Below are 72,089 nucleotides of genomic sequence, written 5' to 3' on the forward strand. Positions count from 1 at the left end.
TCCTAAACTGGGAGGATTTCCATTTATAGTCCCTGGGATTAATGCCCAGATAGTTTCTTAAATGAAGACTCTGGTTGAGAAGATTCCAAAAGAAGATAAAAACCTTCTCATTTTTAAAAGCATAGAGGGAATTGTTGGCTGCCTAAAAAATTAGCAGGACTCTTCTTCCAGAAGGGGTATTTGAAATTTTTTCTATTCTTTCAAGGTCAATATGACAAATTTCTACATTCAGGAGTTGGCTCAGAGATTAGAGGATTGCTCTTTTATTTGTCCAAAGCCCCTGATTCACAGAATTATGTCTGATAAATAATGCAATTTGATGGTTTTGCAATCTACAGTCCAGCTGTATTCCTTCCTACCTGTTCCTTAACCTTGCAGAGGGAAATGATATACCCTGTGTTCTTAGGTCAGGAAGTTTATGTTTTCTTTTAGGCAGGGTCTCTGATATTGGAGCATTGAGGTTTTGCCTAAGATGATCACATTTATCAGCAATATTGTTAAATTGTTGGAAAATAGCCACAACATTTTCACTGGTAAGAAGTCAAAGATCTCCTATATACTTGAGCAGAAAATCGCTTTGTGGGTCTTGCTCCCAAAGAACAAGTTGGTTGTGAGTCTGCTAATCTAGTCTTCCTTATAGGGTTTTCACCTTCACGGGAGTGATGATTTATGGATAATTGGGAGGCTGACTTGCTGTTTGGGTCTAGAGCCTTGTATTTATTGGGGGAGAAACAGAAAAGTCACTTACTGATTCTTTCATTTGCAAGTTGTTGTCTATTTGGCTATTATAATGGGGAGCAAGTCTCTTTTTTCCTTTTTTTCTCATTTCTTCCCCATAGTTAGCTCTGTGGACTATTTCGCTAAGGTTTCAAAGCCCCTTATCTTCTCCAGTTATGATAGTTTGGTCTGTTTTCTAGCTTTTTGTGAACAGGGTTTTTCCACAAGATTTTTTTTCTCCAGATGCCAGCTCCACCCAGTGTATATTAGATAGTTTGTACTGATTAAGCTCAAAATGTAACTCCTCCAGACATTTAAATCACTTAACTTAGATACCAGACTTTTCCAAGTTTTGTTTATGGCACTTGAGCAGACTAAATATCTAAAAGCAGCTGTTAAAATAAAATAAACCAGAATTTCTCGTGTATGTTGTTACTCCGTGGCCATCTTGACTGTTTTATCGACCTACTCTGTGTAATCAACCTTGAGTCCAAGTGAGAAAAGCAGACTATAAGTAATATAAATAAATAAATAAATCTAGGAGAAACAAGCAAAGCAGGCTCACCTTCAACCCCCAAAACACTGATGGAGTTTGAAGGAGAATTAGGCCATTAACACAAAGCAGCAGAGCACAGTTCCCATATCAGTGTTGCTAGCCCCTGGTGGCAGTGGGGGAACCCCCACTTTTGCAGGCTCTTACTCACTACAGGCCAGCTGGCCAGTGGGGGAAAATCTTGCCCCCAAATGACCTTTGGACCTATTTCTGGTTTCAAGTCAACTTCCTAGGGTTGCCAAGTCCAATTCAAGAAATATCTAGGGACTTTGGGGGTGGACCCGGGAGACTTTGGGGGTGGAGCTGGGAGACATTGGGGGTGGAGCCAAGATCAAGGCTGTGACAAGCATAACTGAACTCCAAAGGGAGTTCTGGCCATCACATTTAAAGGGACGGCACACCTTTTCAATGCCTTCCTTCTATAGGAAATAATGAAGGATAGGGGCACCTTCTTTTGGGGCTCATAGAATTGGACCCCCTGGCCAGAACAAAGCTGTCCTTAGTCCCACATAGATATTCTGGAGGAGATTTGGGGCTGGGGAGGGCAGAGGCCTCAGTGGGGCGCAATGGCACAGTGCCCAAAGCCCCCTTGTCTCCAGGGGACTGGTCTCCACATCCTGGAGAGCAGCTGCCGTGCCAAGCCTCTAGGGTTGCCAAGTCCAATTTAAGAAATATCTGGGGACTTTGTGGGTGGAGCCAGGAGACATTAGGGGTGGAGCCAAGATCAAGGCTGTGACAAGCATCGTTGAACTCCAAAGGGCGTTCTGGCCATCACATTGAAAGGGACGGCACACCTTTTCAATGCCATCCTTCCCTAGGAAATAATGAAGGATAGGGGCACTTTCTTTTGGGGCTCATAGAATTGCCCCCCCTGGTCCAATCTGTTTGAAACTTGGGGGGTATTTTGGGGGAGAGGCACTAGATGCTGTACTGAAAATTTGGTGCCTCTACCTCAAAAAACAGCCCCCACAGAGCCCCAGATACCCGCGGATCAATTCTCCATGATTTTCCATGAGAATAAATCTCCATAGGGAATAATAGAGTTCCCAGCAGACATTTCCCTCCCCTCCCCCTGCTTTCTGACGACCCTGAAGCGGGGGGAGAGTCTCCAAACCGGGGGATCCCCTGCCCCCACCTGGGGATTGGCAACCCTACTACTTCCAGAGGGGGCAACAATCTGGTGATGGGCAAAACTCTGTGGTTTGAAGCTGAATTTACCATAGAGTTTTGTCCAAAAACCAGTGTGTCATCCCTGATTGGAAATAGGCTCAAAACTGGAAGTAGGCCTGAAACCAGAAGTAGGCCTAAAATGCCAACATTCACTTCTGGTCTCCTGGAAGGATATTGGGAGACCCCCACTGGCCAGGTAAGTCAAATCCTATATCTCCCCCAAACTCTATCACTATCATTGGCATGTGATGAAGGAGACCTTTTTCTCTGCTTCCCTAGCTCCCCCTCTCAGCAAGAAATCAACCCAGAGGTCTTTGAGATATTATAGGAGAATCCCCCATTTCCTCTGGGATAATTTCCCTTTTCTTGCAGTGGCACAGCAATGATCCCGTCCTATTCTAAATATTTATTTATTGGTGCATCTCTTAAGATCCATTAATCAGTTACATAATTTGACAACATATTGCTGTTATTTCCTTTCAAGTGAAATTTTGAGGCTATTTAATGATAACAACTCGCCAGCAGAGATTTCACTGCCAGTAAATCATCCAAAAATATATTGACTGAATCAAGAAAGATATAGATGAAAAACAGATGAAAATGAACAGTCAATGTGTAAGAAGTACAGGAAGGAAGAGGAAAGAATAATTATTACCCTTCTAATTTTTTTTTTTAAAGTAAGGCACTGATTAACTAAACATGACTACGTTCCAAAGAAACCAATAGAACTAATTATTCAGCGTTGATTGAAGCACTTCAGCATTCAGTAGGCCTTACTGATGACTCAAAGATGAACTAGATCAGGAATGCCAAACTCATTTGTTATGAGGACTGGATTTGACATGAATGGGACTTTATGGGGCTGAGCCATGCATGTCATAAAATATAATGCCAGGTAGCAGAGATATAAACTTTATGGATACAGATAAACACAAAATATAATTTTTAACTTAAAATTCAAACATGCTTAAAACTCTTGTGATTTTTTTAAAATTGAAAAGTGGAGGAAATAATGGATTTGGCAATGCAATTTTAAAAATAAAATATGAAGAAAAAGCACAAGGATCACAGCAGAAACTAAAAATATAAAATGCTCTGAGTCTAGGAAAACATGAAATGTCTGGGCATTGCAAACTTCTCCCCTATCCCCTAGGTTTACTGAGATTGGCAATTGCTTTCCAGTGTAATATCCCCCTTTGGCTGTGGGTTCCCAGGTTACTAGGCACCAGTTCTCAGGTCCATTAAGGTCTCTGGGTGCAGAGACCTTACTAAAAAATTACATTCTGTATTATCCTTGTAGCTTTGCAAGCCCAGAAGTCAACAAAGACAAGGCAGAAGGAGCTGAGAACATTGTCGGCAGCCTCAGAGCTTCAAAGGGTGAGTACAGGAGGGGGAGAAAATTGCTGAGGGCCTGATTGAAGCTCTAAGCTGGATGAGTGTGGCTCACAGGCTGGGAGTTTGACAGCCATGAACAAGATGAGTCAGGTCCCCAGATACAGGCCAGTAGAAACTAAGTCCCCAAGCACACCAGGATCTGATTCAAATTTAACCTCAACATGATGGAAGAAGATCTTCAGCCTTCCCCCAAGTACCATTGTCCAGAATGAAACAGCCCCAGAAAGGCATTATTTGCCCTACTGGGGCTCTTCACATGCTGGGGGGCTTATTTAGAAACCTGTCCTGACTTGTGAACAAATGCATTGTCTAATTGGGCCCTAAACTTGGCTGGATTGGCATTTACATAGTACTTGTTGTTATTGTTAACAGGGTATTTACTCAGCCTGTCTGTCCTCATTGAACCACCAGGGTCCTAATATCCATTGACGGATATTTAAATCTTATTTATCTCAATATTAAAAAGAGAAGGGATACTACTTTGAAACTGCATATATTCAGAAGCACATTTTTACTCATGCTAGGACATTTAAAAAGCTAAGGGAAAAAGCTGACAGTTTTTGTAAAAAGCAAAACCCAAATAATATCCAAGTGATCCTCTCTCCTCTTTTCTCTTACCCACTTACTGGTCTATATGGTCACTATCAGCTCAAAGTTTTTTTGCAGGGGTCAGTTCTAATGAAGACTTTTTATATTAATTATGTGACTAATAAATACAGTAATTGTAACCATTAATCAGGCCTATTGTTGTCTATCATTCATTGACAGTCTCTCTTTGTCTGACTAATTGCAGGAGTCCAGTGAAAGGGATGATTTTTTACATTTTAAACTATTAATGAGTGTAGATAAGAATGAATCATGGTTAGTAGACAGGGATGGGCACAAACTGGCACATGAATTAAGTTCATCATTAATTTTGACTGGTTCATGGTTCACAAACTTAAGAGCCACCATAAACTTCTACAGATTTTAAGGTAATTCAGGGCCATTGACAGTGATTTGTGAAGAGCAGAAAGCAGGCGTTTAAACAGCTCCATGCCATTTAAACACATGCTTTCTGCTCCCTGCCACTCAACTGTTGGTTTAAATGATTTGGAGCTATTTAAACCCCTGCTTTCTGCTTCCCATGAAAAGCAGCAGGGAGCAGAAAGCAGGGTCATGAACTGATACAAACTGGTTCAGTTCGCAAACCAACCTCCTGGTTTGTATTGGTTCATGGTTTGGTTCATGGTTCAGCCATGAACCATAAACTGAACCACAAAAATATGGTCCGTAAATTGGGTTCAAAGATTTGTTTAATCAAAACACAGTATTATGCCAGCTGTGCTATAGGTATTGATCAGGTGGTGCTTTTTATCCTGAACTCTTTCTTTCAATTATTGAAAATCTTTCCTCCAACCATTTTTTAATCTGTCATTTTTATGCCAATCTCTGAGCCCAAATGAAATTTTAATGGGACTTCTGAAAAGGATGTTGTTTTTAAAGATTCCATTGGTTTCTGTGTGAAGAGGTTTTCTTTTCTGGTCATTATGTATTTTTTAGATTTAATTTAACAGTACAGAGTTGGAGGTTTTCTATTATTAGTCTTTGCTGAGCTTGATCTTGGTCTTTGCTGAGCTTGATTTTTTCACTGATGAAAGTGGGTTCTCACTCCGTTCTATCATTCTCTTCCCAATGTTATTCAATATGAGCTTAGCTATATTAACTGTTTGATGCAGGTTGGTTCTGTGAAAGTTTCGCTTTTGTTGTTGTTTTTGCTGTCCTCATTTTAGATGACAGTTTGAACTTCATACTTGTCACAGCTAAGACTATCCATACCCCTCATACCTTAAATATGCAATCTTGTTCCCATGGAGAACATTACAGCTGGTTTCAATAGGTAAGAAGGGAGAAGACATCAAAATGCTGGTGAATGTCGCTGAATTAAATGTGTATGTCATATTTGAGAGAAAATAGTTCTCATGGTCTTTGCTGAGCTTGATTTTTTCACTGATGAAAGTGGGTTCTCACTCCATTCTATCATTCTCTTCCCAATGGTATTCAATATGAGCTTAGCTATATTAAAATCTTTTTAAAACTGCAAAGGTGCTATAATAATAGGAGTTTCTTCTGTCAGTGCAAGCAAGGCAGTTTGTTTTTACTTTGGATGAATTTTGTTTCCAATTGTTAATACAGACAGGAACTTAGAAAAATTGAAATAATGTTTAAAAAATTTCTTTGAACTTTCACCAGAGAAGCGTCTTGCAGACTTGCTTTAGAAGTCAATTGGGTAGTTAACTGAAATGATAATAAAATGTGATAAAATAGTGGTTTGTTACCAGCCACAATGTCTTTTCTCATGCGTCATGAGTATACAAAAGGTCTCTGCTTTGCTTGATTTTGTTAATGATTCTTGAGAGTTTTCTGCTGAATCAATGATTTGACTAATTAGGCCAATGATGCAACTATATACCCACTGACTGCACCATATGTCACATAAAAACAATTAAATATTAGACAAGAAATTTCAAATTAACCCATTACTCAATCATTGTTCATTTTCCATTTTTAACATGAAAACTATTTTGAAAACTTGTTACAATCTTTTACAGCAGCAGCAGCCTTAGTGTTTTGTTTTTTTTTAATTAAAATCAAGGCTACAGAGGAATGAATGATCACTGCTGGAACGGAATTCTCCAGGAGAGATGTGCAGTCTTATCCAGAAGAGTTTGATTGCTGTGACATTGATCCAGAAACACTGTGTTAATCATTCACCCTTCTTTATGGTAATAAATAATTTAGTAGGAAATAGAGGAAGGACCATTCAGTGAAGAGTGCATGATTTGCATGTTCAACGTACCAAGTTCAGTTGTTGGTGTCTCTAGTTACCATGATCTCCAGTAGCTAGGCTTGGGATTCTATCTGGAGTCCAGGAGAGCCACAGTTGGTGAGAGTAATACTCATTGGCCAGATGAGCCAATGAGTTAACTCAAGATAAGGATGATTCTTAAATTCATGATAACTTAAAGAGAAGATAAAAATGTCATTGCTCACAATAACCCTAATACAATTCCTTCTTGTGGTTTACAGAATTATTTTTAGCATAAATGTATTAAGTAGAATAAGTTGCATTTAAGGTGCAATGGAAAATAAGTCCCATAGGTGGAAATGCATCTCTTGAAGTTTTGTTTATCACAACAACCCTTGCAATATTTTGATGTTTATCACTAAAATTGCTCTTTTATTTATTTACTTATGTTGATTTATATCCCGCCCCTCCTGCGAATGGCTTGGGGTAGCTTCCAACAAAAAGTGTTGAAACATCAGAATAATAAATACAATAAAACACATCATAAAATCATATAACATAACATACATAAACAGGCATCAGTACTCTACAGGCTACAGTCAGCAGTGATGATTGTGTAACATAGCTCAGCATAGATGGTTTCTTGTTAGCAATATCACCAGTAGAGGAGCTAGATCACGCTAGGCAGTGGCCTCAAGATGTTAACCAAAAGCCATCCAGAAAAGCTCAGTTTTTCAGGTTTTGTGAAACTGTAACAAATCCCTCAGGGCCCTGATCTCCTCCAGCAGTTCATTCCACAGCTTGGGAGCCAGAGCTGAAAAGGCCCTGGTTCTAGTTGAGGCCAACCTTATATCTTTTGGGCTAGGGACACACAAATGATGTTGTGAACTTGACTGTAGTGCTCTTTGGGGAATATATGGGGAAAGGCAGTCCTGCAGGTATGCTGGCCCCTGGCCTTACAGGGCCTTTAAGGTAAGAACTAATACCTTGAAGTTAACCCAGTACGCTATAGACAGCCAGTGCAGTTGGGGGAAAATAGAATAGAAATCTATATTCTGCCTTCAGACCATCTTCTCTTCTAATATTTTTGGAACCACAATTAAGGAATATTTGTATGAGTGTTATTTGTTTTCAGTTGTTCTGTTTTATTCCTTGACATCCTCATGTGGCCCTTGTATACGTATACATTGTTCCACTCACCAACTAGGATTAAAAGAGTTACACAGAAGAACCCAAAGAGCTTCTTGCAGAACTTGTGCAATTCGTACTTCCTGTTCTGTTTGAACACTAAGTTTTTATTTCATGTCATGCAAACTGCCTTTTAAATTCTTTTCCATGTCAAAAGTAATTTTCCATAAAACATGAACAAAGAGATGTTATTTGGAAAACAGAAGCTAGAGAAAGTTATGTCCCTGGTTAATGATGGGTGCTCAAGATATAACTTTTCTTTTCAGTCTTTGTCCCTGCCACAATAGCTGCATTCAGTCAGGTTGAACTGCAAAAATGGTCAAATGGAAGAGCCAAAGAACTTGCACTTCTAGTGAAATATATACAGGAAAATTCTCATCAAATATAGCCTAGATGGTGCCTCAGGTGGTCAAGGCTAGCAAGATGAGTGGAATTAAGGTGGAAAGCACACCATTGGACAATTCCACATTGCAAGAAATAATAGTATGCAAAATCTGGAGATGAAATCAAAGTTTAAGCATGACCATTCTTCTCTAAAGGAGCCCCATGATGCAGAGTGATAAGCTGCAGTCATGCAGTCCAAGCTCTGCTCACTACTTGAGTTCAATCCCAGTGGAAGCTGGGTTAAGGTAGCTGGCTTAAGGTTGACTCAGCCTTCCATCCTTCCGAGGTTGGTAAAATGAGAACCCAGTTTGCTGGGGGTAAAGTGTAGTTGACTGGGGAAGGCAATGGCAAACCACTCCGTAAAAAGCCTGCCAAGAAAACGTCATGATGCAACGTCACCCCAGAGTCAGAAATGACTGGTGCTTGCACAGGGGACTACCTTTACCTTTTACTCTTCTCTAAAGGAGTTTATAAATCCAATAGCTAATCAGATCTCTAAAATCAGAGTAATGCTTATGAAACAGCAGCCAAAGCAGATTTCAGTCATGGAACCAGATCTTCCCTTTCAAGAAGAAATATGCTGGCTGCAAAAAACCAAAGGAAAATATGAAACTTAAAACAGAAAACCTGGTAAATAATTTGCTTCCCTGATGAATCTAATCCTGAAGCTTTTGTCTAGGCAAGTGGCAATTCCAATTGACACTTGTGAATTATGGCTCTAGTAAAACTTTTACCTGATGCTAGAGAACACAGAAAGCAGTTCACTTAATATGTAGCCTTTCTGATACTAAAAACAAAGCTGTATCTTTCATGTACATTTTTAAAACAAAAAACTCTAGAATCTGAAGGTCAAGTTGGAGTCTATGGCAAACTCTTTTCATCCTAGTTGGTAAATAGAACAATGTATATGTATACAAGGGCCCCATGAGGATGTCAAGGAATAAAACAGAACAACTGAAAACAAATAACACTCATACAAATATTCCTTAACTGTGGTTCCAAAAATATTAGAAGAGAAGATGGTATGAAGGCAGAATATAGAATCCTGTTCTATTCCCCCCCCCCCCCCAATAACTGGAAATCCAGAAGCAATACCTTCAAGTTTAGAAAAAAAAAATTGCACTCCAGCAATTACGATTTAAATCATTAGTGCTTTAATTAGTTTTGAAAATCAGAAATAACATTGAGATTTTATATTACATTTTATGTGTAAATTGCTGATTTTCTACCTTTTGATTGAAGAAACAGCTAATATTACACATCTTTGGATACAAATACAGGATGCTCAGTTTGGATATCTATACTATGTACATCTTCCTTGATGGTACCACACACATTTTTCTCCTGTTCTTTCATATACTGTGTTGGGGCTGGTGCTTTATTCAGTGAAAATATTCAGTGGTGCTCAGACTCTAGTGTTCCTCCCCGCTGATTTGGTCTTTGATTTATTCAGTGGTGCTCAGACTCTAGTGTTCCTCCCCCCTGATTTGGTCTTTGATTATGTGTAATCCTTGAAAATCTGTGTCACAGGGTCAGAATAATATATGCTTGACCAATTTGCACAAATGGGATGAGAAGAGGTAGGACAGGGAAAGAATCTTTGCCCGAGACCCTCAAGAGGTACTGCCAGTTAGATTTGACAGTACTAGTGTAGATGGATTAGTGTGATCTATCTCCATATAAGGCAACTCCATATGTTTAGTTTTTGTCATTTAGTTGCTGATCACTTAATTCATTGTACTAAAACAGGAAAGGTGCCGTAATCTGTCTGGATATGCTATTTTTATCAGTTTCATCTGTGATAAAATTGTTAAAGATCTAGAATATGCACCTAACTGTGTACAATTTTGGCCACCACACCTCAAAAAGGATATTATAGCACTGGAAAAGGTCCAGAAAAGGGCAACTAGAATGATGAAAGTTTTGGAACACTTTCCCTATGAAGAAAGGTTAAAACACTTGGGAATCTTTAGCTTGGAGAAACGTCAACTGCGGGGTGACATGATAGAAGTTTACAAGATTATACATGGGATGGAGAAAGTATTCTCACAATACAAGAACTCATGGGCATTCAATGAAATTGCTGAGCAGTCACATTAGAACGGATAAAAGGAAGTACTTCTTCACCCAAAGGGTGATTAGCATGTGGAATTTACTGCCACAGGAGGAGGTGGTGGCTAAAAGCATAGACAGCTTCAAGAGGGAATTGGATAAAAATATAGAGCAGAGATCTATCAGTGGCTATTAGCCACAGTATATTATTGGAACTGTCTGGGGCAGTGATGCTCTGTATTCTTGGTGCTTGGGGGGAGGCAAAGTGGACCCACTTGTGAACCTTCTGATGGCATTTGGGGTTTCTAGTGTCCAGACCCCACTGATGGATCTCCTGATGGCACCTGGATTTTTGGCCATTGTGTGACACAGAGTGTTGGACTGGATGGGCCATTGGCCTGATCCAACATGGCTTCTCTTATGTTCTTAAGTAATACTTATGAAAATAGTATCTATCAGTCCTTTCATCTATTGTCATTTGGTGCCAAGTTTAATTCTGTATATTGTCAGATCTCAGAAGCTAAACAGGACTGGCCCTAACTACTATTTGGGAGACCTCCAAGGAATACCAGGGTTTATGACCTGGAGGCAGGCAATAGCAAACCACGTCTGAATGTCTTTTGCCTTGAAAGCCCTACAGGGTCACGATAAATCAGTTGTGATTTGTGGTACTTTCCATCACTGTTGATAAATTAACAAAGACAACATGCATGTACAAATGGAATGAAGTAGGTTTATTGGCTGGAATCCAAAGAGATGCTCATGCTCCCAAAGGCCTGGGCATGTATAGTAAGGGTTTTGATCTCTCCCCCACTCCCCCAATTGTGAACAGCAATTGCTGGTGCCAGATCATAATCTGCTTTAAATATTGCCTTCCATTTCAGCAGTGGGTGGCCACGAAATGTGGGGAGTGCTATTTGAGAAATATGCACCCAACTCAACCTTGAGTTTGTGGCATTATTTCTTCAGATCCCAGTCATTACATTTACCTGTGATATTTAGGAACAATGCATGTTAAACATGTGTATAAATAAATAGGCATTTAATTTGTTAACTATTGCATAAAATAGAATAGTACAAATTCACTATTTCAGGGGTGGCCAACGTTAGCTCTCCAGATTTTTTTGCCTACAACTCCCATCAGCCCCTGCCATTGTCCATGCTGGCTGGGGCTGATGGGAGTTGTAGGCAAAAAAACTTCTGGAGAGCTACCGTTGGCCACCCCTGCACTATTTGTTTTGGGCATAGAAGCTTATTTTGTGCATGGAGTTCCTATTTAAGTTTGCTTTTTCATTTCAATGCAGAGGGCCATCCCATGTACACAAAACAAAGATGCCTGAGATATGTTCTCCTCCATTGACCTGCATGCCCAAGAGAGCCATATGCCCACTCAAGCACACAAGGATGCATCTGTGGATTGGTGAAACTGGCTTTTCAAAGACTGCTATAATTTGAGAGCATTACCCAAGTGATTTCTGACGAAGATGTGGACTGTTCACTTCATTATAATTTGTTGTTTATAAGGGACTTGGTTTGGATGCAGTGTGAGTATATTATCAAGCATTTATTTTTTGCCACAAGTGTGTTGAGTGAGTGGTGTACAGAATTCAAAAGTGATATGGATTTTGCTTGTGGTCCTATGTGTGATTACAGATGTTTTAAGTCCACATGAAGTACAATTACATTTGTGCACAATAACTGTAGGTTATTGTCTAGATTTGTATAATATTCTAAGGTGTTTCTGTGCAACACATCTCCTTGTTTGATGCTTTGAGCATCATAAACTGTAGGAAATAACCTCTAGCTAGATCTACTACTCATGAATCATCTTTGGCAGCAGGTATGTCAAATGAAGTGATCTGCAGTTCATTTCTGTTGAAATGAGAAAAGAATAGAGAGCCTCAAAGGGTTTTCAGCTTGCAAAATATATAGTACTATCTCTCGCTGTACAAGAAATTCTGAAGTCATTAATCATTCAGATTCCTGATGTGTTCCCACAAAAAGATTTTCTTCTATTGCACTTAAGAAAGTATACTGGTATCATTATACAATCCTGAGCTCATTTACTTAGAAATAAATTTTCTCTCCATTGACTAAACAGAGGTAACTTCCAGTCCTAATCATATGTGCATGAATGTCAGCTCAGCCCCAATAAGCTGAAATTACATTTAAGACTGCAGTCTTGAATACAAGGAATTAAGTACTACTGAATGAAGAGGTATTCATTTCTGGATGAACTTGTTTAGGCTACATCATATACTTAGTATACAGTTAGGGTTGCCAATCCCCAGGTGTGTTAACCAACAACAAAAAACTGTGGAAAAATAACGAAAAATTAGTGAAAAATACTTCAAAAGTGTAATAGATAATTAAACACTTCAGCTTCACACATTTTCACATATCATTACATACAACAGCATATTATCACTAATGCAAGATATAAAGTGCAAAGAATAAATATTCAAAAGTGCTTGCAGTTAGTCCATATCCAGTTTGAAGTCCTTGAAAACCATTAATTAAAGTGCCAGTGTCCAATGTGTTGCAACTGCAGTTAATTCTTGTTCTTCAGCAAAGAATTTATAATGTTAAGACGTTTCTTTAAACTTTGTTTCTTTAAAGATGTTTATTATATAGTGGATGGTCATAAGCCTCTAACAGTAAAGCTTGTAATACTGTTTCAAATGTCTTCATCTGAGAGACGTATTCCACTTATCAACTTCCAGCATACAACATTCCTATGACACTAGCTCTACAGAAAACCTTAGTATACAGTTAGGGTTGCCAATCCCCAGGTGGGGGCAGGGGACCTCCGGATTGGAGGCCCTCCCCCTGCTTCAGGGTCATCAGAAAGTGGGGGAGGGGAAGGAAATGTCTGCTGGGAACTCTTTTATTCCCTATGGAGGCTTATTCCCATAGGAAATAATGGAGACTTTATCCATGGGTATCTGGGGCTCTGGGGTGGGTCTGTCTTTTGAGATAGAGGAGCCAAATTTTCAGTATAGCATCCAGTGCCTCTCCTCAAAATACCCCCCAAGTTTCAAAAAGATTGGACCAGGGGGTCCAATTTTATGAGCCCCCAAAGAAGGTGTCCCTATCCTTCATTGTTTCCTATGGAAGCAAGACATTTAAAAAGGTGTGCAGTCCCTTTAAATGTGATGGCCAGAACTCCCTTTGGAGTTCAATTGTGCTTGTCACACCCTTGCTCCTGGCTCCACCCCCAAAGTCTCCTGGCTCCACCCCCAAAATCCCCAGATATTTCTTGAACTGGACTTGGCAATCCTATATACAGTATATGTGAGGAGGTGGGCCAGTGCTAATGGCACAATGGGAAAGGCCAATGATCAGTGGCTGGTAGGTTATTAAGCAAAGTTTTACATTTCTTTTTTCTCTGAGATGAGGGTACCAAAGGGCTTATGGAGTTCATCCTCCACTCCTGAAGATTCCTCAAGCTGGGAGGGGAGGGGACTGAATATTCCCCTTGGTTCACCTCCTGTTGGTATACTTTCTGAGATAACTCCATGGAGAGAGGAGTAGTCCCAACCAGGTCCTCCTTGGCTTTGGGCTGGAGTACTTTAAATAATTCTTCACTCTCCCTGCAAATCCTCCCCTGTTCCTCTGGCTCATGGGGAACAAGCCAATCTTAGGTGTTGAATCCCACCCCGGAAAAGTCTTGGGTACAATCTGCTGTGCACCCCCTTGTGGCTCTCTGGCCACCATTAGGCATGGCTTTGGTTTCTGGCCTGCCAGGGCTTGTAGCCATGTCTTTGTCAGCTCACCACCTACTTCTGCCATGCTGAGGAAACCCAGCCCCACATAAACCACCGGCCTGGCTTCTGGAGCCATAGGTGAGCTCATGCCCCCTTCTTGTCCCTGCCAAAAGGGTTGCAGCCTTGCCCTCCTGCCCTGCTGTGGTAGCGGTTGTGGGACTAGTTTCAGAGCTCTCATCTGGCTCCAACTCTGGACAATCCTTTGCAGATTTATTTGAGTCCTATTGACTACCATGGGTCTACTGCCAACAAAGTAATAATTAAGAACATAAGAGAAGCCATGTTGGCCAATGGCCCATCCAGGCTTGTAGCCGCCACCACCTCCTGTGGCAGTGAATTCCACATGTTAATCACCCTTTGGGTGAAGAAGTACTTCCTTTTATCCGTTTTAACCTCTCTGCTCAGCAATTTCATTGAATGCCCACGAGTTCCTGTATTGTGAGAAAGGGAGAAAAGGACTTCTTTCTCTACTTCCCCCGTCCCATGCATTATCTTGTAAACCTCTATCATGTCACCCCGCAGTCGACGTTTCTCCAAGCTAAAAAGCTCCAAGCGTTTTAACCTTTCTTCATAGGGAAAGTGTTCCAATCCTTTAATCATTCTAGTTGCCTTTTTCTGGACTTTTTCCAATACTATAATATCCTTTTTGAGGTGCGGTGACCAGAATTGCACACAGTACTCCAAATGAGACCACACCATCGATTTATACAGAGGCATTATGATACTGGCTGATTTGTTTTCAATTCCCTTCCTAATAATTCCCAGCATGGCGTTGGCCTTTTTTATTGCAATCACACACTGTCTTGACACTGTCTTGACATTATCTACCACGACCCAAGATCTCTCTCTTGATCAGTCTCTGCCAGTTCACACCCCATCAACTTGTATTTGTAGCTGGGATTCTTGGCCCCAATGTGCATAATTTTGCACTTGGCCACATTGAACCTCATCTGCCACGTTGACACCCACTCACCCAGCCTCAACAGATCCCTTTGGAGTTCCTCACAATCCTCTCTGGTTCTCACCACCCTGAACAATTTAGTGTCATCTGCAAACTTGGCCACTTCACTGCTCACTCCCAACTCCAAATCATTTATGAACAAGTTAAAGAGCATGGGACCCAGTACTGAGCCCTGCGGCACCCCACTGCTTACCGTCCTCCACTGCGAAGACTGCCCATTTATACTCACTCTCTGCTTCCTATTAATTAGCCAGTTTTTGATCCACAAGAGGACCTGTCCTTTTACTCCATGACTCTCGAGGTTTCTAAGGAGCCTTTGATGAGGAACTTTATCAAAAGCTTTCTGGAAGTCAAGGTAAATAATATCTATTGGGTCTCCTTTGTCCTCATGTTTATTCACCCCCTCAAAGAAATGCAACAGGTTAGTGAGGCAAGCTCTTCCTTTACAGAACCCATGCTGAGTCTTCCTCAATAACCCGTGTTCATCAATGTGCCTACTCATTCTGTCCTTGATAATGGTTTCTACCAACTTTCCCGGTATTGAATTCAGACTGACTGGCCTGTAATTTCCCGGATCTCCTCTAGAACCCTTTTTAAAGATGGGGTGACATTTGCTACCTTCCTGTCCTCAGGAACGGAGGCAGATTTCAATGAAAGATTACATATTTTTGTCAGAAGATCCACAAGTTCAACTTTGAGTTCTTTCAGAACTCTTGGATGTATGCCATCCAGACCTGGTGACTTATTAGTTTTTAATTCGTCTATCAGTTGTAGGACCTCTTCTCTTGTCACCTCAATCTGACTCAAATCTTTCAACACCCCTTCCAAAATTAGTGCTTCTGGAGTTGGCAAAACTTCTCATCTTCCACAGTGAAGACGGAGGCAAAAAATTCATTCAGCTTCTCAGCCATTTCCCTATCCTCCTTCAATAATCCTTTTACCCCTTGTTCATCCAAGGGCCCCACTGCCTCCCTGGCTGGTTTCCTGTTTCTAATATATTTGAAGAAATTTTTATTGTTGGTCTTTATGTTTTTTGCAATATGCTCCTCATAGTCCCTTTTTGCCTGCCTGATCACAGTCTTGCATTTGATTTGCCACAGCCTGTGTTCCTTTTTATTAATCTCATTTGGACTAGCTTTCCACCACTTAAAGGAGTCCTTCTTACCTTTTACAGCTTCCATTACTTTGTTTGTTAACCATGCAGGCCTTTTCTTAAACCTGTTTGTGCCTTTCCTAACTTGTGGTATATATTTTATCTGAGCTTCTAGGATTGTAGTTTTAAATAGCCTCCAAGCTTCCCCAAGGGTTTTGACAGTATTTACCTTTCCTTTCAGTTTCCTCTTCACATGCCTCCTCATCTCAGAGAATTTACCCCTTTTAAAGTTAAACGTGGTTGTGCCTGTCTTTTGGGGCAACTCTCTATTTATACAAATGGTGAAATCAATAACGTTATAGTCACTGCTCCCAAGTGGTGCAATCATTTTTACATCTCTCACCAAGTCTTGGGCATTACTTAGGACCAAATCCAGGATCGCCCCACCCCTGGTAGGTTCTGAGACCATCTGCTCCATAGCACAGTCATTGAGAGCATCAAGAAACTCAATCTCTTTCTCTCGACCAGAACACATATTGACCCAATCAATCTGTGGGTAGTTAAAATCACCTATTTATCATTCATTAACAGGACCAGCCTACATATGACACTGAAGCAAGTCTAACAGAATTTCTGTAGCACATTGTGGTTTTTTCCCCATAAACCAAACCATGTGCTTGCATATTTAGTACCCTCCTAAGCAGAGTCACAGCCTTCTAAGCCAAATTACTTCAATGGGCTAAGAGGGATGTAACTCTGCTGAGGATGGCACTGCTAGTTACCTAAAGTGTGTGTATGTATGTATGTATTTAGGCAATTTATATTCTACCCTTTCCCAAAACGGGCTCAGGACGGATCACAACATTCTAAAAACAGTGTAAAACAACAGTTAAAAACCAAATCTAGTATAAACTAGAGGAAATGTGTGTTTTATTAAACTTTTCATATTTATGGACCAGTCATGAAGGACATTCTGAGTAGTTACAAGATTGTACAGTACCAAAGAACTGCTTAGCTTCATTTGGATATGGGGCTAATAGAAGTCCTGTGGACTGTCAGTACATACAGTTCAAAACAACTTAAAACCCCCCTATCTCACAGCTCTATTTTAATCAATTCTTCTTTTGTCTCAATTCAGGCTCACTCAAAGCTTTTGTTTTCAATGCTAGGAGTTAACTGTGAAACAGGTGGACTAAAAGTATAACAATGGTTTCCTGAGCAAGTGCAAAGTACATTTCTATCATCAGTGAGTAATTGCTGTAAAGAGATTACCAACCAGAGGTTGCATACAGATACACACTAGAACCTTTCTCTCCCTAGGTATTAAGCATTGGTCATAATTTAGCTACCCACTCTCCCTTTAATGTGTGTTATTCTTTATAGAGGCGCCTCCACCCCATCCCAAGATTCATCTCTTTTTTATAGCAGTTTTCCAATCCAGGACTTCTTTGATTCTCATAGATCAGTCATATGCTCTGTCCCCATGAGGTCTTTCTACCATACAGAAGGGAGGCATCCACTTAGATGTGGATTGCTGTAGCACACTACTTTGTAAAGTCCTACAGTAGCACTGATTGAATCCTGTATTAGAGAGAGCTATTGGAACAGAAGGATGGATTGTGGTGGCTGCAGTTTATCTCAGCTCCCTCTATCTGTAATGATTACTTCAGATACAACTGGAAATAACCCCTTCCATTCTGTCCTGTCCCATAGGCAGCAGCTAGATGGAGCCCAGGTTAGCAAACAGTGAGTAAGAGACAAGAATAGGGGATAGTTTACCATAGTAGGAGCACCAGTAGGAAGCAGCATCAATAGGATAGGAGACGTAAGTGTCGGAAGGTCCAAAGATTAAGTTCCAGAGGAGCAGAAACCAATAATATGTCAGACTGTAAGCCAGGAGCAGGAAAACGAGAACCAGAAAAAAGGAATGCTGATATAACAGTCAGCATTCCATGACTATTGCATCCACACATCACTGGCTATTCCACTGTCATTGCATTATAGCAATCATTGGTACCCGTGTTCACTTGTTCTCACAGGAGGAATGGGATAAATATAAACAGCTTTTAAAGCTGAGATGATGGGAAAACTGCATTAAACAGCTATGCTATATAGAAGAACTTCAGCTGTTCATAACTGTCAAGTCTGTATTCTTTCACAAACTACATATTCAAACAGTTCATTCAAGAAAAAAATAATGTCTTTTACTACACAAATACTTTTAGCACAAGGATTCATCTAGTACTAAGTCTCAATGCTTTGCTACAAATGATGGATGAGGTATCCCTTGAACTACATTAAAAGAAAATACAGCCATTCCAGAGCATAAACATCTATTCTGAGGGGTGACTATAATACATATTGATTTCAAAGAAAGAATATTATTGATTTCTGGAAAGCTAGCCAATACAGAAATATACTCTTTTTTTCAGTGCTTATGATTGAACTTTCCAAATCTATACACACATTTTTAAACAATGGCTAATTTTTGTTAAGTTATTTTGATCTCAGGCAAAGTTTGATATTTCATAAGGTTTGGATTATTGTTCAGATTGATTTTGTGGTAATTTACAGTTGCCTGAAAGCTTTCTTTTTAAAAAATGGTAAGCATATTATGATGAAATAAGTATATTGCCTTTTCCAGACATGAGTAAATATCTCCACATTTTCTGAGTCTTTCTAGTTTGACAAGGGTTTGACAATGACTGCATCCAGAATTTAGAACAAACCACAATTTCTTGGTGGCAGGCACAAATGTGGCTGGCTGCTGATTTCATAGGCTGTCTTCTCTTGTCCAACTTGATTGAAGGCTTCTTGGCTCTGAAGCCCTTGTATCAAATGCTGCTCTACATGCTTCTTCTCTACAAACTGCCCAATAATACTGTGTACATGAGAGAACATAGAGAGAGGTGTATCATGTGTGCTTGGCAACAAGTTAGGTTTGTGCTGGTATCAGAAACTAGTGGAGATTTGCCATGATGTCTGAATGCAGCCAGTATAATTTTAATCAGATAGGTTGTTGGTTCTGCATTCTTGGAGATTTGGGGGTGGATCCTAGGGATGGTGAGGTTTGGGGAGGGGAGAGATCTCAGCAGAGTCTAATGCCATAGAGTCCACCTTCAAAAGCTGATATCTTCAGAAAAGGGCAACTAGAATGATTACAGGCTTGGAACACTTTCCCTATGAAGAAAGGTTAAAACGCTTGAGGCTCTTCAGCTTGTAGAAACGTCGACTGCAGGGTGACATGATAGAGGTTTACAAGATTATGCATGGGATGGAGAAGGTAGAGAAAGAAGTACTTTCCTCCCTTTCTCACAATACAAGAACTCGTGGGCATTCAATGAAATTGCTGAGCAGTCGGGTTAGAACGGATAAAAGGAGGTACTTCTTCACACAAAGGGTGATTAACATGTGGAATTCACTGCCACAGGAGGTGGTGGTGGCTACAGGCATAGCCAGCTTCAAGAGGAGGTTAGATAAAAATATGGAGCAGAGGTCCAGTGGCTATTAGCCACAGTGTGTGTATATATATATATTAAAAAAAATGGCCACTGTGTGATATAGAGTGTTGAACTGGATGGGCCGTTGGCCTGATCCAACATGACTTCTGTTATGTTTTTATGTACATTGAGGGGTATTGGAAAGTATGCTTTTGTACGTTGTGGCGTTGTTATAATGCTAAGTGCAAACATGTGCTTTTGAAACTATTTTTGCAGCAGTATTTGAAAAGGAGAGAGAGCTGAAATCACAAATTCCTTGAAATCAGTTCCCACCTGGAGAATGTTTTGCCACGAGTGCTCTCTTCCTGCAAGCCCCAGTGGTTCCTCCACAAGGAATAGTACCCTTTTAAAAAGTAAAGCAGCTGCATGTTTTTTTCTGTGAGAGAGTTCTCTTTTGCAAGGAACAGACACCATTTATTTTTTAAAGCCTGCACAAAAGCTGAGAGAGACAGCTTTACCAAGAGAAATCCCCCCCCCTTCCCACTGCCAGCCACAGACTGCAAAGTTTAATCATACAAGCTCCTGTTTCCTACACACACACACAGACAGAGGGAGAAAGAGAGAGTCAGAATGCGCTATACACACCAGGAAAGCTGAAAGTCCAACACAAAGCTCTGCTATTCCCCTCCAGCTTCCTAAAGCAGAGACAGAGAAATACCCCCTTTCCCCTCACAGACAGAGCAAAGTTTAAGCATTAAGCATGCACCTTCCTAAAGCAGACAGAGAAATCCTCCCTTTACCCTAAGAGACAGCAAAGTTTAACCATCCAAGTTCTCATTTCCCTCTCTCTCTCTCACACACACACACAGAATGCAATTGCTAATCAACCACAGTTTTTAAAAAACAAAAACTGCTTTTAAAACACGCCGCATTTCACTCCCCCCCCCCATGAGATGTGTATTGGAAGGCAGGCAGGGAGCTACTGACTAACAGAGTCAAGTTGAACAAGCACGCGCCAGCTGAGGGCGGGACTAGACAGGCAGGGCTCCAATCAACGTAGCTTACCAGACAGAATTTACCCTGGCTGAAATAGGGGTTTTAGCCAATCAGAAAGCAGGGAATCACGTGGATCTTTTCACCCTATGGGAGCTTACCCTACAGCCAGCATTTCTAATGCTGAAGAGGAATCCCCCCCCCCCTCGCTTGCGGTCATCTCTGATTTGTTAAAATAAAACACACACACACTTTATAAATAATAAGACATTGGGTTTATATTCTGCCCACCACACAGAGTCTCAGAGTAGCTCACAGTCTCCATTAACTTCCTTCCCCACAACAAGCACTCTGTGAGGCAGGGGTGTGTGAGAGAGCCCTCCTAAAAGCTGCCCTTTCAAGGACAAGCTCTGTGATAGCCACGACAGCCCTGACAGGTAGGCTTATGGGAGAGACATGATTCATGTTGGGCTGCTGTGTGACACCTCTAGAGATGCCTCCGGGGGAGGAGAACCTTGTGGTATTGTTTTTAGGGTGCTTGGGGGTACCCCCAAATCTGAAGACCCACAGTTGTGTGGGGCTTAATGAAAAACAGCATGTTTTTAAAATTCTGTAGGAAAACATTTGGGGTCAGACCCTGCAAGATAGACCCTGCACCTGGTCTTCTCAGGGGAAGTTTTTGCAGTTATTAAAAGTTTATAATCTATAAATACACACTCCAAATGTGGTTTTGCTCCATTAACATTTTTTCCTCCAGAAATAAGAGCTGATACAATACTTTTGCAGTGTTGCTGCAGGATCAGGCCAGTCTACAATACTTTTTCATTGATACAGAGAATGTGTTTTCTAACTAGCAACAGCTATCATGCCCATGAAACAATTCATGCTAGAATTAAGAGGTTGGACCTAAATACATATTAAAACTTTACCACTTTTTAACTAAGGAACACTAAAAAGGAAACCTTTTATTAAAACCATGTGCAAGCAGGTTGTGAGTCTGCCAAAATCCTACCACAGCAAAACCAGGTTGCTTTGATGTGGCTGGAAGCCTGGCAAAATTTAATTCAACAGCACTTGTGACTGTAAATGTCCCTAATTTTTCTAAGGCCGATTCTCACTGGTTTTAGTAACCCATTCTTCCAAACACTGGAATGCAAGGGCGGGGGGGGGGGGGGACCCTGAACCACCAGACAGTATTTCAACAGGCTGGTTGCTACTTTTCTGTTGTTCTCCCTAAACAGGAGTTTGGAGGGAGAGGGTGATGCACAGACCTCTTCAAAGCATGATACAATTTGGACAACAAAATAGTATTTTAAATGTGTTTGTGACCTTAAGCCAAAACACGCGTCCTAGTCTACCTCAAAGGTTGTTTTAAAAATAAAATGGAGGAATTCAAAACTATTCAGTCAAAGAGTGAGCCTTTCTGCAGCCTGGGAGCGTGCTAACAAACCACAAGAAAACTTTTTAAAGAGTGTCCTAGTATGCATGGGGGTGCAGCAAGGATTTTTAAAAATAAAATTACAGTCTGCATAGAGCTGTATGAAAATGATTATTTAAAAAAATCAGACAATCAGCCATGCAGAGCAGGCCTAGTGCACTGTCTTCTCAAAGAGGTTTCAACTTCAACTTCTGAAGAAAAGAAGCACATAAACAAAATAAATAAGAACTGTGCTGGGTTGTGAACTGGCAGAGACTGACCAAGAGAGAGATCTTGAGGTCATGGTAGATAACTCACTGAAAATGTCAAGACAGTGTGCGATTGCAATAAAAAAGGCCAACGCCATGCTGGGAATTATTAGGAAGGGAACAGAAAACAAATCAGCCGGTATCATAATGCCCCTGTATAAATTGATGGTGTGGCCTCATTTGGAATACTGTGTACAATTCTGGTCACCGCACCTCAAAAAGGATATTATAGTAATGGAAAAAGTGCAGAAAAGGGCAACTGGAATGATTAAAGGTTTGGAACACTTTTCTTATGAAGAAAGGTTAAAACGCTTGGGGCTCTTTAGCTTGGAGAAACGTCGACTGTGGGGTGACATGATAGAGGTTTACAAGATTATGCATGGGATGGAGAAAGTAGAGAAAAAAGTACGGCTGTGTTTTAAAAGCTGTTTTTTTAAAGCTGTGGTTGGTAAGCAATTGCATTCTCTCTCTCTCTTTGTGTGTGTGAGGGAAACGGGAGCTTGGATGGTTAAACTTTGCTTTATGGCTTAAAACTGTGCTGAAAACTTTTTGCTCTTGGACTTTGCAGTCTTCAGGGCTGCTTGTGTGAGGGAAACGTGAGCTTGTATGATTAAAGTTTGCTGTCTGTTAGGGGGAAGGGAGGATTTCTCTGTCTGCTTTAGGAAGGTGCATGCTTAATACTTAAACTTTGCTCTGTCTGTGAGGGGGAAGGGGGTATTTCTCTGTCTCTGCTTTAGGAAGCTGGAGGGGAATAGCAGAGCTTTGTGTTGGACTTTCAGCTTTCCTGGTGTGTATAGCGCATTCTGACTCTCTCTTTCTCCCTCTCTCTCTCTGTGTGTGTGAGGGAAATAGAAGCTTGTATGATTAAACTTTGCAGTCTGTGGCTGGCAGTGGGAAGGGGAGGATTTCTCTTGGTAAAGCTGTCTCTCTCAGCTTTTGTGCAGGCTTTAAGAAGAAGAAGAAGATATTGGATTTATATCCCGCCCTCCACTCCGAAGAGTCTCAGAGCGGCTCACAATCTCCTTTACCTTCCTCCCCCACAACAGACACCCTGTGAGGTGGGTGGTGCTGGAGAGGGCTCTCACAGCAGCTGCCCTTTCAAGGACAACCTCTGCCAGAGCTACGGCTGACCCAAGGCCATTCCAGCAGGTGCAAGTGGAGGAGTGGGGAATCAAACCCGGTTCTCCCAGATAAGAGTCCGCACACTTAACCACTACACCAGACTGGCTCTCTTTAAAAAATAAATGGTGTCTGTTCCTTGCAAAAGAGAACTCTCTCACAGAAAAAAAAAACGCATCTGCATTAAGCATTATAATAACCCCACAATGTACAAAAGCACACTTTCCAATACCCCTCCTGTACAACAGCACAGCTTCCCCCAAAAAATACAGTTTGCACCAAACAATTTTTCACCTAATAAAAACCACTGTAGCCACCCCGTAAAAAGACTGCTGTGAAAACATTGTGAAAGCAACGTCACCCCAGAGTCCCCTGTGAAAGCACCAGTTGTTTTCGACTCTGGGGTCATGTTGTTTTCACAACATTTTCACGGCAGACTTTTTACGGGGTGGTTTGCCATTGCCTTCTCCAGTCATCTACACTTTCCCCTCAGTAAGCTGGGTACTCATTTTACCGACCTCGGAAGAATGGAAGGCTGAGTCGACCTGGAGCCGACTACCTGAACCAGCTTCCACTGGGATCAAACTCAGGTCGTGAGCAGAGGGCTCCGACTGTAGTACTGCATGCTCCTTATTACCACCACAGCCAAGAGTTTGTCATAGGAGCTCCAGACCTTCCTGGCCTGGGAAATCAGATGACGCTTACAGGGCCAAGCTGACCTTACTGCAGGATGTAAAGATTCTTGTTCCTAGCAAATTCCCTCAAGGCCGTTTTAGAGATGAATTCCACCATTTAAAAGTTCTGTGTGGAACTCACGCCAATGAGCTGTCAAACTTCTCGCATCAGTAGAACACATCCACATAACTCCACGCCCATGATTCCGCCCAGTTATTTCGTCATACTTCCTTAATTTTACTCCCTTTAAAAATTATCCAATATTTTCCTAAAATAAAGTAATTTTTTAAAAACAAATCACATTTTGCGTTACAACGTGAAAAATATATAACAATGTAACACGATTTTCTTTTACTGAATACATCCCTTGCTTCCACCCGCCCCCATTCTTTATAGTATTCCACATGATTTTGATAATGTGTCATTGCATTGTGATTACTTTCTTCCCCCCTCCGATTAAAATCACTCCCGACTATTATAATTTTTTTTTCAAATAAGATCGTTACATGCAACTACATAAATAGTGATGTTACATGAACTACTTTAAAGATGCACGATTGCCACCTTTATCGAACCCCCCCCCCCACGGTATGGCCTCAAACAGGAACGGGAATTTGATTATGTTTATAGGTTTATATTTTTGATAGGTTGGGGAAACTTTCTCCCTTAACCCCTCTGCATAAATCTCCCCCCCCACACACACACACACCTTCATGCATCTGTTTGTAATTTGTTATAGCGTTTAATGGAAAACTGTGTGCTTAACATTCAGTGTGTGTGGATAAAAATGGTGGATTGCTGACTCAGATTTCCTGGGGCTTAGATAACCTGCCAGTGGCAGGGCGAAAGGAAAACACGTGACTTTGCCAATATTATGCCTCTGGCATTACGCTGTAACGCAAACGAAGATGATCGTGTTGTAACGCGAACACGCATGTGTGTTAAAAAAAAAAAAGGGAAACGTATGAGGGAAGGGGAAATTGCTACAATTGTAAGGGAAACTCCGGGAGCAGCAGTAATGTGGAATCAGAACACCCGGAACAGATTGGGAATTGAATCCGGGAGAAATCCTCTAGTGCGGAATCGGGAAATCACACCCTCATGGAACAACCCTGGAGCGAAAGGGAGGCAAACGCCAAATGCGGAATCAGCCTGTGAAAGTGCACCAATTCATATTCCTGATTCCACCTGGGCAGAGTAAGTCCCTTTGCACAGAGAGCAAACTAAGCTTTAGCATGACAGCTAGTTTCTCCCAGGGGTTCTTTTTTTACAATCTGATGCAGAAAGATCTGAACCAAACTGACAGCTAGTTACATTCACCCCTTATTTGTGCCTGGTTCCCTCTTTATAGCAATATGCCTATATCATTGGGCCTGGTTGTACTACATTTTGATGTTAATTGTTTAAATCCTGTCATTCTTTACCTCTACAGTACAAACTTCCTATTGCTGTGATGTTGTTATACTATCTCTGTGTTCCACTGTGATCTTGCTGGACTTCTCTGTGCTTCCTCAAGGAACCTCCACATTCAGAAGCAGTAAACCTCTGAATTCCAATGACCAATTTCCCTGAATATGATAACCCCTAAGGATTCTACCTGGATCTGTCTTGTACACCCATTGTAAAACTGAAAAGCCCATAGGAGACCTCATTTATAATGTTTGGATGTGTCCCCTGCTACACTTTTATGCCAAGCCTGAATTCATTATTGATAAGCAGATGACAGAATTCATTGGAATTTTCACTGTTCTCTATTAGTAGTGATAGGTCTACTTCAGGAGTTTATTAAATGACACAGTAGAGTTCAAGACATAAATGAAAACTAATGCCCACGAGTTCTTGTATTGTGAAAAAGGGAGAAAAGTACTACTTTTTCTGCTTTCTCCATCCCATGCATTATCTTGTAAATCTCTATCATGTCACCCCGCAGTTGACGTTTCTCCAAGCTAAAGAGCCCCAAGCGTTCTAACCTTTCTTCGTAGGGAAAGTGTTTCAACCCTTTAATCATTCTAGTTGCCCTTTTCTGGACTTTTTCCAGTGCTATAATATCCTTTTTGAGGTGCGGTGACCAGAATTGCACACAGTATTCAAAATGAGACCGCACCATCGATTTATACAGGGGCATTATGATACTGGCTGGTTTGTTTTCAATTCCCGTCCTAATAATTCCCAGCATGACGTTGGCCTTTTTTATTGCAATCACACACTGTCTTGACATTTTCAGTGTGTTATCTACCATGACCCCAAGATCTCTCTCCTGGTCAGTCTCTGCCAGTTCATACCCCATCAACTTGTATTTGTAGCTGGGATTCTTGGCCCCAATGTGCATTACTTGGCCACATCACTGCTCACTCCCAACTCCAAATCATTTATGAACAAGTTAAAGAGCACGGGACCCAGTACTGAGCCCTGTGGCACCGCACTGCTTACTGTCCTCCACTGCGAAGACTGCCCATTTATACTCACTCTCTGCTTCCTATTAATTAGCCAGTTTTTGATCCACAAGAGGACCTGTCCTTTTACTCCATGACTCTCGAGGTTTCTAAGGAGCCTTTGATGAGGAACTTTATCAAAAGCTTTCTGGAAGTCAAGGTAAACAACATCTATTGGGTTTCCTTTGTTCACATGTTTGTTCACCCCCTCAAAGAAATGCAACAGGTTAGTGAGGCAAGATCTTCCCTTACAGAACCCATTCTGAGTCTTCTTCAATTACTCGTGTTCATCAATGTGCCTACTCATTCTGTCCTTGATAATGGTTTCTACCAACTTTCCCGGTATTAAAGTCAGACTGACTGGCCTGTAATTTCCTGGATCTCCTCTGGAACCCTTTTTAAAGATGGGGGTGACATTTGCTACCTTCCAGTCCTCAGGACCGGAGGCAGATTTCAATGAAAGATTACAAGTTCAACTTTGAGTTCTTTCAGAACTCTTGGATGTATGCCATCCGGACCTGGTGACTTATTAGTTTTTAATTCATCTATCAGTTGTACGACCTCTTCTCTTGTCACCTCAATCTGACTCAGGTCTTTCAACACCCCTTCCAAAATTTGTGGTTCTGGAGCTGGCAAACACTTCTCATCTTGCACAGTGAAGACGGAGGCAAAAAATGCATTTAGCTTCTCAGCCCTATCCTTCAGTAATCCTTTTACCCTTTGGTCATCCAAGATAAGAGGGATGGATGGAAGGAAAATAAAGACACAACAAAGCCATGCATACCACTGAAATATACTGAAATTTAAAAAAAAGCTGCAGTACTGCAGTCGGAGCCCTCTGCTCACGACCTGAGTTTGATCCCAGCGGAAGCTGGTTCAGGTAGCCGGCTCCAGGTTGACTCAGCCTTCCATCCTTCTGAGGTTGGTAAAGTGAGTACCCAGCTTGCTGGGGAGAAAGTGTAGATGACTAGGGAAGGCAATGGCAAACCACCCCATAAAAAAAGTCTGCCATGAAAATGTTGTGAAAGCAATGTCAGCCCAGAATCGAAAACGACTGGTGCTTGCACAGATATGAAACTGAAAGTACACATGAGCAGATATGAAACTGAAAGTACACATGAGCACACGAAGCTGCCTTAGACTGAATCAGCTCTTTGGTCAAAATCAACATCATCTACTCAGACTGGCAGCTGCTCTTCAGAGTCTTATACAGAGGTCTCACACATCACCCGATGACAGATTCTTTAAACTGAGATGCCAGGGATTGAACCTGAGACCCTCTGCGTGCCAAGCAGATGCTCCACCACTGAGCCATAGCCCCCTCAGTAGATCTGGCCTTAGGTCCCTCTTGTAAAATTTTTGATCTGTGCAAAGGGAAAAAAATGAAATCACTGAATAAATTTTAATAGACTGTGATCTGAAGACAAATATAGCCTCTGAAATGATACACAGGTCTTCTGAGCCGCTGAACTCCTTCATTTGCTTCCTGTGTTTGCATACTGTAGGGTTGACTCACCAATACTTTTCCCTTTAGGAAAGATGTGACCCATTACACTGAACTCTGATGCAAAGAACTGGACTTATGTTGCTAAGGATACAAAGAGTAGGACTCCCAGTTATTGCTATGGCTGAAAGATTACCTTTATGATTATACAAGGAAAACAAAGAATAATCTATTTTGTACCATTTCAAAAGACTAGCTGTTAAATCTCTTACTGCAAAAGAAGATGCAAGATGTGTCTGTATGATGTATCCTGTGGGTCATAAACTAATATAGAATAAACTAGAGAAGAAAAATACATTTTCATAATATTAAGTCAATTGAATTGAATAGTACGGCGATTATTTCTGATTCTCAGAACACAGGACGTTTTAATGTTCACAGATTCAGTGAAGTGAATTGCTTATGTAGGATGAAAGCTTATAAAGTACAACTTAATGTTGATCAGTGGTTGTTGCTGTTCTGTTTTTTTTTTAACCTAGTACAATTATTATTATTTGTATACATGATTGAATTAGTGTGGTTTTAAAATAAAATAGTAGGGCCTATTCTCAGTTATTTCCAAGTCAAATATCATGCCATGTCTGGTGGCATCAGAATATTTTCAAATTCTTTGGATCAAACATCATGTACTTTTAAAAAGGCATATGTACCATATGTAAACATTTGGTCCTTGCTCTATACAATTGTGTGAACAGCAGCAGACTATGTCCCTATATACTCACCATACAGATGACTGTCACAGTCAGCTTTCACAGCACCTGCTGCTGCAGAAAGGTAATCAGTATTGTCAGGCCTGATCATACAGTTTGTTTGGAGCTGTCAGGTCTGGTAGTTATTGTGCACAAGCACAAGGCCTGGAGAAGAGCGGCTGAGAGGTGATATGATCACCATCTTCAAATACTTGAAGGGCTGTCATGTAGAGGATGGTGCAGAATTGTTTTCTGTGGCACCAGATGGTAGGACCAGAACCAACAGGTTGAAATTACATCAAAAGAGTTTCCGGCTCAACATTAGGAAGAACTTCCCGACAGAGCAGTTCCTCAGTGGAACAGGCTTCCTCAGGAGGTGGTGGGCTCTCCTTCCTTGGAGGTTTTTAAACAGAGGCTTGACAGCAATGCAGATCCTGTGAATTTAGGGGGAAGTATTTGTGAATTTCCTGCATTGTGCAGGGGGTTGGACTAGATGACCCTGGAGATCCCTTCCAACTCTATGATTCTATAAGCATCTTCTGTGAGTAGATATGGAGTTAATATTCTATGTACTACCTGTTTATGTGCAAGGGACACCTCTAAGAAGATGTTGGTATGAAGCTCCAGGATTCACCTAAAACTCCATGGCTAAACCAAAAAGTTTTGTGTTACTCCTATGGGATTGTCACTTCTGATTCCACACCAAAACTGACATTCACACATTAGAGTAACACACACAGTCATGCTTCTCATTTCCCACCACCACGCTGTCAAGTGGCGCCAAGGAATGGAGCCTCCCCCCCAGTTGGATATTTTTCATTATAGCTTGAAATCTGGCCTGCTTACTTCTATTGCATCGGCCTGAGATAAGGAATCCTGAATACATGTGCTGACCAGCGAAATTCTAGACTACTTTGCTCAGTGCTGGGGGCTTTTTTCCCCCTTTAACCCAAGCAACCAAGGTGAGTCTCAGGGATGCTGCCAGTGCCACTGGGCCTGGTAGTGTAGGAGAAGGTGATAGGCAAGGCTTATGGTTGTCATGGCCTCCCAGAAATAACACCAGCCACATCCAAAATAAGCCCCTAAGGTATTTGGAATGCTGCTGGGGCTCAGCTTGCTTCTCCGAGAGTGTGTTTTTGGCTAGGTACAACTCTTGTCTCTCCACCTCCTTTGGTAGCACACCAACACCTGCATAGGTAATAATTGTGGGAGGGGGTTGGCACTTGATACAGAGAGGTTGCAGACCCTTGACATAGACCATCATTGCTAGAATAGCATGACATTTTCCAGTCTGAACCAACAGTGTTATACAAATATCTAAACAGCAGCCACTAGCACAAGTCCACTTGCTTAGAAATAAATCCCTCTGAAATAAATGGAGATAGATTCAGGTTGGTAGCTGTGCTGATCTGAAGCAACAGAACAGAGTTTGAGTCCAGTAACAACACAAAAGCTTATACCCAGAAATGAAACTTTGTTGGTCTTAAAGGTGCCATTGGACTCAAACTTTGGTTTGAATGGAATTACTATAAGTAGATCATTTGTTTTACTCATTGTACGTGTTGTTTTATGCCATTTTATGTAGGCAAATATCTTTGCTGGAACTTGCAGTATTACTGTAACAAAGTTGAAGAAACTGCATTGCTACTTATTCTATTATTCTGAGTAAGGGAGTCCTTAACAGTCAACTCCAAAGTCTCCTTTTAAATAAATTTTAGAGCTTTTGTGTCTCATTATTGTCTTCTAGGAAGCCTGCCAGGGTTGAGTGTTAAAAGCTTCCATTAGTAGCTAATTCTCTAGCTGAGTAAAATTTTTAACCCTTAATGGAGAAAAGTTAAAAAAAGGAAAGAAAGTGATGGAATGGGGGGTGGGGGGGTTCGCATGCATGTGTGTGTGTGTGTTTGGGAGTGTGCAATATAGATTCCTGAAATTTCAGATGAAATGAGCACATTTTTATTTAATGCCATATTGAGAAAAGAAACAGGATGCGGTGTTCAGATACCTTGGTCTCAAGCCATTTAGTACTTTACAGGTATTAACTAGCATTTTGAACTGAGTCCAGGAATACATTTATTGCTAGTGTAGTTCTTTCAATACTGCCAAGATGTGTCCTCTCCCATAATGCACAGCAGCATTTCTGTATTTGGTAGAAGCTGAAGCTTCAAAAGAGTCTTCAGAGGCACCCCATAAGAACATAAGAGAAGCCATGTTAGATCAGGCCAATGGCCCATCCAGTCCAACATTCTGTGTCACACAGTGGCCAAATATATATATACACACACACACACACACACACACACACACTGTGGCTAATAGCCACTGATGGACCTCTGCTCCATATTTTTATCTAACCCCTTCTTGAAGGTGGCTATGCTTGTGGACGCCACCACCTCCTGTGGCAGTGAATTCCACATGTTAATCACCCTTTGGGTGAAGAAGTACTTCCTTTTATCCGTTTTAACCTGTCTGCTCAGCAATTTCATCGAATGCCCACGAGTTCTTGTATTGTGAGAAAGGGAGAAAAGTACTTCTTTCTCTACTTTCTCCATCCCATGCATTATCTTGTAAACTTCCATCATGTCACCCCTCAGTCGACGTTTCTCCAAGCTAAAGAGCCCTAAGCGTTTCAACCTTTCTTCATAGGGAAGGTGTTCCAGCCCTTTAATCATTTTAGTTGCCCTTTTCTGAACTTTCTCCAATGCTATAATATCCTTTTTGAGGTGCGGCGACCAGAACCCCCATGTTGAACTCATTGCAATAATGTAGGACATGATCAGAGCATGGGTAATAATTTCATGTCTTCATCTCTTGGGGATGTTGAGTATAAACATGATCCTGAGATCATTACATGCCTTAGGAGTATATTGTAGTGAACAAAATAATCTTTGAGTTTCCCTAGCCTCTCCGTTATATTTACTCCTACGCTGCAACATAAGGGAACATTCTTGTTTTGCAGCCCTAATTTCCGCTCCTTTAATGACTGTTTCTGGATAACCCTGTTCCTTAAATTGCACTGTCAGTTGATTACAAGATTGTCTATACTCAGTAACTGAAGTGGCATTATTTACTAAATTTGGATCACTTTCTACACAAAATATTTCCCCAAAGGCTGTATCACCGTCAAACCAGGAAACAGATTGGAAGATCCATGAATGTATATATGGTGATCTCACCCCATTCCCTTCTCACACACAGGATTTTCCCTTTTTTCTTTTTCTTTCTGAACAGCCCCTATATCTATTTTCTTCTTATTTGTTTGTCTATGGCTGTCCCACCCAGTTGCAGATAGATGATAGATAGGTTGATAGATGATAGACAGATAGAATCTGTTGTGGGGAAATTATATGCAGGACATCTCACAAACAAACTGAGAACATGGATTTCAGGCCCAGAAAAAGTTGGATTCTGTCATGGAAAATCAACTATAAGTCACTGTGTAGTGTTAAGCCAACCTGTGAAAAAATATAAGAAAGAGAAGGGCTTCAAACTGTCTGTGGCCTTCTTAGATCTTAAGGGTGCTTTTTGATTCCATTCCAAGATAATTATTTTGGAAGAAACTCATGGAATCTGGGACAGATAAGAGACTGTTATTCCTGATTAAAAAGCTGCACCACAATACTACCTGTCAGGCTAGATTTTCACGTGAAGGAGATCTAACCCCTAAAATTCCAGTTAATATTGGGGTGAAACAAGGCTGTATCCAAGCCCCTTTACTATTTAATTTCTTTATAAAAGTTCTGGCCCCTTTGGAGGACATAGATGGCCATAGTCCCAAACTTGGGTCAATGCAAATTCCACTGCTTTTATATTCTGATGATGCAGATGCAGTGTTACTTTCCCTTTTGCAAATTGCAATGAAACAGCTATTATCATGCTTTTATGATTACTGTGAACTAAACAAATTGACCTTGAACTTTGAGAAATCAAAAATCATGGTTTTTGGAAAAGTGTGGAGACCCTTAAAATGGAACATAAGAGGTGTTATGGATCGTTTTCGTCTCACCAAGAAAACGCCAAGACATGGAGGTCAGCAGCAAGCAAGTTTTATTCGGAATACATGTCTGCAGGCATGGAGAGAAGCCACCCAGGGTGCGATCTCTGAAGTCTGTGTCGCAGCACAGCTCAATTTAAGGCTTGCGACGCTATGCCCCTCTCTGTCCCTCCGGCCTATCCTGGCCAATGCGGAAGGCTCACATTCTACCTATCACCGACGCCGATTGTTCACCATATCCTTATATGGGCATATCTTGACCCTGTCTTTGCGCATGGCTAGTAATCACAGAAGACAGAAATAAACTATATACAGCTTATCATGGCGCTTTTACGGCCAGGTATTTTCCCTTGGGTGTGGTGCACAAAAGACCTAACTGTTCCCACAACAGAGGCAACTGGATTGAACACGTTAAAAGTTTTAGATACTTAGGAATCCATTTTCACTATAGAGCCAGTTGGGTTCCTCATAGAAGGGAAATTATAAAATCTGTGAACTGCAATGTATTTGTGCATATCCGTTTTTATTTTACCAAAGGTAACCAATATGTTCCTGCAGCCATTAGAGTATTTAACCATATGATTAGTGCAATATTGCTTTATGGAGTACCAATTTGGATTATGGCTTTCAATAAGGAAGTGGAAAGAATATAACCTAACTTTCTACAGAAAACACTGGGCCTTCCCATGTGTGTGCCGTATGTAGCCATCTGCCTGGAAACTAATAAAAAACTCCTTGAGACTAAAGCATGGATCATCAAATTTTGGTTACATCTACATTTTATGATTAATCTCCTCATTTTTTATATGTTGAGGGAGTCCCAGCCATCTACATGGTTAAACTACATAGAAGAAACAAAAATAATAGGGATTAGTACTGATGACTTATCCTCCCTTTCAGAAAGATCAGCTTTTGCAAGGTAATATGATGAATGTAAAACCATTTTCCTATTATCTACTCAGAACCAAATGGTGATTGTGACCAAATTCTTGTAACTTGCATCTATGAGGAGAGTAATGTACTAGTAGATAGGGATTGTTGGGATTGTTCTCTCTGCCATTAATATGGTTGCTCTGGCAATAAAAGTTGTTGTTTTAACTAGAAGCAATTTCCCTTTTCAGCTTGAATGGGTATCTTCTCTGAGACTCTCCTTTTGCCTTCTTCACAGTCCACAGGCAGTGCTTAAGTGTCTCTTCTTTAACTGTGGGTTCCCAACTGTCATTTCTTAACTGACCCTCTCAAAGTCTGTTAGGCATTAAACCTTGACAGTCTGTATCAGTATGTTTTCAGACTGGGAAAACAGAACAGGGGGGAAGTCTCTCCTTCCACGCCCTGGTTTGAAACCAAGGCTCTACAACTGCTTTTTAGCAATAAATATGTCCTGGAGATCCATTAATGAATCTTCCATTGTCTTGGATAGTTTGACTTTGATACAACATTTAAAATAAGAGTAAAGCTGTACACTATTTGCTCAAAAATTTTAAATCCTATTTTTATTCTGATTATAGCCTACTTACGTCCTAAAATGCAAAAAGCTGATTGAAACTCCACATAAAAATGCAAGCATAAAATAAATCAATAAAATGGTTTTTAAAAGGGCACCTTTAAGATACGACACCTGGATAGCATGGACTGGAAACCATGTTTCTTTTTGTTTCTCATTCTCTGGGACAATAGAACAAAACGCTTTCATTGGATAGAAAATCTCTCTTTTGAGAGCTCAAGAGCATCACATATATCTGCTACTCTTATGTTCAAGCAAAAAGCATTTGTTTAAGCTTTTAGTTTCAGTTCAGTGGTTACTAGTTTGTTGAACCATTGCTATATCATAAAAGGATAGTGCTCTTGCCTGTAAATTACACCCCACAACCATTAATCAGCCCTTTATATCAATTTGCCTTGCAATATTAATTCTGTTTCTTTCTTCTGAAGTCATCCATGCTAACTTAATCAGCTACACAAAGAAATCTTCTGTCTAACACACTGGAGCATAGTTTTTTCCCCCCCTCTTGGCTTGTATCCAGGAATGACACTAGTGTACTTGGATTTACAATGGTTCAGACATTTTCCAGTCAGAATGTGTATTGAGTGAATCACTTTATAATTAGAAGAAAACATACATAGTCTCATCATGGCATTCATTTTCTATAAGAAAGAAACTGAAAATAGCCAGTAATAAGTGTCCTCTGCTGACAGGAAATGTTTTTCAGGGGTAAAAGAAGAGAAGCTCTATTCTCTGTGCACAGTGGGCACTTAGGAGTACTTCAATCAGTGTGCCATATGTGCAAATGTGTAGTTGGTGCATTTGTCACAAAGAGTTTTGACCTGATGAGTATCATGAGCAGATGCTGTGTATCCCGCACTCTGCTTGAAGGAGTCAGCCACAGTAACCAAGGAAGCCTCTTTCCGACAATGTGATACTCCCTGATCATGTAGAAAATCTTCCAAAACAGGTTTGCTCACTACTATTAGGAAGCCCTTTTGTTACCCAAAGAGGCAGTCTCCTATTTAATAGTATGGAGCTATTTAATACTGTGGGGGCATAGTTGCAAAAAGGTTGGCACCACCACTATAACCATAAACAACAAATTAGCAACACTAGGAATTAAACCAGATTCTGCAGTGCACTGTACTACTTGGAAAAATACCACTTCAGAATACAACTAGGAAACTGAAATATTTCCATGTCTGTTTGTTTTTTAAACCACCCTGTGCCCATCACAATATAGTAAAAAAGAGACTTTCACATGTATGCATTGTAATTTTTCATGTATTTTATCTCAATTTTATAAAGCTAATTATATTGCAGTTTTTAATCAAAAGGCCATTTCTGTGATTTTGAATAGTAGGGATGGGCACAAACTATGAAGATGGAAAATCATTCCTGGGGTCTCACAAACCACAAACCTTTACAAACCTTCCTATTAACCAAACTGATTCATTTCACGATTCTCCAGCTAACTCCTCTACCAGTCCTCCAGTTTTGGTGAGGATTGGATTGGGGGGAGGCAGTGACAGTCCCTCAAAGCAGCTGCCCTAGGAAAGTGTTCTTTGGGGAAATCACAACTGCAGGTTCAGGAGTATGCTGAATGGATCCCCTGCAAGCTAGAGGTATCAAACTAACTGAGAACTCCCTGGGATCCCTATCTACCTGCTCTCTAATTTTGGTGAGGATTGAGTTTTAAAGGGCCAAGCAGCAGCCCCCCAAAGTAGGTTCCCCCAGGAAATCACAGCCCCATGATCAGGAGGAGTAGTATGTCAAATGGCCTTCCTGCAAGCCAGAGACATCTAACTCACAGACCTCCCCAGGATGCCCCTCTACCTGCCCTCCAGGTTTGATAAGGATGGGCTTGGGGGCCAAGCACTGTCTGCCTACTCAGTGTAGACACTGTTGCTGCAGATGGGCACTCCTTCTAATTGGGGCCAGGAGGTGGTCACCCATTCACCTCTTCCTGGAGGATCCCAGGTCCAAAGTGCAAAAGGGTAGCCATCTTAGCAGTAGAAGAGAGTAAGAGTCCAGTGCCACCTTAAAAACTAACAAAAATTGTGGCAGGGTATGAGATTTCATGAGTCACTGCTCACTTCTTCAAAAGAAGTTAGTCTTTAAGGTGCTATTCAACTCTTGCTCTTTTCTACACATATTAGCACAATTGCTAATAATCAATTGGGACTGTTACTATTATTATCTAAAATAGTGTTTGTTGTTGTTCAGTTGCACAGCCGAGTCCGACTCTTTGCGACTCCAGTGTATCTACCGCTTATTTCCAAACTTTATTTACTAGCCAATCCTTTTTCTGGTCTACATACCGGGTCCGGTACAAGGTGCTGGTTATTACCTTTAAAGCCCTATATGGCCTGGGACCTGCCTACCTGAGGGACCGTCTCTCCCCACACGTTCCCCAGAGAGTACTGAGGTCTGGGACCCAAAATCTTCTCAACATCCCCGGGCCCAAGGAAGTGCGTCTCAAGACAACGAGAGACAGGGCCTTCTCTACAACGGCCCCTATGTGGTGGAACCAGCTACCGGAAGAGGTGAGGGCCCTGCGGGATCTTACCCAGTTCCGCAGGGCCTGTAAGACGACCCTCTTCCGGTTAACCTACCCCTGACTGGATAAATGTAGCTTTCTAGATTTCTGTGATAATACTAATTTTAAGGTTTTAGGTTTTTAAATGCTTGATTTTAAATGTAACTAATTTATTCTGATTTTATTGTTTTGTTTTATGTCGTAAGCTGCCCTGAGCCACTCGTGGGAAGGGCGGGATATAAATCCCGGAATAAATAAATAAATAAATACATTGCCAACACATATTGGTCTAATCTGTGCTCATACCCACAAATCCTGGCTGTGGTCAAGTGACACCTTGTATGTATTCTAAAATTGTTTCCTGTCGAATTAACATGGTAATATCCTCACTTATCTAGTCCAAATATGTCAGTTCAAAACCTCAGCTCCAAACATTCCAGCAATCTCTGCAACATAATAGCACTGACATAGTATTAACAATATCTCATTAAAAATCTTTTAAAATTGTGTCCTACACACTATTTATTAATTTCTATTCACTCAGTTTCTTAATTGAAAACACAGGAATAATTTTATCTGCTTTGTTCAATTATTCCAGGAACCAAGGCCACAGTTCCTTCCTTGTGTGTCCTACTAGCTTTGTGTGAGGGGATTCAAACTTGTATCTGCAGTGTGTGCATTCCACCCTAGAGTCTGTTCATTCCTCCTTCTCGCCTACTAGACTGCAACAGTCCTCCTTACGGCGGCCTTGTTTCCTTTGTTCCTTCAGTTGTTGTGAGTGAGATCAGGGTGATATCAGAGAGGGTGAGCCGCTATCAGTAAACATTGGTTGGCTGCTTTTATATAGACTGAGATGGGGTTTCTGGTACCATGCTACTTTGTAATCAATGATTTGAAGAAAGGTTACTATGTAATCTAGTGCAATTGTTATATTCTCAGATCCTTGGGGCTGAGTCCTTGTCAATGTTTTCCCTCTATTGAGAAGACATAGGATACCAATTAGCTGCGCTGGTATTGGCACTGTACTGGCGTACAAGGCTAAGGTTTAGCTTGCCAGTCTTCCAAGGTGGACAATTTCCCATTCCATAGCACATTAGTTTCCTGAATGTGTAGACTGCTTCTCATTTTTAAGGAATATTAAGATTGACTGGAATGGGATTTCTGATTTCTCTGAAGCACTGAGTCACAAATTGCATTGGACTCTTCAGCAGGTAAGACTGCAAAAAGAAAAATTTCTTCTGACTAGGCTGAATGCATCCAAGAACTGGAGCAAGAAGACCATATTGTGATTATGTTCAAATTATATGTTGACTAATTGACTTGGCCACATTTTTCTTTAAAATTCATTGGGAAATTTGGAAACCAAGTTGTTATTACTTGTTATTATGTAAGTAATCTTAGTCAACTCATTAATTATCCACCTTATTAGTTAGCCGTATTTGACACAGCAGTTTGTCATTGGTTCATTTTGTTATTGCTGTACATGGCATAAAAAGGTTGCTATGGCATTTTAAAAAGCCAAACCTCTATAGAATTGAAGGTGTTTCCCTCCATCTTCAGAAAGTTTATATGTTAAGACCTGGATGATCCCATTTGTCTACTTGAGAAGAAACCTGGAGGTTGTGGCATGTAGAGATTAAATTGTATATAATTACAGTGTTAAGAATCCCATTTAATTTGATAGTTCTTGGAAATTGTTATAGTGCAAAGAATGGAATAATTAAAGTGACTAAAGTGCTGTATGGAGCCTTCCATACTCCATTTATTTTTAAGGACCAATTCCAGGTACTTGAGAATGGCCAGAATACAAATGCACCTCTCCTTAGCTGAGTTTTTTTTCAAAGAAAATGGTTGAAACTTAGTTCAGTGTTTCCCAGTAAAATTCTTTTTACAGCCATGGTCATAAAAAAGGAAGTCTCAGTCTAAAAATATATGCATTTTTTTCTTTTCATTAGCTGTTTTACAGTATAGTTTAAGGCAACACAAAGTGATTACATTCAAAAACTATTTCCATCAAATTGATCTATGGTGCAAATGGAAGGCAGCTGGCTGATAATTGGAGAACTTGTGTGTCCTTTAAATGTGGTAGGAAACTAGAAAAAGGATAAAAAATAGGCTTCCCAACTCTGGTTTGGAGCCTGGGGATGGTGGAGTTTGGAGAAGGTGTCTGCCCTCCATCCTACCATTTTCTTTGGAGGAATTGATCTCTATAGGCCCAGAGATCAGTTGTAATCTGAGGAGAACTCCAGGCCTAACCTGGAGGATGGCAATACTAGGAAAAAGCAGTCACCCAATAGCCTATCTTAATGAGAGTTGGAAAGTCATTTTGCCTTCAAGGCAACATACAAGGTACCACTAAAAAGAACTCCAGTCATTTAACCTATATATTCTTTAAGTAGGGTTTCAAAATTTTTTGTGCCATGTTAAACTGCAAGCTATACAGTGCAATCCTAGATTGCTATACCCTTCTAAATCCATTGAAGTAAATGGGCTTAGAAGGGTGTGCCTCTGTTTAGGATTGCGCTGGTAGTAAACAGAGACCAAAGGACTAGGCATCTGGCTGTAGTATAACAAAGGGACAATATTTCTATAATACTGTACATGCAATAATGACTGAAGTTCGGCATACATTTAAAATATATGTGCCGTAATTGTGACTCACCTGGGACAAAATCTTCTGAGCAGTTTTTCTAAGCAAGTAGCTTTGAAATGAAGGCCAGCTGTAAACAGCACCACTGGCTCTTGAATGCCTGGCATTCATCTCAATGGAGCTTGTTTGAGGGGAAAGTCACAGTGGATTGTGCAGTAGTTGAGTAATTGATGAGTGACAGGACACTTTTTTAGTTACTGCCTCTTTCCAGCAGCACAGATGGCTGTTGGGCTTTCCTGACTGGGAATTCTGCCACAAGTCAACAGAGACTTGTGTTCCAAAGTAGGAATGTGCAAAAAACCCAAAATTCGGTAGTACACGGATTTGGAAATACACAGGGGAAAAAATACGGAATCCCGTATATTTCTGAATTCCAAAGTCGGAATAGCCGCATATACAGTAGATACGCGGCTATTTCCGAATATATGGCCCCATTATACCCTATGGGCCATTGAAATCAATGGCAAATAGGGTATATTTGAAGCCGCCTGGAGGGGAAGGGGTTTGAGGGAGAGCTGCCAAATTTGCAGGGGACTCTCCCCTACAAACCCCCCAAGTCCCAAAAAGATTGGGCCAGGGGGTCCAATTCCTGGGAAACCCAAAGCCAAACCTAACTTCACACCAGAGAATCTCTATAGGACCCAAATGCACTATATACATCTATCTACTCTATGAACCCTGCCACACAAAACACAGTCTGCTCAAGGTCTGCTCTGCAGACCTGGCTGCAGCAAACCCAGATGCCAGCTCTCCAGCCCTGCCCCAAAGAATGCGAGGAGAGCTGGCCAAGCACAACAAGCATGCTGGCTCTGGGTCTCTCACCCAGATGCCAGCTTCCCTGCCACAGAACACACAGTCTACAGATGCCAGCTCTCCAGCCCTGCCCCAAACAACACGGGGAGAGCTGGCCAAGCACAGCAAGCCTGCTGGTTCTGGGTCTCTCACCCAGGTGCCAGCTTCCCTGCCACAGAACACACAGTCTACAGATGCCAGCTCTCCAGCCCTGCTCCAAACAACATGGGGAGAGCTGGCCAAGCACAACAAGCCTGCTGGTTCTGGGTCTCTCACCCAGGTACCAGCTCCCCTCACAAAAAAAACCAGAACCAGGGAAAGGGACAACAGGAGAAGGCCAAGAAACTCAACTGTTAAAAAAGTGGCCTTTTCACCAATAAGAAACATCAGGCCAAATCAGTCAACAACACCCTCCCCCCCGCTAAAACCAGAACCAGGAAAAGGGGGACAACAGGACAGGAGGATGCAAAACCTGCTGCAATAGAGAATAGATCCAAACAGAAGGCCAACACAAACTCAACTGTTTAAAAAGTGGTCTTTAAAACAATGAAAATTAGGCCAAACAGCACCCCCCCCCAAGACCCAGAACCAGAAGAGAAAAGGAACAACAGCAGCACAACACAGCAGCAACAAATCAAGCACAGAATCCTTTTAAAACAGTAAAAAACTTAACAATACATGAACTTTACCAACCCCTCCCCCCCAAAAAAATCCTTCACCCTAACCCCAAGAAATCCAAGCCACCCAAATCAGGAAAAGTAAAAGGACACTGCACTTTTAAAAGTCCTCTCACTAAAGTAAGATATGGGCAAATTGGCAAAAAAACACTCACTCCAGGCCCCCTCCCCCAGCAGAACCCCCTAACCCTAACCCCAAATAAGCTACCCACCCCCCAAATCTGGATAAGTAAAGGGACTCTGAGTCTTAAAAAGTCCTTTTACCAACTAAAATAAAAACAAGAACCCCAAGACTGTCTTACCTTAGACGTCTTCTCTACTCCAGGCAAGTCTGGTAAGGCTGAGAGAGAGCAGCAGCAGCTGAGGCCACGGGCCAGCACAGCACAATCCCTCTCTCACACCAACACACACTAACACAGCAGCAGTGGAAGAGTCCAGCCAGGCAGACTCCTTAAAAAGGTTCTCTGGCCCTACAGAGAGCAGTTTCAAAAAATAGCACTGCTCTGTGATTGGCCAGACAACAGTGCTTACTTGGATACCCAAGTAAGCAAAAGATCAAAAGAACAACAATGTTGCTGATGGCTGGGGGATCAGCTACACAACAGCCCTGCATAGCATGCATTTGCAATGCATTTTGCAAATGCATGCTTTGGATTGGCTGCTGGGGCTCCTCTTCCCCCCCCCCCTGATCCCAGGGAGACTATGGGAGAGGCGGGAAAAGGCTACCAAAGGCAGGAAAGGAGGCAGGCAGCTCCCCTGAGGATGCAGAAGCCCCTTTCCCGCCTTTTCCATGGATTTCAATATACTTCCGAATATCTATACGGAAGTATACGGGGAGCCATACTCAGCTCCCGCATAATGGGCCCCAATTGGATTCAGCTGTATGCGATTCCATATACAGCCAAATCAGGGGTGATTCGGCGGTTGATTCGGTTCGGCCGAACCGAATGCACACCCCTATTCCAAAGCCAAACTCTCTGGCTACTGATGCTCATCACAATACGTTTGCATGGCAGCGTGCCCTCTCACATATTGATTAGCTTCCCCACAATGCAGGTATCAAGTGGCCACGGATTCAGAATGCCACATACTGAAGGTTGGTTTATGCTGCAAATTCTCAATGACAAACTTAAAATACTTCCAAGAATATCTTAATAGTTATCTCATAGCATTGTTGTATTAATTAAATATGGCTGTGAGTTTCTTCCTTCTGTTTGTCTCCATACTTCAAAGAAGCACTTTTGTAGGTAACTGGTGAAATAGAAGGGGAATAGTCAATGATTAGTAGAGATCTTGGCTCTGCTAAAATATAGTAGAAAAGTTTGTTGACAAATAAAAATAAATGCTAGCTGGAATTGTGACTATGTTTACGCCCCTGAAGCAAACCAGTAGACAGTTTTCCTTACTGAGTAGGCAGGTAATAGTTCCAGACCACTGCATAAGTTTGCATGGGAAAACAAAGGGTGTCATATCTGGAAATAATCCCTCACACAGGATGAAAAAAATGGTCATCCCACTTTAAGTTATTCCATATGACCCTTGCCATACTCATTAGTAGTTGGGGGGGAGGGATTCTTACCAAAAATTCTATTCTAAAACAAAATTTCATTATTTAAATGTAAACTGCCATGTCACTGAAAAAATAGTGTGGAAAAAGTGTTCCAGGAACATAAGAACATAAGAGAAGCCAAGTTGAATCAGGCCAATAGCCCATCCAGTCCAACACTGTGTCACACAATGGCCAAAACCCAGGGGCCATCAGGAGGTCTACCAGCAGGGTCAGAACTCCACAAGCCCTCCCACTGTGGCCCCACAAGTACTAGGAAAACAAAGTATCACTGCCCCAGACATAGAGTAATAGAGTTGGAAGGGACCTCCAGGGTCATGTAGTCCAACCCCTTGCACAATGCAGGGTGTTCCCTCTATATCTTGTGGCTAATAGCCATTGATGGAATTCTGCTCTAAAGAACATAATAGAAGTCATGCTGGATCAGGCCAGCGGCCCATCCAGTCCAACACTCTGTGTCACACAGTGGCCAAACCCCAGGGGCCATCAGGAGGTCCACCAGCATGGCCAGAACTCCAGAAGAGCTCCAAACTGTTGCTCCCCAGGCACCAAGAAGACAGAGCATCACTACCCCAGGCATAAGAATATAAGAGAAGCCATGTTGGATCAGACCAGTGGCCCATCCAGTCCTACACTCCTTGTATCACACAGTGGTCAAAATCCAGGGGCCATCAGGAGGTCCACCAACAGGGCCAGAACTCCAGAAGCCCTCCCACTCTTGCCCCCCAAGCTCCAAGAACATAAGAACATAAGAGAAGCCATGTTAGATCAGGCCAATGGCCCATCCAGTCCAACACTCTGTGTCACACAGTGGCCTATACACACACACACACACACACACACTGTGGCTAATAGCCACTGATGGACCTCTGCTCCATATTTTTATCTAACCCCCTCTTGAAGCTGTCTATGCTTGTAGCCATCACCACCTCCTGTGGCAGTGAATTCCACATGTTAATAACCCTTTGGGTGAAGAAGTGCTTCCTTTTAACTGTTTTAACCTGACTGCTCAGCAATTTCATCGAATGCCCACGAGTTCTTGTATTGTGAGAAAGGGAGAAAAGTACTTCTTTCTCTACTTTCTCCATCCCATGCATTATCTTGTAAACCTCTATCATGTCACCCTGCAGTCGACATTTCTCCAAGCTAAAGAGTCCCAAGCGTTTCAACCTTTCTTCATAGGGAAAGTGTTCCAGCCCTTTAATCATTCTAGTTGCCCTTTTCTGGACTTTTTCCAATGCTATAATATCCTTTTTGAGGTCCGGTGACCAGAATTGCACACAGAACTCCAAATGAGTTCTAGGTTATGAGTGCATATGGAAATTCATGGTAGGGGAGCATCACAAATTAATCTGAGGTGGGGGGCTCTCCCATGGAAGCTTGCTGGGCGACCTTGGGCCAGTCACACATTCTGAGCCTAACTTATCTCACAAAGTTGTGAAGATAAAATGGAGGAGAGGAGAACAATGTAAGCCATTTGGGGCCCCCATGGGAGAAAAAGGTGGGATATAAATGAAGTAAATAAATTAAAAAGTTACATGACATTGTCTTCCTTGCAAATGGCTCTCTAGAGACACTAATTTGCATCAAAGACTGAGCAGCAAGGAAGACGGTACAGTCTTTCCCGTGTCCATCAACTTGTCTCTGAAATTACCCTCCAAAATGTTTTGATTTCCATCAGGCCACCTCTAGATATGCGATTATTGCACCAACACATTTCTGGGATCCTGTGCTTTAGTTAAAAAGAGAGGTCTCAGCCAGGTCCTTAGTTTCTTTGCGTTTTAGGATCAGCTCTATATTCTGTTTGGCTGGGAAGTTAAAAATCCACAGAAGCCTAGAACAGGTTCTCTTCTGCTCCACCATATAGAAAACTTTTGAACTTCTTACTTAGAACCAAGGTCTACCAAAATTCAACAGCTTTTCAGGACAAAGACCAAGAACACCTTATTTCAGTGGAACTTTGAGAATGTGTATGGTAGTGAGAATCAGTAGAAAGCAGAAGAAAATGTTGCAGATCGTTCTGAAGTGCCTTCCCTTCTCCAACCACACCAAAGGACTTATTTTTTTATACCCCAGTATTTCTTAGTCTTGAGGCTTGACAAGAGGAGAGTTTGGGGGGGGGGGAGCAAGTCCATCATCAAGGAAATTAATGTTTCAAAGGAAAGCTGTATTTGTGGCTAGCGGAATGGTGAGTAAAAGCTTTAGAAAGGATTGGATGGGTTTCATGTTCATATTTTATCACTGCCTGACAATTTGGCTGACTGAAGAATGGTTGATTTTGAGGAAAGGTTTAACAAGGATGACCTAAGCAAGCTGGCTAAAGTTAAGCACTTTTAAACTTGCATTGATCTCAGTGGGAGAGTTAAGCACATGAAAAGCTATGCAAATATCAAAGTGTGATATTTCTAACTGGTTTAAGTAATTTATTCTGTACAGAAAGGGCATTCCCCTCCCTTCATCTTATAGTGAATTTAGATTAGCATATTTATTACGTACACAATTAAGACAAATCCATAGAGAATCTAAGTTCTAAGAAAATGTTTAGCGGATACAGCTAAAAGGATTATACATAATATACTGAAATGTGCCACCCATTTTGAAAAGAAACAGAAATTGCTTTTAAAAAAGAAGCATGTGGTAAGGAAACCTGCTATAATGTCAGAGCAAATTATTTTACATCATGGAGTTTTTAATGCCATGAGCTCATAGCACAAATATGCAGTGTACGCATCAAAGAATCAGTAGTAAGGACGTGTGGAATTCTGTCCTTTTACCATTACTTGAGTAGCTTGTGAAATGGCTCTTAGAACACACACACACATTACTGCAAGTGAACTTGAGCTATTTACATTCATCATTATTACCTTTTTTCCATTACCAAAGAACTCTGAAAGGAAGCATCTAGGAAAAGCATAACGGAATTAAGATTCAGTTGTGCTTTCTGTTTGTCAGTTTAGGAAGCATGCTTGAAATTTCAATTAGACTTGTCCCTTCCAATAGTACAAGAATACAAGAAAAACATATTCTGTTATTTACTGAGACTTTGTAAATTAAAGCTTTTGCAGCCCAGTGCTAACCCAAGGGATCCTAAAAGTATGGATGCAATGGCTGTGATGGAATATAGCACATGACTGGAAAGACGGGGCGTTAGTAGATTCTGCATGTGCCAAGATTTAAGCACATGCACCCTTAAGAAAGAGCTTCCTCTGGTAGAGAAGCTATGTTCCAATCTCAAGGGAATTTCAGTATTTCAGAAATGGCAGCAAAACAATGTGAAGAGCTGCTCTTAGGAAAGAAAATGTGATTCATGCATGAAAGCCCTGCACAAAGGGGAGCTCCTGGGTTGTAACCATGCAGTCACAGCTTCCCATTCTCTAGTGCAGGAGCACAGATCACAATTTTACATGCTGCAGCAGTACACTTCACCCATCCATTCTAATTCTTATGTATTAAAAGTCCCATAGGATGCTATGCCAGGGGATAAACAGAGGGTCTTACCCAACTCCCATCAGTGCATCAGCCCTTGTGTTTTTCTAAGACCTGTGAAAAATTCAACTGAGTTCTAAAAGTGACCCAGCATCAGCACTAGAGAACTCAAGGTACCTGTAACATGTATACTTATTTTCTCTTTCCCTAAATCCCAAATATCTGTCAGATCTAGAGAGTTACATACATAATAACCTATATTAGGATCTGTGTTCAGATTCTTATTTTCCTGCAAAATTTATTCCATTAGCTAGAACATGTTAGGGAAATTCTGTTTGAAATTCTGTTTCTTTATCTCAAACAGTGCAATGTATCACTGGATCAAATAATCATTGAGAGGCATTTAGCATGAAAAAAAAATATTTATTTCTACAGGGAAAGGGTACTGGGAGGTGAAAATAACAAACACTATAGAACTACATACTCACACTAGAAGATCATGTGCTTAATGGAGGCTACATCCTCCTTCTTGACCTCTCTGCCCGAACAAAGGAAGTCACCTGACTAACTGACTAAACAGACAAAACAGGTTTTCCCGATTCTAGACCTTGATTGATAGCAGTCAGTATCTTCTTCCAAGTCATGCAGACAATAGGGAATCAGGCACAGTGTTAACCCTATAATGACTGGAACTTTAGAACATTGCAAAGGACATGCAAAACAGATACATATTTCCAACACCCCTTCTCAGTGCCTAATGTGCAAGTCATTATACATTCAATAGTCATTACTCATTATTCACTGTATCATTCACATCAACTAGATTAATCATTTCATGTAAATGTTCAAATCTAGCACAAGGTAATGGCTTAGTATGTATATCAGCTACCATAGCTTCTGTACAACAATATTCTAACTTAATCAGCCCCTTCTGGTGTAGATCTTTCACTAGCTCACATTTAATACCAATAGATCTACTTCTGGCTGTTCTACTTTCCCCTTTACATATAGCAATACACGCTTGATTATCTTCAAATATTACAATAGGTACAGGGGTTTTTATCTTAAAGTCTTTCAGCAGATGAAAAATCCATTCAAGTTCACTGCAGGCACTGGCTGCTGACACACACACAGCTTCTGATGTAGATTGTGCCACTATAGTCTGTTTTCTGCTAGTCCATTCTACAAGTCCATTTCCATAGAAGAACAAGTATTCACTGGCTGATCTGTAATTGCACGATTCTTCTGCATAGTTGGAATCCATGTATCCGACAAGTCTGGGATTCTCAGAAGGTTCAATGATCAGTCTTAAGTCCATAGCCCCTTTTAAGTATCTGGCAAGTTTCTCTACTGCATTCCAATCATGGTGATTAGGCGAACTTACTTTTCTGCTCAGTATTCCAACAGCAGCTGTTATATCAGGTCTGGTAGTTTTACTCAGGTACAGGAGTTTTCCTATAGCTTCTCTGTACTCTCCAATGTCTTTGAGTGGTTGACCACCCTGAGCTTTTAGGTATGCAGGCTCAAGAGGTACCTTAGATTCTTTACAGTCTCTCATGCCAAGAGATTCTATAAAGCCCATAATCTTTCATCTTTGGCACAGTTGAAAGGTTCCATCCTCGAGTCTCTCATTCTGTATTCCTAGATAGTGTTTAATATCGCCAAGTCTTTTGACTTCAACCTCTTTGTTCAGCTTTTCAACAATGTCTTTAATGTCCTCTTTGTTCTTGCAGCTCACAATGAAATTGTCTACGTAAACCAGAATGTATTGATAGTCTCCATCTTTGAGTCTAGTGTACATGCAGGGTTCAGCTTTCCCTTGCTCAAATCCTTGTTGCTGTAGTAGTCCAGTTATTTTGTCATACCAGCTTTTTGCGGCCTGTTTCAAATCATACAGTCCTTTGTTGAGTTTGAAAACACAGTTCTCTTTGCCAGGAACTTGAAAACCTTCAGGTATTTCCATATAGATTTCCTCAGATAGCTCACCATTAAGAAACGCTGTCTTAATGTCTAGGTGCTCTACAAGCATATCTCTAGATGATATCTCCCATATTTCTGCGGTGGTTGCCATTTTGTACTCCTTTCTGATCGTCTTAAAATGAGTGGAGGTTCTGTCGCTCCCTGCGGTGCAGTAGTGTTTTAAGTGTAGCACTATTGATAATTGGTGCAAATGTCTCTGAATAATCAGTTCCAAATTCTTGTGCATAGCCTTTGGCTACTAGCCTTGCTTTGTACAAGTCTATAGTTCCATCATCTCTGTACTTTATTTTGTAGACCCACTTGCATCCATCATCTCTGTACTTTATTTTGTAGACCCACTTGTTCCATTGCTTGAATCCATTTCTCCTTTTCTTCATTAGGTAAATCATACACTTGTTTCCAGTTCTTGGGTTCTTCTTTAGGCTTCACAATCTCTAATAGATCTCACAGTATCCATATTTCTGCGGTGGTTGCCATTTTGTGCTCCTTTCTGATCGTCTTAAAATGAGTGGAGGTTCTGTCGCTCCCTGCGGTGCAGTCCCCATTTCCCCTTCTGGTTCAGTAAAGTCTTCAGAAGGTAGACCTGCCGGTTCACCAGTGGTCACTACAGGTAACCAACTATACCAATCTTCAGAAGCATCATAAGTAACCTCAGGATCAGATTCAGGTACACAGGGTGCTTTAGGCAAATTACTGTCATCCACAAACACAACATTACAATTTTTGGTCTTATTCAGCTTTGAATCTTAGACTCTGTAGCCTCTTCCCACTGAGGAATATCCTACTATGAATCCAATCTCAGTCCTTGCATCAATCTTCCCTCTATTTTCTCTAGGAACATATGCATAGGCTTTTGCTCCAAAAGTTTTGATATGCTTAAGTCCTGGCTTCTTGCCAAACCAAGCCTGGAACGGAGTAATTCCTGTTACTTTTGAAGGTATTCTGTTGTGGATATACACTGCTGTATTTACAGCTTCAGCCCACAGGCCTTAGGTAATCTAGAATGCATGAGCATTGCTCTGGTCATTTCCTGTAACACATGATTAAGTCTTTCTGCACTCCCATTCTGCTGTGGAGTGTATGGGACAGTCACTTTGTGTCCAATCCCTTCTGCTTTCAGAAATTTCTTGAACTCATTGTTGCAATATTCACCACCTCCATCTGTCAGCAGACTTTGAGGTGCACGCCCAAATCTGTTTTTAACCATGGCAAAATATTCTTTAAATTTATCAAGAGTCTCATCTTTTGATTTGAGCATATAAACAGTGCTATATTTTGTCTTTGCTTCTGTGAAAACTGCAAAAAATTCATTTCTCCCAATCGAAGCTTTTATAGGCCCAATAACATCACTGAATATTGTCTCCAGAAACCTTTCATTATGCACACTGCTTTTTCCACTGAAGCAAGGTGCAGTTCCTTTTGCTCTCAGAGAAACATCACATTTTTCCTTGGATTTATCACACTGCACAACATCAAGTCCAAAATCCTTTAGCAACTTCTCAGCACTCTACATGCTTCTGTGTGCTAACTTTACGTGCCAAGCATAAACACATCTTCTATGGTAACACTTTCTGCCTTCAGTCTGGCAAACAGTCTTTTCCACAACATCAACAGCATCTGACCTTTCACTTAAGTCCATAATATAATGAGCTCCATTTCTTTCATCCAGTTTAAAACGAATTCCAGAATTCTTCTGAATAATTTCACCTTCATCTCCTTTATCAATATATACAGCATAATTACTTGTTATAAGCACTTGGCTTGAAAGTAAATTCTCAATTGATTCAGGTGCATAAGCTACATTTTTCAGTCTTACTGGCATTAAATATCCATCAGTGGTAAGCAATTTCATTTTGATCTCACCCACACCACAAACTTGTAAGAGTTTCTGGTTGGCACCTATCATTTTAGGACTCTGACTTTCATCCAACTCTGAAAACATGCCTTTATATCGACAAATATGCATATAAGATCCACTATCAATCAAAAATCTTCCTCTTTCACCAATAAAATGCACATTATTAACATGCATGGTACTTTCTCTGTTTCTTTCTTTGTTCCCACTTGCGCCATGTGGCTTGGAAAATTTCTGGTTTAAAAATTTCTGGCAGCTATTATTTCTATGGCCATGAGATGGCACCCGTGTTCCCTCATTTGAAACATGTGCTTTAACATTCCTTTGTTCAGTGTCCTTGTCCCCAGATCTGGAGGCTGCTTCCTTCTCAATAGCATTTAACAAGCCTTCCAGACTCAAATCTTTTTGCAGTCTCAAAATCATCTTAATTGGCTTGTAAGTACTGGGTAGTGCTTTCAATATAGTTGAGATTAGGTCTTTTTTTGCAATAGGTTCACCAAGCTCCTGTAGTCCGGATTGCATGCACATAAATTCCTTCAGACGTTTAGTCACATTCTCCCCTTAATGCACTTGAAAACCAAATATTTTGCCCTTTAAATCATGAATAGTGCTTATGGGAGTTTTGTTATATTTATCTTTAAGGCACTCAAGCATTTCTTTTGCAGTTTTAAGAATGTGCAATTCAGGAATTTCATATGCCTCAATGGATTCTAAAATGAGAGTTTTTGCAAAACCATCTAGCCATTTAAAATTTGTTTTTTCTTGCTCATTCTAAGGGGGATTTTCAGACAAAACTCTTTCAGCTCCATAAATCTCAAGTCTTTGCATTAGGAGCAAGAGCCAGAATGAGAAATTATTCTTAGTTAACTTCAGGGTACTAAATCCTATCACAGTACCAAAACCAAGATTTGCAGTGGCTGTTCCTGAAGACGTGGAAACAGACGATCCAGTGGCTCCTCTCTCTGGGTTCAACATTTTTCACAGCAATCAGGCAGGGCAGGGCTAAAGATTCTTCCTTCCTCACTGGAGAGAAAAGGCTGCTGAATGTGTGCGCATGGTTGCAGCAAGGCTCTTCCAAGGTCTCCAACATAATCCACAGAAAAAGGGTTAAAAGGCTCCAAAAATTCTCTTTCTAGCACATCTGAGGCTTTTAGACAAAAGTAGCAGCATTTCCAGATTGAGACAATCTGAATTCAAAGCTCATTTAAGTCAGAACACTCTCAGTAACGGCAAAAGAAAAAAAAGATGTCATTTTAAAATTGAGGCTTGTCTGCACAGCATAGCAGCCTTTTGCCTGTTGCTTTCTAGATGCTCTCAAAGGCAATCAAGATTTAAAAAATTATTTAGAGTTCAAAAGTCCATGCTATAAGCTACCAGCTTGATGGCAAAAACTAAGAACCATCTGCTCTACTATCAATTTTGTTAAGGACTAACTGACCAAACAGATAAAACAGGTTTTCCCGCTTCTAGACCTTGATTGACAGCAGTCAGTATCTACTTCCCAGGTCATGCAGACAATAAGGAATCAGGCACAGTGTTAACCCTATAATGACTGGAACTTTAGAACATTGCAAAGGACATACAAAACAGATACATATTTCCAACAGAACAGGGGTGTCAAACATGCAGTTTGGGGGCCGAATCAGGTCACCGGAGAGCTTCTATCAGGCCTCCGAGCAACTGGCTGTTATTTGCTTCCTTCTCCCTCTCTCTTGCTTCCTTCTGCATAACAGCTTGCTTTGCAAGGCTTGCTCAATTGAACAGGAGCCCAACCCAACATGGCCCAGCCCAACAAGGTCTCATTTATGTCAGATCCAGCCCTCATAACAAAGGAGTTCAGCACCCCTGAGCTAGAAAATTTAGAAGTAGTAGTGTTTGACTTGTTTAGTCTATCTGTAGGCTTGCCAAGTCCAAGTCAAGAAATATCCAGGGACTTTGGGGGTGTAGCCAAAAGACATTGGGGTGGAGCCAGGAGCAAGGGTGTGGCAAGCATCAATGAACTCCAAGGGAGCTCTGGCCATAACATTTAAAGGGACAGAACACCTTTTTAAATGCCTTCCTTCCTTAGGAAATAATGAAGGATAGGGGCACCTTCTTTTGGGACTCATAGAATTGGACCCCTTGGTCCAATCGTTTTGAGACTTGGGGGGTATTTTGAGGAGAGGCAGTAGATGCCATATTGAAAATTTGGTGCCTCTACCTCAAAAAACAGCCCTCCCAGAGCCTTCGATACCCATGGATCAATTCCCCATTATTCCCTATGGGAATTGTTCTCCATAGGGAATAATTGCCCAGTAGACATTTTCCTCCCCCCCTCCGCTTTCTGATGACTCTAAAGGGGGGGGGGCTCTAAACCTGGGGATTGGCAGCCCTCTCTCTTTCACACACACACACACTTACTGGGTCTGGTTCCTCCAGAACAATATCTGCTACGCTGTTCTCTCGCTCTCTCTCTCTCACACACACACACTTAGTTGCTCTGAAAGGAAAGCAAAACAAACCGAGGGACTATGTTGCTGACCCTTCCCATGAAATACTTCCTGCTCAACTTTAAAGGCACACAGACACACACACAGTTTGAAACGGACCTGTTTGCAGGTTTCTAAACCTGCCCAAGATCTAGAGCTGCATGGTGGCTGTGCGGGTGGGGCTTCCCCACCGGCCAGCTGGCTGGGGGAGGGGGGGAAGCCTGTAAAACCAGGGGATCCCCTGCTGGGACTAGGGTGGCCAGACCGTCCCGGGAGCCCGGGAATGTCCCGGTTCTGGCCACCCAATCCCGCCTCCCGGGCTGCCTATACCGGGACCATTAAAGGTCCCGGTTTAGCCAGCCCCGGAGGCGGTGGGCCGCGGGCGCCGGCGGGGAAGGCGGGGACTGAGGGAGGGAGCGTCCCTGCGCACGCACAGGGACGCTCCCTCCCTCACTCGCCGCCTTCCCCGCCCGCGCGTGGGGCCCGGCGGTGGTGGAGGCCTCCCCGCGGCCTCCGCTGGTCCCTGGAGGCCCTCCAGAGTCTCTGGAGGGCCTCCAGGGACCAGCGGAGGCCGCGGGGACGCCGCGGAGCACCCGGCGCTGGTCCCGGAAGGCCTTCCAGAGCCTCTGGAAGGCCTTCCGGGACCAGCGTCGACCAGCGAAGGCGTCCCCGCGGCCTCCGCTGGTCCCTGGAGGCCCTCCAGAGCCTCTGGAGGGCCTCCAGGGAACAGCGGAGGCCGCGGGGACGCCGCGGAGCACCCGGCGCTGGTCCCGGAAGGCCTTCCAGAGCCTCTGGAAGGCCTTCTGGGACCAGCGCCGACCAGCGAAGGCGTCCCCGCGGCCTCCGCTGGTCCCTGGAGGCCCTCCAGAGTCTCTGGAGGGCCTCCAGGGACCAGCGGAGGCCGCAGGGACGCCGCGGAGCACCCGGCGCTGGTCCCGGAAGGCCTTCCAGAGCCTCTGGAAGGCCTTCCGGGACCAGCGCCGACCAGCGAAGGCCTCCCCGCGGCCTCCGCTGGTCCCTGGAGGCCCTCCAGAGTCTCTGGAGGGCCTCCAGGGACCAGCGGAGGCTGCGGAGAGGCCGCAGAGCAGCCGGCGCTGGTCCCTGGAGGCCTCCAGAGGCCAGCGCCGGCAGCTCCCTCCCTCCCTCGCCGCGAGGCCGCCGCCGCAGGACTCGCCGCCGCCGCTGGACTCTACGCCGTCGGCGCCCTGGAAACAGGTAAGGGGGCCGAAAGCGGGGGGGGCGGGGGGCGGCCTTCCTTTCTTCCCTCCCTCCTCCCTCCCTCCCTTCCTTCCTTCCCTCACTCCCTTCCCTTCCTTCCTTCCTTCCCTCCCTCCTCCCTTCCTTCCTTTCTTCCTTCCTTCCTTCCCTTCCTTCCCTCACTCCCTTCCCTTCCTTCCCTCCCTCCTCCCTTCCTTCCTTTCTTCCTTCCTTCCTTCCCTCCCTCCCCCTTCCTTCCTTCCCTCCCTCCCCCTTTCCTTCCTTCCTTCCCTCCCTCCCCCTTCCTTCCTTCCTTCCTTCCTTCCTTCCTTCCTTCCTTCCTTCCTTCCTTCCTTCCTTCCTTCCTTCCTTCCTTCCTTCCTTCCTTCCTTCCTTCCTCCCTTCCCTTCCCTCCCTCCTCCCTTCCTTCCCTCCTTATGTTCTTATGTGACACAGAGTGTTGGACTGGAGGGGCCATTGGCCTGATCTAACAGGGCTTCTCTTATGTTCTTATGTGACACAGAGTGTTGGACTGGAGGGGCCACTGGCCTGATCTAACAGGGCTTCTCTTATGTTCTTATGTGACACAGAGTGTTGGACTGGAGGGGCCACTGGCCTGATCTAACAGGGCTTCTCTTATGTTCTTATGTGACACAGAGTGTTGGACTGGAGGGGCCACTGGCCTGATCTAACAGGGCTTCTCTTATGTTCTTATGTGACACAGAGTGTTGGACTGGAGGGGCCACTGGCCTGATCTAACAGGGCTTCTCTTATGTTCTTATGTGACCAGAGTGGTGGAGTGGATGAGCCATTGGTCTGATGCAACAGGGCTTCTCTTATATTTTTATGTGGCACAGAGTGTTGGACTGGAGGGGCCATTGGTCTGATGCAACAGGGCTTCTCTTATATTTTTATGTGGCACAGAGTGTTGGACTGGAGGGGCCACTGGCCTGATGCAACAGGGCTTCTCTTATATTCTTATGTTACACAGAGTGTTGGACTGGAGGGGCCACTGGCCTGATGCAACAGGGCTTCTCTTATGTTCTTATGTGACAATACTGACTTTGGTGGACCCGAGCACTGATTCAGTGTAAGGGAGCTTTGTGTTTGTGACTGTCGGTCACTTCCGGGTTCCTGTCCTGCATCTCGACCTGTGTTATTAGTGACAGGCTGCTTCGGCGTGCCGCTGCGCCGGCCCCCTGGGCCCCACAACGATGGGACCGATGCCACAGGGACGGGCTCGAAACACTCTATAACCCCTCAAAAGAACAGCAGTCTAGCTCGCTTCCCCTGAGCCCTGCCGCCATAAGCCTCAAGGGGGCTCATTTTGCGGCATCTCCCGGCGGGAAGGTGGCACCCGCACGGGACACATATCAAATGAAAGAGGGGGCGCAGGGCTATCAGAAACAGCCGGCGGAGGGAGTCGGGAGACCACCCCACTGGGGGATCCACACCCCGAAAGTGATGAAGGTGGCGCAGATAGAGCCAACAGAGCAAACAGGACAAAATAAATAGGCTGCATTATGCAGCACAGTTGAGAAAGTGCCTTATCCCATATACTGATGAAGTATATACAGGATTTCAGAACAAAATTGTTTCCGGCAGTGATATTTGGGGGATTTTTGGGGATGTCACAGGAAGTGCTGTGAAGTCACTTCCTGTTTCCGGCAGTGGCATTTGGGGGAAATGATGTCATTTGGGGGAAATGATGTCATTTGGGGGAAATGATGTCACAGGAAGTGATGTCACTTCCCATTTCCGGCAGGTGACGCGGGGAAATGATGTCACAGGAAGTGATGTCACTTCCTGTTTCCTGTGGTGGTGTGACGTCGCCGGAAGTGACGTCACTTCCTGTTTCCGGCGGTGCGCGCCTTCAGACATTATGGTCACCCTAGCTGGGACCTTGGGATTGGGAAGCCTATCTATCTGTAATTTCTATCATCTGAGAATTCTTCTACAATGTCTTTTACAGAAGAAATATGCAGGAGGAAACCAGTGCAAGGCTGCTTCAGTTATTATGCTGCTGTTGCATGTCATTTTATGAGCATTGTTTATTCCTGTTTTATGTTTATTGCCTCCAGCCTTGGAGAACTCTATTGGGATGCAAGGGCAGAAGAGAAACTTAAAAAATATATATTTTAAATTCATAAATATTACACTAATACCTTCTCTCTCTTCACACTCATTTACATTATTAAAACAGCTAGTATTAACAGACAAGTGGTTGTCATGCACTCCAGTATCGAATGGTTGACAAGTTTTCAGTTTGGATGAAGCTGCTCACATATAAAGTAAAGGTAATCCCCTGTGCAGTCATTTCCGACTCCGGGGTGACGTCGCATCACAACATTTTCACAGCTGATTTTTTATGGGGTGGTTTGCCATTGCCTTCCCCAGTCATCTACACTCCCCCCCCACACACAAACTGGGTACTCATTTTACTGACTGCGGAAGTATGGAAGGCTGAGTCAACCTTGAGCCAGCTACCTGAACACAGCTTCTGCTGGGATCTAACTCAGGTTGTGAGCAGAGCTTGGACTGCAGTACTGCAGCTTACCACTCTGTGCCACAGGGCCCTCTAGAATCGAATGGTTGACAAGTTTTCAGTTTGGATGAAGCTGCTTACATATAATATGCCACTTAAACTATTCAGCAGCCAGGAAGCCAAGTGCTTTCAGTCACTAACATCTAAAAGTGCATATTACAAGAGTTCAGGTAGCCGATTCCAGGATGACTCAACCTTCCATCCTTCCGAGGTCGGTAAAATGAGTACCCAGCTTGCTGGGGGGAAAGTGTAGATGACTGGGGAAGGCAATGGCAAACCACCCCGTAAAAAGTCTGCCGTGAAAATGTTGTGAAAGCAACATCACCCCAGAGTCGGAAATGACTGGTGCTCGCACAGGGGACTACCTTTACCTTTTTTTTTAATTACAGGAATATCAGAAGGTAAATTGTAGTTGTCAGAAATAAGGCTAAATCAACATACTGAGAGGTCAGGGAAACAGGGAAGAAAATGTTCATGTTTGGAGATGCCTTAGGCCAGGGGTGGCCAAACTTGCTTAATGTGAGACCCACGTAGAATAAATTTCAAATGTCTGAGAGCTGCAAGACAGGAACGTCAGATGTTTGAGAGCACAATGAAGGAAGGCAGGAAGGCTAATAGACTGTGGAAGGGAAAATGGAAAGAAAGCAACTTTAACTTTAAATGCATTCTCCAAGTTGCCAACTGGCTTGGCTTGGAGAAGTGATTTTAAAAGACAAGGGCCTTCTCTGAGCCAGCTGACAGGGTGGTGGGGGCTTTGAGAGACACACGATATCTGTGAAAGAGCCACATGTGGGTCTCAAGCCACAGTTTGGCCACCCTTGCCTTAGGTGATGGGTACCAAGCATTCCATAGGTGGAAATAAATACTCAGCAGTGAACATTTGCATATAGAGATGAGCAACAATCAGCACACTTGCTGCATCGATTTAAGAAAGCAGAAACATGTTTTTCAGGGGTTTAGCCAAATGATACAAAGGACAGAGAATGAGTATAATACAATTCTGCCTGACCCCTAGTCCAGTTTTCATTACATGGCAGACATGTTGTTGCTTGTTCTGAGAGCCAGTGTGGTGTAGTGGTTAAAAACAGTGGACTCTGGAGAACTGGGTTTGATCTTCCACATGAATCCTGCTGGATGACCTTGGGCCAGTCACAGCTCTCTCAGAATTCTCTCAGCCCCACCTACCTCACAAGGTACCTGTTATAGGGAGAGGAAGGGAAGGCCACTTTGAGACTCCTTAGGATAGAGAAAAGCAGGATATAAAAATCAACTCTTCTCCTTACCAACAAAACTGAGAGGCATGGCAATCTATAATCACTTTTTAAAATCAAGTTATCATTTTCTTATTCTTCTGTGTCATTCTTAAAATAATTAATGTTTCTACTTAATATAAAGTGAATATGGCTGTTACTAGTGGTGAAATTTGAATAAAATAACATTTCTTTTTTTATGCTACCATCTGCTGCTGTACGAGTACAATAATATGTTGTCCAGTCAACTCCCATGTACGTGGAAGAGCTCTTCCAAGGTTGAAATATAAAGAACATCATGTTTATTTCTTCCAGCATGCTTGTTCTGGTAGTTCTATCCTTTAGACAAAGTATGACCTTCCTTGGCGAAAGAATTCATCTCTTAAAATTATTCCTATGACTTTGTCCATTACTAAAATTAAAAAGCTTGCCGTATTTTTAGATCCATCTTTTATAATGATATCATGTTGGCTGCTTTCCAGGCATCAGATTAATCTTCTAAACTAATAAGTCTACTTATCAAAATTCTTGTTGGAAGCTGCTTCTGTATTTAAGGATCAAGACCAAGTTTACATCATTGTTTATAAGCAACATGGTTCATGAATGGTTGGAAGCAAAGGCCACTACCTACTAGGATTCTTCCAGGTACTCTCTTTATAGCTACTTTTGAACAATGTCCCAATGTCCAGATTAAAAAAAAATACTCAGTGAGGCCACATACAGATGTTTTGCAATTTTGAGCTTGCAGAAAAAAAAAAAACTTAATCCTCTTCCCCCCCCCAAAAAAAACAATTAGGGGATTAACCCAGACGAGAATATTAAATGAGATCTCTTGAGATCACAGGTGGTATTGTGTAGTTGTTTAACACAAGGTTTGCCAACTCCCAGGTGGTGGCTGGAGGTCTCCTTGGATTACAACAGATCTTCAGACTATGGAGATCAGTTCTCCTAAAGAAAAGGCCTACTTTGGAAGGTGGAGTCTATACCCTATTGAGGTCCCTCCCCTCTCCAAATCCAGCCCTCCCCACAGATCTCCAGGTGTTTCCCAACACCTGTAGCTGGCAGGCCTATTTAACACCCAAGCCATTGGAGCCTGTGCCTAGGCAATACTGGCATGACAGCAGGTGCGTGAAGACAGCCATGGAAGTGGAGAGTGTGTGAGAGAAAGGGGTGAAGGGAAGAAGAGACAGTGGGAAATGAGACAAGAGAAGACAAAGAGAAGAAAGGGTTGGGGAGGGAAAAGAAAGTGGGATGAAAGAGAAGATGAAGATTTCCCTCCTCAGTTTGTTGAAACATAAAAGTGTAACTGCTCTCCCATGTACAGTTGGTAAATTGTTAAATGCACATAAAAGTGATGTGTGAATTACCTCACTTCCGTTTGGAAAGGTGATTTATCTGTTATTCAATGTAGTATGGTGCCACAGTGTTGGACTAGGTTCAAATTCCTGCTTGGACCTATCATTCTGTCTCAGCCTATCCTACCTCCATATAAAATGGAGGAAGGGAAACCAGACAGGTCTCCTGGAGCTCCTTGGAAGGTGAGTGAAATAAAAAGTAATAAATATATATATTCATATATCAAACTGACTGATAGTATCAAAAGCAGTATGAAAGTGCTACCCCTATACTTTCTTTTCTGCATGGCTCCCACAACAGTCTTTTTGAAGTCTACCTAATTAATACCATTGCTTTTTTATCACAGGAAATGAGGATCTGCATATTTTCTAATGTTGTATGTCTGGGTAGAAAAAATCTAGTACAAGCATTAACCTAGTTATCAATATTTTCCAGTTAATACAGGTATATGCTAGCTATTTTGTGGGGGTACATGAGCCAGGATGATAACAGCTCTTGATCATGAGTTTTAGCTTTTGATTGATTGCATATTGTGAGAAATAAGTCTGCAAAAGACTGTCTTACTGCCAAGCTGTCTGTTGTGGCTTAGTGAAGGGAAAAGAGTGGGATGAACAGTAAAAACTGATTATATCACATATGAATAGTATATAATTGTGTAGTTAACTGGAGGCTTAGCTCCCATTCAGCATTTAAGCTGCACTTCAAAAAGCAAGTAGGGCACTCACATGAGTTAATATTCAATCCATATGTATGGAGAACTAGATATACAGGACACAATTTTTAGGACCATCGTATTCGACATGCTTACTTCTCATGTGGAGGGAATATGTTTGCATCAAAAACATTCAGTCTGCTGCTGGAAGTAGCAAAGCCCAGATGTAGATTCACCACTTCAGTGAGAATTAGAGCAGAGTCTGACAGGTGACCTAGTACAGGTATCTGTGCAAGGATGGCAACCTTCTGTTGCTAATGATTTGCCTCACATTTGGTCTGAGCAAATGCAAGTCTATCGTTAACAGTCAGTACTTTTACATGTGAGCACCAAAAGCTTTCCCAAAATGCATCACTATTTCTACTAGGAAAGGTTTTGTCCTCTATGCCAGTCACAAACACAATCAGGCCACACATAGACAAATTAGAGTCTACATATACTCAGGAAGCTTGCTACATGTACAGAATAATATGGCTATTAATTAACCAAAAAGGGATATAAACAAATGCCTGATGGGGATGGCATATGCCCAGGTGGCATGGTATGTTGAAAGTAGATGAGCATTCTTAATGCAAGGGGCTAGAGGCAGCAAAATCAGTTTACTCCAGTCCCTAGATCAGGTTCCCCACCCTCTGCTCTGCCTCCTGAGCTGATGTTGTGAGGATAACATGGAGGAGAGTAAAAAGCAGCTGAAAGCTGTAAGTAAAAGGGATCATAGATCTTTCTATTAGTTTCCCCTCCCCAGGTTTTCTCTTTTGCTTTCTGAGATCAGTAGTCACTGCAAATATTTGAAAATTAATATCAAAAGCAGAGCACTGAAACAGATTGGTTATAGAAGAAATTAGTTTTACCTGTACATTTGATTGTAGCATTTTTTGGGTTTACTATTATTGAAGATAGTAATTAAGCCACCCCCAAATTTACTAAAAAAAATTCCTTTTTCTCCCAATCTTTTAGAAAGGATTTAAAAACAAAAGAATAATTAAAAATGCAAAGAGAAAATATTTGCGCTGTTCTCTTTATTGAGCTAATATTGTATCTAACAATTGAATCACTTGTACAATACCTTACTAATTAGTCTTAAAGTATGGTTTTCATATGGTGATAGCATATTGATTGTTTGTTCAATGCTCTGCAATCCACTGCTAGCTGTTTCTTCATGCTTGAACTTTATCAAGTACATATAGTTTCTTCAAATGTCAAGGTGTGCAATTAACCTTGGAGTGCCCTTTACTCTCTTATGTGTCTTGATTCTATAACCACAGATTTGTATGCACATGCGTGTTAAAAATCTGTGTATGTTTGTTTGTGTGTTTGAGATGGCTAAATCCTGGGTTTTATATATAGCTGCTGTTACACATAATTAAAAAGTCATGAATAAAATTAAAAAGTCATGAATAAAAATGGGACCAGACCACATTTGCTTGGTCTCCCTCTTTAAATATAAAAGAGCCAAAAGGCTGTTGCTAAAAAATACTGTTATTAAAATACAACAATGAATATAATCAATAAGATTGTGGCAACACAAGTTTGACATACAAATGATTCAGTGCAATGAATTCAATAGTTTCAATCTTCAACCACCAAAGTCTCAATTTTCATTTTCTTAAATTTCATCCAAGATTAAAGACGCTCTTCCAAATGGAAATGAATCCATAAGATGCTGAAATTATGAGTGAATAGGTAGCCTCTTTTAAAGTAGAAATTATTCCAAAAACCATAGGATCACTGTTACTTTTCATAACTGGCTTCTAAACCAAGAGTAGAAAAAAGCAGACTAATTAACAGTTACTTTCGAAATGGAAATTACTCCAAAACGCAGTTACTTTTCACATAGTAGACTGGCTTTTATTCCCATCATCTATGAATGAGATGATGAACATTTGAAATGTTCACTGAAATGTTCACTTCACCCAACAGGGTTCTTCCCAGGTTGGGACAGAATCAAAAGCTTTAAATTTTTAAACAAACTTCTGCCAATCAAACATATTCCAATCAGCTAGGGTTGCCAAGTCTAATTAAAGAAAAATCTGGGGACTTTGGGGGTGGAGCCAGGAGACATTGGGGGTGGAGCCAGGAACAAGGGTGTGACAAGCATAATTGAACTCCAAGGGAGTTCTGGCCATCACATTTAAAGGGACAGCACACCTTTTTAAATGCCTTTCTTCCATAGAAATAATTAAGGATAGGGGCACCATCTTTTGGGGCTCATAGAATTGGACCCTCTGGTCCAATCGTTTTGAAACTTGGGGAGTATTTTGGGGAGAGGCACTACTAGATGCTATACTAAAAATTTGGTGCCTCTACCTCAAAAAATAGCCCCCCCAGAGCCCCCAATACCCACGGATCAATTTCCCATTATTTCCTATGGGAATCGTTCTCCATAGGGAATAATAGAGTGCACCAGTAGACATTTCCCTCCCCCCCGGCTTTCTTAAGGGGGGCGGAGGGCCTCCAAACCAGGGAATCCCCTGCCCCCTCCCTCTCTCTCACACACAAATACTTACTAGATCTTGTTCCTGCAGAATTTTACTTGCTGTGAAAACGAAAGCAAAAGAAAGGGAGGGGCCGTTCTCCATGGAAACTATTACTGACCCTTTCTAATGTAGCCCTTCCTGTTTCCTGCACAGCCTTAAAGGCATACATTTTACAAACGGATCAGTTTGCAGGTTTGTAAACCTGCAGGAGCTCTACAACTACATAATGACTGTGGGGGTGGGGCTTCCCCCGCTGGCCAGCTGGCTGGGGGCGGGGAGAAGCCTGTAAAAATGGGGGATCCCCCGCTGGGACCTGGAGATTGGGAAGCCTACAATCAGCATATTGTGCAAGTCTTATAAACAAGACAGTCACATCCACTGAAGTTTATAACTCAACTTTTTCAGAGCATTAGTGGCATAATAACCTCTTAGTCAATTTCATTAGTGCTGTGTTCACCACAAATTTAAAGGTCTAATTACTTTTAGCTGTTATTAAAGTGCCACTAATATTAACTATTACAAGTGGTGCATATACTGTCAGAAAAATCCATATGTAATTACTCAGATTATTTAAAAAAAAATTTACAGGATGTTTCAAAGTTACATTTTACAAATTACAAAAAACAGGAGAGATCCAGAGACACATTTAACCCATTGTAAAAGAAGTCGAGGGATACAGGTCTACTCAAGAATCCAGAGTTCTTTCCACCAGTCGGACATCTTCATGTGGGATGTTGGTGTATAACGATGCTGCATTTAGACTTACCAACACAGCTCCTTCTGGAATAAACAATAATTTCAATGAAGTGTCTCGTGACCCTTATATATGAACCAATACCAGAAACAAATGGTTTCAAAAATGAATCAAGAAATTCTGATAAGGGTTCTAGTAATGAACCAGATGCTGAAATGATTTTTGGGTGGGGAGCCCAGGGGATAAAATTTTGGGTGGGTAGGGACTGTGGGGCTTGGCTGCTGCTTCCAGCAGCCAGCTGCCCGGCCCCAGGTCTGTCTCTTGCGCTTTTCTGCCACTGACCTTCCCTCTTCCTGCCTGCAGTCCCTGAGAAAGTTGCGCTCGCTTGCTCAGTGGGGTAGGCAGGGCTCAGTGTGGCTGCTGACCTTCCCTCCTGCTTGCGGTCCCCAAGAAAGTCACACTGCTCAGCAACACCAGAGGCTTGGCCTCCCCCCCCCACCTGTTCCTGGGCCTCGGAGGTGCCCTGCAATTGAGGCACCCACTCAAAAGCCTGTCCTCACGCTCTTCATCTTGTGAGGTTGTGGCATGAGGAAAGGGGTGAAGTGAGCAGAGTCGTCTTGGTTGTCCTCCTGTGTATTTTTTCCAGCTCTGCAATGTCCTTTTTGAGATACAGTAACCAGACTGTGCTCAGTATTCCATATGAGGCTGCACCATAGATCTTTATAAGGGGCAGCACCAGCTCGTGGGCAAATAGCACCCTAGGCAGTGTTGGTTAAGGAATCTATCTTAACCCAGCTTTGGCAGCTCTGTAATGACAGCTGGTGATCTAGCCGGCATGCTAGGTCACAGTGACCTTATCAACAGGCTGGTTTGAGCCGGCTGAAGACAAGTGAAGGAACCTGCTGAGTCAGCATGACAGTGGACTGCCAGGATTGGCTGACTGAACTATAAGTGGACTGTGCCTGCAATGCACAGGTCTCTCTTTGAGAGTGGACTTGCTGGCGAAGCATTTTGTTCCTGTGATTAATGTACTGGACTGCACTAGTGAGCACGAGTTGTATATACTGTAAATACACTACTTTGGCACTAGCTGCAGGTGTCTGGCTGATTTCTTTCCTGGAGCTCAGTGTCGGGCACATCACACAGCTCTCTCTGCTAGCACCCGCACCGACAGGCAGGTGCCCCCCACTGGCTCCCCCGGGCATGCTCCGCACCCCCCTTCCGCCACCAACACCAGCCTCCTCCAGCCCACTGCTTCCCACAGCTGCCACCAGTCTCCCCCAGCCCCCGCCACGCTCCTTCCCCCCACCGCTGTCACAGCCAGCCTCCTCTGGGCTGCTGCTGTGCTCTGCTCACCCGCGCCGCAGCACTCTGCTTGCCCTCACCGCCGCCATGCTCTGCTCGCTCCCCACTCTGCTCACCGTGACTAAAACAACCCTACAGGCTTCTCACAGCCCGCACCTGTGCGTTTAACCACAGGGCTCAGTGCGGCACAGGCGCAGGCTGCTAGAAGCCAGTAGGGCTGTAGTCGTGGCGAACAGGGGGAGGGGAGGGGAGCGCAGTGGTGGGCTGGAGGAGTCTGGTGGTGGTCTGGCCTTGGGCACCAGAGGGGGGGAGCCCAATTCATCACCCCCACCTCTTGGCACCCTAGGCAACCACCTAGTTTGCCTAGTGGGTGAGTTGGCCCTGATAAGGGGCATTATAATATTGGCCAGGATTCACCAGCTAGTGGCCAGGAGAGCTCGGCAAAGTTATGTGGAGGGACCTGGCAGGCTCTCTCGTGTTCTCTTTCTCTCTCTTTCACTGTCACTCTCTTTCCTGCTCTCTCTTTCTTTTGCTTCCTCCTCTTGGTCTCCCTTGCTCTCTCTCTCTCTCTTGCTTTTGCTCTCTCACTCTCATGTTTGGGGGGTGGGGGGAGAAATAGCCTGGGGATGGAGGGGTCCTACATAGGGAAGGAGGGTTTACATAGAGTGGCCTAGCCCCATCTGGGCCCTCTGTAGCTATGGGCCTGGCCGGGAATCAGGAAGAATGCAAGGGCCATGGTGGACATAAGTCATGCTGAAAGTGACTTGTTGTTTCCACAGAGAGCCCAGCCCTGAGCAGGGGGCTAGAAGGGCCTCCGGTGGTGCTCCAATTAACAAGTGGGGAAGCTCCTGCTAGAACTCAGTAACCACCTTCCTCATAGGCGTGCTTCCTTCTGCCGGGCTACTACATTTCAGAGTAGTTGCTCCCTCAACCGCGCTACCTGCCTGGTCATCATCATCACCCATGACATCTGGGAGGCACAGGTTTGCTAGTTGTCCCCCCTGCTTTTACAGCTTCTGCTGCAAAAGCAGGAAGACCTTCCCCCTCACCACCTGGCATTACATTTTATGTCACGTATGACCTGGCATTTATGTCAGATCTGGTCCTGAGAAAAAATGAGTTTGACACCCCTGTACTAGACTTTAGTATTACAGCAATTTCTGAAACAATATGTCATGTAATCCCAGAGAAAGAAACACTGTTCTGATTTAAAAGGTAAAATAAGAAAATAATATTAACTGAAAGAAGCAGGCAAAAGGGCAATAGAGAGAATTGTTCAAGACAAATTCAAAGCAAGAAAATAATTCGATGCCTTTTAAAATATTATGAAACATCAGATCCTACATGAAAATCAACATGACAAATTGAAAAAGTTCATTGATTTGCAACAGCTAGGAATATTTGGATAGGAATATTTCGAAATATGCAAGACAGAAAACAACAGTGGAGTAAAGTAGAACCAAGAGATGGAAAAATAATATTTATTCAGTGAATTTTTGAAAGGCTTATAAATTACACATAAATTAAAAGAAGAATAAAGGACCTGATATATTAGGGTTTCATAATCAGCCTCTCAAGTACAGGATTTTTGTGGTTCTTTCTGTTACCATCGATAAATTGAGACACATAGCATTTTCATAAATAACCCTTATACAGAAGGAAGCAACTGGCACATATTGATCTTTCATGAGAGTGAATTTATTGGTCTCCTTCCACATAACCAGAAAGTATATTTCAAGAATTTGAATTTACATACCCATTTGAATATTTATTTGAAAAACTGTACTAATCATTTTTTTGATTATATGAAAAATGTCTGGATGATTTAAAGGTTGTGATGCCTATGCCCCTAATATATATTTAAACATTTTAAAACAAGATTTCTTTGTTTCTGCATTTTACAGCCACTTGGGACAGAATGTATACATAAGTATTGTTTCTGGAAAACAGATATATACAGAATTTTGGTATCTGGCACATACAGTTCTCTGTATTTTCAACTGCTTATTCAAATTATTTTATCTGAAATAAATTCAAAGCCCATGTGCATGGTCAAAAAGCATCAGTGGTATTTTTTCTTCACTGGTTGTTTAATAATTTATTTCCCATGCAATAAATGAAGGGGATTATAACTGACAAACTGTACCAACTGTACCACTATCATTCAGAGGCATTGATCTCTTACAGAGTTGATAGTGGTCCACTGATTGTGAATTTTGTCCAGTTTATAATTTACCACTGGTAGCTATATAAGCATATTTGTAGAAATCCTATTCAATGCACCACTGCTGTCAACTGGGCTAACCTGTACTAGTTTAACATTAGCAGTACCACACATATAATTATCACTACTGTCGAAACAGGGTTCTTTAAACAGGGCAGTATTTCTGTGCAAGCTCTGCACTCTCAGCACATTCTCAGTCTTTAGACCGAAGAACCAAATTAATTTGACTGTACTTGGTTTTATTCATGGCATTTATATCTCTTTTCCAAAGAGGATTTGTCCTTTTGTCCCCCAGCAACATATTGGAGTAGAAACTGACACAAGGTTTCTAATGAGCTTCATGGCTGATCTCTTTTCAGTTTGCTTCTGGAGTGTTCTAGTTAGGACCCTAGTCTGGATATAGGGTCCAGACCTGCTTTATAGACTGCTTTATAGACCGAGCATCTGACCTTCTCCAAAGTAGAATCTTCTGTATGGGTCCTGTGCACAGGATTATTTTATTATCTCTCCCCCCCCCCCTCTTTATTTGTGCTTGCACTGTGATGACATTTATTGTTCATGTTTAGGCCTTGAGCTTTGGTTAGGTAACAGCACTCCAAGTCTTAAATCCCATCTCTCCCCTTCTTAATTCTGGGATTATGTTCCTATATCACCCCCATGGGCCCTGCTGCATGTAAGAACAGTAGTGCAGCGCTAAGGCTGGAGTTCATAGGAAGTATGACATTCAGTGGGTAGAGACATTTAAACCTGAAGCTATAAACAGCAGATGATCAGCCACTTTGGGAATAAATCTCTCTGCCCATTGAACGTCACACTTCATGTGTTTGAATAAGTGAGCTCTGGCTCACAAAAGCATATGCCACAATTAATTTGTTGGTCCTTCAATTATCAGAAGTCTTGTTATTATTTTGTATTTTACTTCTTTCTTTATATAGAGTTTTATTTTGCATTTTCAAATTAGTACTATCACCTACCAACCCACCCACCAATCAGGTTGGATAAGAGGGTGTTACGTTAAAAAGAGAGATAGAATTAAGTCAGTCAGTCATAAAAACATTGTATTTACTCATGTAAATACTAATTTACTAATTTACAAGAGTTGTAGTAAACATAAGAAAAGCCCTGCAGGATCAGGACAGTGGTCCATCTAGTCCAGCATCCTGTCTCAAATAATGCCCAGTCAGTTTCTCTGGAGGGCCAGCAAAAGGGCATAGAGACCAAGACCTTTCCCTGATGTTGCCTTCTGGCTCTGGGATTCTGAATGTAGAGGTTCCCCATAGTCACCATGGCCATTGATAGACCTATCCTCCATGAAGCTATTTAATCCCCTTTAAAAGCTGTTTATTCCTGTGGCCATCATTATATCCTCTGGCAGCATATTCCAAATTTTGATCACTCCCTATGTAAAGAAGCATTTCCTTTTGGCCATCCTGAATCTACTGCCCGTCAGCTTCATTGGATGCCCTTGAATTCTCTAGTATTTGTGCAGATGGAGAAAAAAATTCTCTTTGTTAACTTTCTCTACCCCATGCATCATTTTATAAACCTATATCATGTCCTACCTTAGTTGTCTCTTTTATAAACTGAAAAGTTCCAGACCCCCTAACCGTCTTGGTTGTCCTCCTCTGTATTTTTTCCAGCTCTGCAATGTTCTTTTTGAGATACAGTGACCAGACTGTGCACAGTATTCCAAATGAGGCTGCACCATAGATTTTTATGAGGGGCATTATATTGGCTGCTTTATGTTCAGTTGCTTTCCTAATAATCCCTAATATAGTTTACCTTTTTCACTGCTGCAGCACACTGGGTTGACACTTTTATTGAGCTATCCACTATGACACAAAGATCTTTTCCCTTCTCAGTCTCAGCAAGTTCAGACCCTATTAAGATTGAAGTTGAGATTTTTTTTCCCCAGTCTGCATCACCTTACATTTACCAACAATGAACATTTGTCATCCACTCCCAGTTTGTGGAGAGCCTCTTGGAATTTTTCAGTCAGCCTAGATTTTCATTATCCTGGATAATTTTGTGTCATCTGCAAACCTGGCCTTGGCCAGACTATTATTCCCAGATCATTCATGAACAAATGAAATAGTTCTGGCCCCAAGGCTGACCCTTATGGGACCCCACTGCTTACTTTGCTCCATTGTGAGAACTGCCCATTGATTCCTGCTCTTTGCTTCCTGTCATTTAACCATAAGACAACCCATCCTCTTATCTCACAACTACTAAAGTTATTCAGGAGTCTTTGTTGAGACACCTTGTCAAAAGTCCATTGAAAGTCCAAGTATATAATGTCTACCAGGTCACTGTTGTCTACATGCTTGTCCACTTTCAGTAAGAACTCCAAAAGGTTGGTGAGGCAGGACTTCCCTTTGCAGACGTCATGCTGATTTTCCCTCAGCAGGCTTTGTTTCTCTATTTGTCTAATAATTCTTTGATTACAGTTTCTACTAATTTGCTTGGGATGGATGTTAAACTGACTGGCCAGTAATTTCCTGGTTCTCCTCTTGATCCCTTTTTTAAAAATTGCTAACATTTGCTACTCTCCAGTCTTCTGATAAAGTGGCTGAATTTAGTGATAGTAGATCTACTAACCTGTATTTGTAACCTACCTCTCAATTGGGTTCCCTAAGAATTCTCAGGTGTATGCCATCAAGAATTACTGGTTTTTAATTTCCCCAACAGGAACTTCATCGGGCCCTGTGCAAGAGAGAAAAAATGACAACTGCTTTACACACACACTCGAGTCACATCCCAAGCACCATCATAGCTTTAGCTGCTTTATTGGCATCATTATCACACAGCCCCCTCAAGCCCTATATAAGCCCCACCAGGACACTTACAGCTGAAATGATAGGATATATGGCATATTTTTCTGGCCATATTGTGCACACAGTGTACAGAGCCCTTGCATTTTGGTAGTGGGAACTTATTAAAGAAATTATATCCCACCTTTCTCCCAATCAATGAAACTCAAAGCAGCTTACATCAAAAACAAAATGTCACATCAACAAAAGAACAATAAGAGAAAGCAAACCACAACTTCCATATGTGGGCCACTAAAAGCATCTTGAAAAAACTTTGCTTTACTCAGCCTTTGAAATCTGTGCAGGACTGGAAACTTCTTTGCAGACCCATTCTGTTTCACAGGTGTAATCAAGACTGAGGAAAGGAATTACTAAAAATCTCTGGTCTGATGATCAGAATTGCCTTGTGGGTACTAACACATGGAAGTGATCCCATAGCTATGAAAGTCCCAGCTCATGAAAGACTTAAAAAGGTAACACCAGAACCCTCAGTTAAGTGTGGAAGCAAACTGACAGCCAATATAGCAATCTTACTCATGGTAACATGTTTGGAATGCTTAACCCATAAAGAGAACATTTAGTACAAACAGGGAGAGAACAGATATCTTTTTTTGTTTTGTTTTACTAACACTGTTCCATGGAGAGCCCTTGCATATATTCTGCTTTAAGGCACAGACACCCAAGGGGAGACCTTGCTCATCCAATGGCTACAGCAAAGGGAGATAGCTCTGAATCCAGTACATCCCTCAACTGCTGCATAGTCTCTGCTCACTTGATAATCATCCTTTCATTGATGTTCAGCATATACTTTGACTGGATATTGCCACTAATAAATAGTTTGATTTCTGCAAATAGTGGGGAAAGGGAAACATTGCATATCGGGGTGGGGGGAGGATTAAGATGTGATAGCTTGCTTCTTCTGCAGTTGCCTACCTGACACTTTGGACTGTTTTTGCATTATATTTCTATAGTTTCTGGTCACCTCTTACTAATCTTCTAGACTGTTGATGATTAAAGTATAGGCATTTAAGGCTATAATGCTGAGCATGCTTACTTGGAGGCAAGTCTTACTAAGACCTATTTCTGAGTAAATCGGGTTAGGACTAGGCTCTGGTACTATAAACCTGTTCACATAAATTCCATACATCACTAAAATCAAAGGGAGATGGACTTATTCAGGTTGCCATCCACATTATATTGTGACTGAAGTCTTACCATGTGAGATTACAGTTTTTAGAGTTTCACCTTTTCCAAAGCAAATATTTTATTTGTAGTTTAATGCTGCCATGGATTCAAGATTTTGGAGAAAAATAAAGCATACTATTTAAATTTCAAATTCCTAATCTCTCATTTAGTTTAGGAACTGCTGTAAAGTCTTGTACTGTGAGCAGAAGAGGACTCAGTAGCCAGCCACATCACATCCTCCTAACATAAACTCTAGTGCTAATTCTGTGCTCAGAGGAAAAGGGTCACCAGACGAGAGGAGAGACCTCTTTTCTTCCTGACATGAGGAAATGGTTAGGTAAGACTGTTCAGTTGTGTGCAGTGCTTGCAAGAAGCCAAAAAGAGCCAACTGGTATAAACTGTCCAAATTAATGTGCTTGACGCATAAGCAACAATGCGTATGATATGCCACTTAGGCTGCCTGGATCTAGGAACCTAGTGATGGAGCACAGGCACAACCTCTTTGGCTGTACAAAAACATTGCCATGTAAGTATATAAAATGGGCCACAGTCAACAATTAATCCATCACAGAGAACCTGCCTTCTTAATAAAAAATGCAACTTTAATTAGGCTCCATAGGACGAGTCATGGCCCAGTGCTAGTATGGGATGGAACCTCCTCACAGGAGGCTCCTGCCCCTTTTTCTGCCATGCCCATGGACCAGGGGAAGTCAGGAGTGAAGCCTCAAACCATCCAGCAGGAAGAGGCTCTGTTAAATGCAGCCAGAGCAGAGCCATGAGCACAATCTTACAGCCACCTTCAGGACCCTGAGAATAGAAGATGAAGCAGGTCTCACACACACACACTTACCAGATCTTCCTCCGGACAACTCTATTCCTGTGAAAACGAAAGCAAAGAAAGGGAGGGGCCGTTCTCAGAAGCCCTTTCTGCTTCCTGCCCAGCCTTAAAGGGGCAGACATTTTGCAAACGGCTCAGGAGCTCTACAACATGAAGCCTAAAGGTATGTTCTCCCCCACCTCCCACCCCCCCAATCCCCCGCCTGGGCGGGAGACCCCTGATCTGGAGCCTCCTCCCCCCGCTCCCCAAAACTTTGGAAAGCGGGGGGGAATGGCGGCCCTTCCCACCTGCCCGAAACAAGACGGGTTGGCTGCTGCCGAGGTGCCGCACTGGCGCCCGGCGGGGTGGGCTGGAGCTCGGCGCTTCTTCTTTGACACGAGGCTCCTGGTAGCCCTGCGGCTGCGCAGCTTCCCTTCTCATCTCAGCCCGGGCAAGAGGCCGGTTCCTCTGGCTTGGCATTCATCCGCGGTGGGTGGCAGGTGCCGCTGAGGGGAGAGCGAGTCTGGCGCTGTGGCTCTTTTCCTCAGCCCTGCTTGGGCCTCCTTCGGCGGCGATGGCGGCGGGGCAGCCTGGGAGGCGGGGCCGGCGGTGGGCAGGAGGGAGGGAGGCGGCGGGGAAGGCTCCTTCTTCGTCGGGGTGGCGGCTGAGGCGCGGGTCGGCCCGCCGCGGGTTCTCCTCCTCCTCTCTTTCGCAGCCGTTCTGGAAGGGAAGGGAAGCTGCGCAGCCGCAGGGCTATCAGGAGCCTCGTTCTCCCCCCCCCGGGCCAGTGGCAGGCCCAGCCAGGTAGGCGTCTGGCCAGGGCGGCGGGGCGAAGGAAGGCTGCCTTCCTGCGGGCCTCTCCAGGAGCCAAGCTGCCCTCTCGCTTGGAAGCCGCCTGGCCTCGCCAGCCCCTGCAGCCGGGCGCCTACCTGGCACCCCCCTGGCCCTTCTGTGCGCGCAGTCGGTCTGCGGGGGCGCGGGGAGAGAGGCCAGCCGCCGCTGCCTTCCCTGCCTGCGGCTGCTGCCCAAACCCCCTAAAGTTTCCAGCCCCGGCTGGGGTGGCAGGTGAAGAGCAGCGGCCCCGGGCAGGCTGCGCGATCCTTCTGATGTCACCGGCTCCATCCCTTGCAATCAGAGCAGCTGTGCCAAGAAAAAAAAGCAGTGCTGCCGCTCGCAGAGCAAGGGGCTGCGTACCACTCCAGAGCTTGGAAATGACATTTTAAAAGGTATGCTGTCCCTTTAAATGTGATGGCCAGTATTCCCTTGGAGTTCAATTATGTTTGTCACACCCTTGTTCCTGGCTCCGCCCCCAATGTCTCCTGGCCCCACCCCCAAAGTCTCCTGGCTCCACCCCCAAAGTCCCCAGATATTTATTGAATTGGACTTGGCAACCCTAACCCCCGCTTCCAGAGTTTTGAAGAGCGGGAGATGAGGCTGTGAACCCAGAAGTCTCCCGCCAGAGCGGGAGGTTTGGGAAGCC

This window comes from Heteronotia binoei, chromosome 4, assembly GCF_032191835.1.
Source record: "Heteronotia binoei isolate CCM8104 ecotype False Entrance Well chromosome 4, APGP_CSIRO_Hbin_v1, whole genome shotgun sequence".
NCBI classification, from domain to species: Eukaryota; Metazoa; Chordata; class Lepidosauria; order Squamata; family Gekkonidae; genus Heteronotia; species Heteronotia binoei.